Source organism: Anabrus simplex, chromosome 3 (assembly GCF_040414725.1).
Source record: "Anabrus simplex isolate iqAnaSimp1 chromosome 3, ASM4041472v1, whole genome shotgun sequence".
NCBI lineage: Eukaryota > Metazoa > Arthropoda > Insecta > Orthoptera > Tettigoniidae > Anabrus > Anabrus simplex.
The window spans coordinates 393,419,886-393,485,286 of NC_090267.1; the positions used below are offsets into that span (position 1 = coordinate 393,419,886).

The following is a 65,401-nucleotide window of genomic DNA, read 5'->3' on the forward strand; positions in this document are numbered from 1 at the left end:
TCTTTCGTCGGAAATCCCCCAGAACAAATCGAGCTGCTTTTCTTTCGATTTTTTTCCAGTTCCTGAATCAAGTAATCCCGATAAGGGTTCCATACATTGGAACCATACTCTAGTTGGGGTCTCACCAAAGACAAATATGCTCTCTCCTTTACATCCTTACTACAACCTCTAAATACTCTCACAACCATGTGCAGAGATCTGTACCCTTTATTTACAATTCCTTTTATGTGATTACCCCAATGAAGATCTTTCCTTATATTAATACCTAGGTATTTACAATGATCCCCAAAGGGAACTTTCATCCCATCAACGCAGTAATTAAAACTGAGAGGACTTTTCCTATTTGTGAAACTCACAACCTGACTTTTATCCCCGTTTATCATCATACCATTGCCTACATTATCGAGGTCATTTTGCAGATGCTCACAATCTTGTAACTTATTTATTACTCTGTACAGAATAACATCATCTGCGAAAGCCTTATATCTGATTCAACTTCTTTACACATATCATTGATATATATAAGAAAACATAAAGGTCCAATAACACTGACTTGAGGAATTCCCCTCTTAATTTTTATAGGGACATATAAAGCTTCACCTACTGTAATTCTCTGAGTTCTATTTTCTAGAAACAGAGCAACCCATTAAGTCACTCTTTTGTCAAGCCCAATTGCACACATTTTTGCCAGTAGTCTCCCATGATCTACCCTATCAAATGCCTTAGACAGGTCAATCGCGATACATTCCAATTGACCTGAATCCAGGATATCTGCTATATCTTGCTGGAATCCTACAAGTTGGGCTTCAGTGGAATAACCTTTCCTAAACCCAAACTGCCTTCTATCAAACCAGTTATTAATTCTGCAAACATGCCTAATATAATCAGAAAGAATGCTTTCCCAAAGCTTACATACAATGAATGTCAAACTGACTGGCCTGTAATTTTCAGCTTTATGTCTATCACCCTTTCCTTTATATACAGGGGCTACTATAGCAACTCTCCATTCATTTGGTAAAGTTCCTTCACGCAAACAATAATCAAATAAGTACTTCAGATATGGTACTATATCCCAACCCATTGTCTTTAGGATATCCCCCGAAACCTTATCAATTCCAGCTGCTTTTCTAGTTTCCAACTTTTGTATCTTACTGTAAATGCCATTGCTGGCATAGGTAAATTTTAATACTTCTTTAGTGTTAGTCACCTCCTCTATCTGGACATTGTCCTTGTAACCAACAATCTTTACATACTCCTGGCTGAATACTTCTGCCTTTTGAAGATCCTCCCATACACACTCCCCTTGTTCATTAACGATTCCTGGAATGTCCTTCTTGGAACCTGTTTCTGCCTTAAAGTACCTATACATACTCTTCCATTTTTCACTAAAATTAGTATGGCCACCAATTATGCTTGCCATCATGTTATCCTTAGCTGACTTCTTTGCTAGATTCAATTTCCTAGTAACTTCCTTCAATTTCTCCGTATTTCCACAGCCATTTCTAACTCTATTTCTTTCCAACCTGCACCTCCTTAGTCTCTTTACTTCCCTGTTATAATATAGTGGATCTTTACTATTCCTTACCACCTTTAAAGGTACAAACCTATTTTCACATTCCTCAACAATTGCTTTAAACCCATCCCAGAGTCTGTTTACATTTTTATTTACCATTTTCCACCAATCATAGTTACTTATTAAAAACTACCTCATGCCTGTTTTATCAGCCATATGGTACTGCCTAACAGTCCTAATTTTAATCTCTTCCTTTTTTTCACTTTTATTTTTAATTACCACAAAAACAGCTTCGTGATCACTAATAACATCTATTACTTCGGTTTCTCTATAGAGCTCATCTGGTTTTACCAGCACTACATCCAGAATATTCTTCCCTCTAGTTGGTTCCATCACTTCCTGAATCAGGTGCCCTTCCCATATTAATTTGCCATTTGTTGGTCATGCTTCCTGGCGTTCGCATTACCTTCCCAATTGACATTTGGTAAATTGAGATCACCCGCTACAATCACGTTTCTTTCCTTATCGTTTCCCATATAGCTGATTATCTTATCAAATAATTCTGAATCAGCATCTGCGCTACTCTTTCCTGGTCTGTACACTCCAAAGACATCAAGTTGCCTATTATCTTTAGAATGAGCCTTACTCCTAGAATTTCGTGTTTGTCATCTTTAACTTTTTCGTAGGTTACAAATTCTTCTTTCACAAGAATGAATACTCCCCCTCCTACCATTCCTATCCTATCTCTACGATACACCCTCCAGTTCCGTGAGAAAATTTCTGCATCCATTGTATCATTTCTCAGCCATGATTCAACTCCTATTACAATATCTGGTAAGTATATATCTATTCCTTTCTTTATAATACTTCTACAGTTGAGCACTAACAGTTTTATGTCATCCCTACTTGATTTACAGTTCCCTGTTCGCTTAACACCGCTCCCTAGGCCACCCTGTTTCCCTGAATGTACCTCCCTTTAACCCTTCTAAACAAATTTCCTAACTTATATGTACCACTGTGGTTTAAGTGAAGACCATCTGAGCACGGATCCCTATCTCCTACCCACCCATTAGGATCTAGAAATTTCACTCCCAGTTTCCCACATACCCACTCCATAGTCTCATTTAAATCTCCAATCACCTTCCAGTCAGTATCCCTCCTACACAGTATTCCACTGATAACAATCTCCGCTTCCTTAAACATCCGTGCTACATTTACCAGATCCCACACATCCCTAACTATGTTGGTACTTATACCTGCTTGTCTTACGTTGTTAGTACCAACGTGAAACACTACCCCTTCTCCTTTCTCTCCTCCTTCTCTTCTACTTTCGTCAACATCTGCCTTAACCTAATTCCTGGATAACACTCTACCCTGATACCCTTTCCTCCACACACTTTCGCGACATGTCTAACGATAGAATCCCCCATGACCAGAGCCACAACCCTACACACCTCATTTGATCCCCTCCCCTCCTGGTCAGTCCTATCTTTCCTGACAGCTGCAGAAGCTACTTCCTCCTCCCTTTTCTCCATCTCATGACCCTGTTCCACCTGTCTTTTCCTATCCACTACTCCACATTTCCCTTTCGTATCTCTTCCCTTTCTCCTACTTCCACACTTCTCGGCAACAGTTCCCTGTTCCTTATCTTCCCTCAGTTGTTCTACCTGGAGTGACTCGTACCGATTTCTCACCGACACCTGTCCTGAATTTTGATCCTGAATGGAGCCCTTAGCCTGCAATCTCCTTCCCCTTAAAACATTAGACCACCTGTCTTCCACAATGCCCCCCTTTCCTACCCATCCCTCTATTACACCTACTGTATCCTGTACATTGTTTGGAGGCCCACTTTCCTTCCTGTCCTCTGAGAGAATCCTAATTATCTCCCTCAAGCTCTCCAACTCCTCCCTCATACTCCTTAATGCCTGGCCACACCCACAGTTCCTACACTCGCACTGCTTAACCATTTTTTACTAGTTACTGAAAAGAAAAGGAAAAATAAGATAACTTATTCTGTGCAAAATACAAATGAAAGGAAAGAAATATTGTCTAGGTTAGTTCACAAAGATCACACGACAGTAAGTTAATTAATACAAGCTACTACTACACTACAATACTACTTAATTGTACTATTTTTTATTCCTACAACATGTCAGAATTGCATTTTATGGCCACTTGCTAAGAATGAAACCCACACAATTATCGAATCAGATCTTTACCTATTTTAAAGACATGAAGACCCAGCCAACTTGGTTCAAAGAGGGGAAAGTGACCTACAGGAGATGGGGATTACTTATGAAGATATACAAGAACGCAACCCACTCAGGAAGAAACTAAAAGACCACCAGGGTTTACGGGAAAGGCCAAAGTTGAAGACGGGAAAGACGTGGATGGAGGAAAGAAAAGAGCAACACCAGCAACGAAGACAACTGAAATAACGTGGTCCTTAGAAGACCGATACGAAAAGAAGATGGAGAAGAAGAAGAATCATATTTCTCATCTCTTCATTGTTGGTTCCTCTGTCCTTTAATCTGTTGTACATATACTCGTATATCTTAACATTTTCTTCGAAATACATACATTATTCAAGAATGTCGTGATCTGAAGACTGCTGAAGTATTACCATTTCTTGGAACCGAAACAAGTGAAGTGCACAGTGCAGTTATTATATGCCAGGTTGTTTCCAAGGTGCGTCCATTTCAACATGCCTCATCGTCCCACTTCTCTTGCATTCTCACCCAGTAATTTACCGTCATCGCCCAACAGGCCAACATTGCATAATGTGGATCGTGCAGGCGCTAGATTGATGAATAGTGCAGACCTTACTTTATATCCGACTCAAGGTTCTTCACGACTGGGACATTAATATTCAGTTCGGGGTGGGATCACGCAAAATATATAGAATTACCGTTCGAATTCTGTGGGGAAATCCTCTTTAGGAAACAACTGCTATAGTTCCAGATCCCTGACTGAAGAATATTATCCCCTGAGCTGTGGCACGACTAAAGAAAATAAAAAGCAGGGTATTGAGACCATTACTAAAAGCCCACCAACAGTCGAATTATACACTAGCTGCTCAGCCCCAAGACCTGCAGATTACGAGGTGTAGTGTGGTCAGCACGACGAATCCTCTCGGCCATTATTCTTGACTTTCTAGACCGGGGCCGCCATCCCAGCGTCAGATAGCTCCTCAGTTGTAATCATGTAGGCTGAGTGGACCTCGAACCAGCCCTCAGATAGAGGTAAAGTCCCTGTCCTGGCCGGGAATCGAACCCGGGGCCTCCGGGTAAGAGGCACGCACGCTACCCCTACTCCGCGGGGTGGGAATAATAATAATGATAATAATAATAATAATAATAATAATAATAATAATAATAATAATAATAATAATAATAATAATAATAATAATAATAATAATAATAATAATAATAATAATGTCCGCCTCCGTAGTGTAACGGTTAGAGCACTATTGGATGCCGTACTCGGAGCGCGGGTTCGATTATCTGTACTGCCAAAAATGTAAGAATGGCGGGAGGGCTGGTATGTGGTTGGTAAGGTACATGCACTACTTCGGGATGAGGACAGGAGTTCAGGCCTACATCAAAATTAACAAAAATAGCTACAAAATGGTAAATATTGTGAAGCTCTCTGAGCGAATTTCGACAGAGAGGTAAAGGTTCACAGTCTACCAACTTAAGTGTGGTAATAATATTTTTTTTGGATTCAGTACAATTGCATGTATGTTGGGTATTCAGCCCGAAGGCTGGTTTGATCCTCAACAGCTCCGCCATCAGGTGTCATAGATGGCTTAGGCGGCACTGAAGAGGCGTACTAGGGGAATGAGGAATGAGATAGTTTCCCGTTGCTTTCCTCACTGAGCCGGAAGTTGCTATTACATATCAGCCTGCCAAGCCCACTGAAATGCATGCACCAACAGACCCTGTGAGCGATATTTTCAATTATTATACAATAAAACTTTCACCAAAAGAACAATATTACACATGTATTACACTTAAATAGAGCCTCCGTGGCTTAGGCGGCACCGCGCTGGCCTGTCGCCGCTGGGTGCCGTGGTTCAAATCCCGGTCACTCCATGTGAGATTTGTGCTGGACAAAGCGGAGGCGGGACAGGTTTACTGCGGGTGCTCCGCCTCTCCCTATCATATTTCATTACAGCAACACTCTCCAGTCTCACTTCATTTCATCTGTCATTCATTAATCATTGCCCGAGAGGAGTGCGACAGGCTTCGGCAGCCGGCACAATGAATCCTATCCTCGCCGCTAGATGGGAGCTTCATTCATTTCATTCCTGACCCGGTGGAATGACTGGAAACAGGATGAGGATTTCCATTTTCATTTTACAATTACATAGAAGTACGGCGTGGTTATACAATTAAAGAGCCATTTAGTAATTAATTTGACTGTACACTAACAAAGGGATAGAACTACACAGACACAGTGAAGGAGTGAGACTGATGAATTCGCTCGGCAAGCGGATGGGTCAAACCTCAGCGTCCATGACCTGGGGCAAAAATATATCCATGTTACCCTTCCTCACAGCACATGCTACACGCTGCAGGTGCGGATCTCCACTACTTGCTGTGGCGCTGTACGTATTGATTACTTCTTCTTCTTCTTTACCTGTTTACCCTCCAGGGTCAGTTTTCCCTCGGACTCAGCGAGGGATTCCACCTCTACCGCCTCGAGCGAAGTGTCCTGGAGCTTCAGACTCTGGGTCGGGGGATACAACTGGGGAGGATGACCAGTACCTCGCCCAGACGGCCTCACCTGCTATGCTGAACAGGTGCCTTGCGGGGGGATGGGAAGATTGGAAGGGATATACAAGGAAGAGGGAAGGAAGCAGCCGTGGCCTTAAGTTAGGCACCATCCCGACATTTGCCTGGAAGATAAGTGGGAAACCACGGAAAACCACTTCCAGGATGGCTGAGGTGGGAATCGAACCCACCTCTACTCAGTTGACCTCCCGAGGCTGAGTGTATCCCGTTACAGCCCTCGTACCACTTTTCAAATTTCGTGGCAGAGCCGGGAATCGAACCCGGGCCTCCGGGGGTGGCAGCCAATCTCACTAACCACTACACCACAGTGGCGGGGCTATTTTTATTCATTCCTGTAATTCCTAGTTTCAGGCAGGTAAAATGGACTAACAATGTAATGTTTTCTTCCCAAAGTGTGTGTGTGAGGGAGGGGGGGGGGGGGAGACTGCAACCACTGACTCAAACACCACATTAACGCGGTACTGTACGAGGTTGGCTACTCTTTACTGTCAATTCTAGTTTGGTGTAGTATTCTGATGAGCTCATCGTGTTTTACTCTATCAAATGCTTTTCCATAATTTATGAAGCAGACAAGTACACCTTTCTGTTGGTTCCAGCATTCTTTGAGAAGAACTGTTAATCCAAATAGAGCCTCACGAGTTACGTAACCAATTATAAATCCAAACTGTGTATCTTCTATCTGGTCTTCACATTGCTTTATTATTGGGGCATGTATAATTCTCAGGAAGGATTTCAACAAATGGCTCATTAAGCTTATAAGACGATATTCTTTGATTGTTTTGGCAGGGGAATGAAAGTAGATAATATCCAATCCTTAGGTACTTCTCCAGAGTTATATATGTTATTAAAGAGTTCCACTATCTTATTAATTTGTTCATCATTGATAAATTTGATAATTTCAGATGAAATCTCATCAGGGCCCAAAGCTTTTCGGTCTTCTAATTGATTTATAGCATGAGTTACTTCCGATTTCAAAATTATTGGCCTATCTGCATATTTATGATTGGCACGTACTTGTGGTCGGTTATTAAAAAGGAGGTCTGTAATATATTTTTCTCATATTTTGGGCCTGTCAATATGATTTATAATAGGTTTACCAAAGTTATCTTCTAAAAATGGGACATCTTTCGCCTGAAGTTCTGAGTTACTTCTTTGATGACTTTATGCATATTAAAGGCGTCATGATTTCCAATGAAAGTCTCTATAGTTTTACATTTTTTTAATTTATCCAATCCTGTTTGGCTTTTATACTTTATCTTCTAATTTGATTATTAAACTGCCGATATTGATCCTTGTTAGATTTAACACTCCTGCGGTTTTCCATCAAATGCTGTATGTGTTCTGTCATCTATTTCTTCTTGTTGTTTCTATTGTCTAATGAAGGTGTTTTTTGCTTCATGTCATGAGAATGGTTTTCATTTCCTTCCACTGGATCCCTACCTCTTGACTGTTAAATGCTAGTTGCTTTAGTTCTTCATTGAGTTCACTAGCAAATTGTTGCTTTATTTGACAATTCCTGGTTTTCGTCACATCTATTTTGCTTGAATGTTGGTTTTTACGCAAAACTTTTAAACCTCATTTGTGCGTCAGCCACTAACGGGTTATGATCAGAACATATATCTGCCCCTAGATATGTACTAACCCTCTTAATAAAGTTCCTGAATCTCTTATTGATGAGGATATAATCAATCTGATTGCGTTTTGGAATGTCATGCTCATTATCAGCTGGTAAAATCCAAGTGTACAGTCTACAGTGTGGAAGTTGGTACCATGTATTAGTGATGACCATTTCATTTCCTTGACAGAACTGATACAACCTGCCTCCACGATCGTTGGACCCGCCAAGTCCCCACTTTACCACCAAATATCGACACTGTCCTATTCCAACTGGCACAAGAACACACCCAGTCGCAAACATGAGGTTCAGTGGAAGTGTCACAGCGCCAAAATCTGAGAAGTACAGTTGGGCCCACGAGAGTTGAAGTCTGACGTTTAGCGCCACCGGCGAGAAAAAGTTGACTAACGCTGCTCGGAAATGGCCTGTTGCTATGGCAACGATAACAGAGTTGCAACATTTTAGGACGCTATCATCACGTGGATTGGCTTGCTCGCAGTCACTTTTGTCGTTCATATTCTGACTGATTTCTTTTCTCGATGAAGTATCGTCTTCCTATTGTGTTTATTATACCGTAGTTTATTCCTGAATTGTACAGGTACCGTTAACAATCCGAGTTAAATAATAAAAAGACTATCAATGTGGGTAGTGTTATTCTATTCTGTGATTAACATGTGCATTTGTTGAGGTTATTGTCAGAAACTGATGATTTTGTTAGTGATTATGAAATCTTTTATATATATTGATAATGTCGTGTTCTGTCTTAAATGCTGGAATTATTAACACTAGCTTAGGAACCGGTCAAGGGTAAATGAATTGTATTAGGCCTAGGCCTACATGTTTTATTAAACACTCAGCCTGTCTGAAAGGGTGGTAGGCCGCAAATGGAGGTAACTATGACAACGCAGCGTACTTCGTAGTTACAGCTTTCGCCGCTCACCTGTCAGACTTCAACTCTCGTGGGCCCTACTATAATCCTCCTCAAACTGCAGTACTACAATAACACATGTTCTATGGAATCGATATTTAAAAGGTCGACCGTAGGGAAACCCAAATAATACTTAAACAGATTTATAGCGATCCAGAAGAGGAGCACATTATGCACCGGGTCTGGCAGGAAACCTCCTCGTTGCCTAGGGTGCGGGGTGGAGTGAGTAACACGCTGAAGGAAGTTTAGGACTCACATCTTGCGAGTTGTCACCACCGAGCTAAGCCTGGTATTAATAACCTATCCGACCTTCTTTTTTCTCTTCCAACATGGATGGTATTATATTTGAGTGGCCATCCCCTCATTTCATGGCTTTTCCATTTCTTTACCCATTACCTTCTCTCTTCGAGTGTCAATCTTTCTCTTATAAACCCTATGATTAGCGTCAGGATGGACGAATAACCCCGTTATTTTTCCTTTTAAAAACAACAATTACCAACACCAGAAAGAGCTGATGCAGAGTGAACGAACTTCGTCAAGCGCTTGGCGAGTGGATCAGATGTTACAGTGCTGACTTTCTCAGTCTAAGTTGGTGGGTTAGATCCTGGTTCAGTCCAATGGTATTTGAAGGTACTCGTATACGCCAGTCTCATGTCGTTAGATTTATCGACACCGAGCTCGATAGCTGCAGTCCCTTAAGTGGGGCCAGTATCCAGTATTCGGGAGATAGTAGGTTCGAACCCCACTGTCGGCAGCACTGAAGATGGTTTTCCGTGGTTTCCCATTTTCACACCAGGCAAATGCTGGGGCTGTACCTTAATTAAGACCACGGACGCTTCCTTCCCATTCCTAGGCTTTTCCTGTCCCATCATCGCCATAAGACCTATCTGAGCCAATGCGACGTAAAGCAAATAGAAAAAAAAATTATCGACAAGTAAAAGAACTCCTGCTCGCCTCTGTTGAGGCCCGGGTTCGATTCCCGGCTCTGCCACAAAGTTTGAAAAGTCATACGAGGGGATGGAACGGGGCCCACTTCGCCTCGGGAGGTCAGCTGAGTAGAGAGGGGTTCGATTCCCCACTCAGCCATCTTCTAAGGGGTTTTACGTGGTTTCTCACTTCTGGCACCTAACTTAAGGCCACGATCGCTCCCTTCCCTCTTTCCTGTCTACCCCTTACGATCTTCCCACCTCCACAAAAGCTCCCAGTTCAGCATAGCAGGTGAGGATATCTGGGAGAGGTACTGGTCCTCCTCCGCAGTTGTATCCCCCCTACCCAAAGTCTCACTCTCCACGACATTGCCCTTGAGGCGGTAGAGGTAGGATCCCTCGCTGAGTCCGAGGGAGAAACCGACCCTGGACTGTAAACGGATTAAGAAAGAAAGGAAGAAAGAAAAAAAGGAAGAAAGAAAGAAAGAAAGAAAGAAAATAATTCCTATGAAACACATTTTCCTGCACTTCGGTGTCTCCAAAAACAATGAACTTTTTTAGATGAACATAAAACCATTATAATTAAAAATGCTAAGTTTTGACTGGCCAGGTTTGCCACAGATTTGCAAAAAATCATCAGATTGACTCGTTTGTTCAAACAAACAAACAAACAAACAAACAAACAAACAAACAAACAAACAAACAAACAAACAAACAAACAAACAAACAAACAAACAAACAAAACATTGCAACCTTATATTATTATTATTATTATTATTATTATTATTATTATTATTATTATTATTATTATTATTATTATTATTATTATTATTATTATTCCCTCAGTTAAGGTACACGAGATGATAGTGTTATTCAGGCCTCTACAATGAATTAGGAACAAAATTTCGTTTTCATGTTAAACAGGAACCTTGATAGTGTCAGACCTAAAGTGAGATAAACTACTGTGGAGAGCTGAAATTAGCCAGTTCAGCCTTGCAGGGGACTTGAGGATTACACCTGCAATGACCACTGCTTAATTCGGTGCTCTCGGGCAGAACAATTAGCACGATGTCTTCTACATGACGATGACTTTAAAAGTGAAGTTCTTGCAGGTGAAAGGAAGTTGGACGCTATTCCGTACCGGAAGTAGAGTTCAGTACATCACAATAACGGTTCGCACAATATTTACTTTAGTGTAGTCAGGTGAGAGGTTTTTCCGACTCGTTGGCTGAATCCAGCGTATTGACCTTCAGTTCAGAGGGTCCGGCGTTCGATTCCCTGCCGGGTCGGGGATTTTAATTACTTCTGATTAATTATTTTGGCTCGGGGACTGGGTGTTTGTGTCCGTCCCAACACTTTCCTCTTCATATCCAGACAACATACCACACTACCAAACACGGAATAGTGATTACATCCATCCATATAGGGTTGGCGTCAGGAAGGGCATCCGGTCGTAAAACAGGGCCAAATTCCCTTGTGCAAACCCGTGACCCCACAGGTGTGGGAAAAGCGGTAGGAAAAGAGGAAGAAGTAGAAGAAGAAGAAGAGGTCAGGTGAGAGGTTTAAATGATGTAAGAAGTACGTACTTCCAGGTCAGGCGCGCCTCCTTGTTAGGTTTAGTGATTCACTGAACACCCTATCACTAACAAACCACTCATTTTTCTGCTTAATATTTTCTTAACCTTTTTACTTCCAAGTTCGCTTCAGCCTTATGCATGTCCAATACCAGATTTTTCTGCTACTGAGCAGTCATGGAGCAACAATGTTAGCAATAGTTTTCTCTTAGCTCTTTTAACAGAACTTGACAATCTATGCATACAAAACAATATGTCCTGACTGACTGACTGACTGACTGACTGACTCATCATCGCCGAGCCACAACTACTGGACAGGAAGATATAACATTTTTGGGGATACATTTATATTATATTGTAGGTGCACACTAAGGAAGGATTTTTGAATATCCCTTCGCTAAGAAGGTGATAAGGGGGGGCGGTGAATTTTTAAATGAGTATATCTATATCCACAAAACTGAACGGTTTAAAGACGTGAAAATTTTTATTTGGAATCTCCTTTAAAAATAAATAAATACGTACTTTTTGTTTTTGAAAAATCCACTTAACGGGGTAAAAATAATTGAAAAGCGGGTTAAATCCTTCTTATGAGGATACATATATCTCAACAACTGAAGATGTTACAGACGTAAAAATTGGCACATGGAACACCCTTAAAAAAAAGAAACGTACTTTTTTTGTTTCCGGAAAATCCATTTAAGGTGGGTGAAAATTAGTGAAAAACGGGATGAATTTTTAAAACGAGTATATTTCATAAACTTAACATGTTACAGACGTAAAAACTGGTATTTGTAATCTCCTCATAAAATAAAGGAACACGCAGTTTTTTGTTTTCAGAAAATCCACTTAAGGGGCTCAAAAGAAGTGAAAATGAAATGAATTTTAAAATGAGTATATCTCAAAAACTGAACATGTTCCAGACGTAAAAATTGGTATCTGGAATCACCTTTAAAAAGTCATGAAATACGTATTTTTTTGTATTCGGAAAATTCACTTGGCGGGGAGGGGGTGAAAAAGACTGAAAATGAGGTTGATACTTATATCTCTAAAACAGTCCGGCTCCATGGCTAAATGGTTAGCGTGCTGGCCTTTGGTCACAGGGGACCCGGGTTCGATTCCAGGCAGGATCGTGAATTTTAACCATCATTGGTTAATTCCGCTGGCACGGGGACTGGGTGTATGTGACGTCTTCATCATCATTTCATCCTCATCACGACGCGCAGGTCGGCTATGGGAGTCAAATGAAAAGACCTGCACCTAGCGAGCCGAACATGTCCTCCGACACTCCCGGCACTAAAAGCCATACGCCATTTAATTTCATCTCAAAAACTGAATATGTTACAGATGTAAACATTGATTTTTGGAATCGCCTTCAAAAATAAAGAAACACGTATTTTTTTTCGGGAAGTCCGCTTAAGGGGTTGGTGGGGGGAAGGAACTGAAGAAGGTGAAGGAGTTTAATTCTTTTTATGAGGATACTTAGATTTATAAAATTAAGACGTTACACACGTTAACATTTGTATTTGAAATCTCCTTCAAAAATAAAGGAACATGTGTGTTTTTTCCGAAAATCCATTAAGTGGGGTGAAAAAGACCGAAGAAGATGTTAAATTATTTTTATGATGAAACATATACAGTATATCAAAAACAGAAAATATTACAGACATGAAGATATTACAGACCTTAAAAATGAAAACACGTTTTCTTGTTTTTTGGAACCTAGAGTACATTTAAGGGGGTGGAAAGAATTGAAAAACTGGGTGAATTTTTAAAATGAATATATCTGCAGTATATTTTAAAAACTTAACGTGTTACAGACGTGAAAATTTGGAAGCTCCTTTAAAAGTAAATTTTTTTCGGAAATGAAATGAAATGGCGTATGGCTTTTAGTGCCGGGAGTGTCCGAAGACATGTTCAGCTCGCCAGGTGCAGGTCTTTTGAATTGACGCCTGTAGGCGATCTGCGCGTCATGATGAACATGAAAATGATTATGAAGACGACACATACACCCAGTGCCAGCGAAATTAACCAATGATGTTTAAAATTCCCGACCCTGCCTGGAATCGAACCCGGGACCCCTGTGACCAAAGGCCAGCACGCTAACCATTTAGCCATGGAGCCGGACTTTTTTTTCGGAAAATACACTTAACGGGGGTGAAAGATTAGTTGAATTCTTTTTATGGGGATATTTAAGTCTATATCTCAAAAACTGAAGATGTTTCGGACGTGAAAACTGGCATTTGGAATCTACTTTAAAAATAAAGAATTACGTATTCTTTTGTTTTCAGAAAATCCACTTAGGTGGAGGCGGGGGCAGGATTGATTGATTGATTGATTGATTGATTGATTGATTGATTGATTGATTGATTGATTGATTGATTGATTGATTGATTGATTGATTGATTGATTGATTGATTGATTGATTGATTGATTGATTGATAAAGTTGTTGAATTCTTTTTCTGGGGATATATTTAAAAAACTGAAGATGTTACAGACGTGAAAATAGGTATTTGAATCTCATTTAAAAACGTACTTTTTGTTTTCAATTTGAGAGAAGACTGTTTCTCACATGTAGTTCTATGTCGCATGTTCCCGAGTTAGCTCAGCCAGTACCTTGGTCATCTTAGCCCCAAAAGGCAATACCACAAATGCGGATTACAAAAAGATTCTGGGGTAAATGAAACTCAATTTTTCGGTGAATTTTTATATTTTAGGGGTTTTCAGATAATGTCTTAGTGCAGTACCGGGTAACGATTTCTTTTATCAAATTACTAGGCCTAAGACCACGCGAGCGAAGCCGCGGGTAACGGCTAGTGGTGTGATAAATATCTACACTGTAGATTCTACAGCTTGTTTCATTGCATCTTATCTCCACTGTATTTATAAAAGCCAAGCTCAGCATCATTTCAAAAAAAAAAAAAAAAAAATCTTCATGTCTTTGCTGGCGAGACCCGGCGTTTGTGGTATGGGGTCGAGCAATTTTGTTACTTTCATTGATCTGTCTCAGTCTTATCCTTGGCTTTGACAATATGAAAGTGACTGAGGTACGAGCGATGCTAGTAATGCCATACCTTATACAGCTAGTCGGTGCTATGAATGGTGTGAAAATGTCGCTCATAGGATCGGTAGTGAATGCTTTTCAGTGAGCTACCTTTTTTTTTTTTTTTTTTTTTTTTTTTTTTGCTAGTGGCTTTACGTCGCACCGACACAGATAGGTTTGCTTTCTTGGCTTAGAGTATGAGGGAGATTAATTCTGCTGAGTGAACCAGCAAAAGCTTCTAAGCTAAGCCTTGATAGGTTACAAATGTCAACAGAAACAGATTTTGTTTTTTTTTTTTTACAATTGGCTTTGCGTCGAACGACACAGATAGGTCTTATGGGCAACGATGGGACAGGAAAGGGCTAGTAGTGGGGAGGAAGCGGTCGTGTCCTTAAATAAAGTATAGCCCCAGCATTTGCCTGGTATTAAAATGGGAAGCCATGGAAAACCATCTTCAGTGCTGCCGACAGTGGGGTTCGAACCTACTATCTCTCGAACGCAAGTTCACAGCTGTGCGCCCTTAACCGCATGGCCAGCTCGCTCGGTAACAGGTACGGAGAAAGCGATTTAAAACAAAATGCAGAAGTCGCCGTAGAAAGCTATGGCTAATATACTTCCCATCTCTATCACAACACCACCCTTCTCTGTCACTCACACTAACCTTCTTTCTTACGCTCCCACTATCCTCCTTTCTCCAAACCTTCCCGGAACCAGCGTAACAAAAACAGGGTTCTTCCCTGTTTTGTTAGCGCTTAAATGAGGCTGGAAGAGGACTGGCCGAGGTATTTATAAGAAAATTGTTCTCACGAGTAGATACGAGATTGTTTTCCTGTGGGGCAGATTTCTGTTCCCTCGTAAAAACTGGTGTCATTGTGAACATGTCTGACGTACGTTTGCAACAGTAACGGCCTAAAACGTATGTTTTTAATGGCAGAAAACAGTGTTACTGTTCTCCAGGAAACCAATTTTTCCCAACCTTCCATTAGAGAGAGAGAGAGAGAGAGAGAGAGAGAGAGAGAGAGAGAGAGAGAGAAGCTTGAAATCAGGACTTTGGGAAGGCCGCTTCCGCTTCTGAACATTTCTCAGGATCGATTTTGTAAAAGTAAACAGTTTTGTAGAATATTCAAACTCCAAATGTATTTTCGATCAGTATTTCCATCTACATTTTTGGCCTAGGCGAATGTTTATTTTATCTCTATGGTCTGATCTTATGGAACGTGTTTATATCCAAGATGAAAAATCTATATATTAAAAGAGTTTACTAAAACAGTTTTGGTATATCCGTCCGTCTGTTCTACTGGACCGATTTGCTTCATATTTTTTATTCTCTCTGGAATTACCCGCTGGTGAATCATGATACACTGACAGGGGCCTTCTGGGGGGGATGGGAAGTTTGGAAGGGATAGACAAGGAAGAGGGAAGGACGCGGCCGTTGCCTTAAGTTAGGTACCATATCGGCATTTGCCTGGAGGAGAAGTGGAAAACCACGGAAAACCACTTCTAGGATAGCTGAGGTGGGAATCGAACCCTCTATACTCAATTGGCCTCCCGAGGCTGAGTGGACCCCTTTCCAGCCCTCGTACCACTCTTCAAATTTCGTGGCAGAGCCTGGAATCGAACGCGGGCCTTTAGGGATCACACTAACCACTACACCACAGAGGCGGACTTATCAAGTAATTATGGATACAAATTGGACTAATAATAAGTAAAGTACTGCGGTGGGTTTTAAGGGTCCTTAATACTATAATCAATACTCGGAGGTAGCGTGTTCTTACTAAACACTAAATTTACTAAACTATTATTTATAGTTATTTACAAGCTCGTTCACGTTCAAATTTCCCACTTCAAAGAGTTTGTACTCACGAACACACGACCCTCTGTCACGTTGAACTCCTGCTCTCCAACACAGCCTCTCATGGGACAGTGTCGTTCCTAGAGCAGTTCACAACTCGCCGCACTAAACTACGTGTTTGACTTACTACTGCTGGCGCACTCCCGAATGACTCGTCGCGAACAGCTGCGTCCACTTGAGACTGACTCTACCACGACTTCTATCTTTCTGCAGTTTCCACTTCCAAATCATTCTGGTTGCTTTCTTCATGGGTAGACCACGTCGTCAACGAGGATATACTCCCACAGGAACTCCTAACCCTCGCAAAACTCTGTAAAGCATCCTGTCACATCTTACAAAAAAATGACAAATATGGCAGAGCCTATTACAAATTATCATAGAAGGCAGGGTAGATGGGAACATGGATGTGGGCGGAGAGGATTATTTTGGATGCAGACCTCCGACAATGATTCGACACTTTTCACATTAGTTTCAGAGTCCATTTTATGTAGATAGGAAGATAAGAGGCCTGGTTCAGGTATTTCGAGTTGACGCCGTAGAGACGACTTGCGCATCTCTGAGGATGGGGCCCCACCTGTGATGAATTCTAATGCTGAAGACGACACACACAGCCCCCGAACGATTGGAATTAAGCAATGAAGGTTAAACTCTCCTACACGGCTGGGAATCGAACCTGGGACCCCGTAGACCAAAGGCCACCAATATAATCATTTAGCTATGGAGCCGGAGTTTAGAGATCTAGCTGACGTATCGAATTCCTTTATCCTACTACAAATCTCTTTTAAACTAATAACGTTATTTGTTTAACGTTTCTTCAATTGGTGTAGAATTTAATGAGACGTATCGGGATTTATGCCCCGCAGCAGTTCCTTAACATTCCAAAAGCCGACGACACTATCCTCAAATTCTACCGACCTCGGTCAAAACTGACCACATGTCTTGGTAAATAAAGTTCAACGCTAAACTGAATGCGCCACTACGATCGGACAAATTATTTTCATTGTTACTATGAATTCAGTTTGCAGCATTTAATTAATCGTTAGACAGCTGTGGTAGTGATACTGATACATGTGTGCAATGTGGCGAAGGCAAGTATTAAATCTAGGCCACCTTTATCTTTGTAATTATCTTTCAAAGGTACGAAATTGACAGTGAACGGTCGATAGGCAAGATTAAAATCTTATTTGATATCAATACCTTTCACCAAAGCTGTCCGAGTTTAGTTCCGGCCTGAAGTGAAATTCTGTTCCTGGTAGTGCAGGCATTGAAAATAAAAATCCACAGCCTGTTTCCAGTCATTCGACCGGGTCAGGAATGGAATGAGTGAAGCCCCTGTCTAGCGGCGAGGATAGGAATTGTGCCGGCTGCCGGAGCCTGTCGCACTCCTCTGGGGCAATGATTAATGAATGACAGATAAAATGATATTGGAGAGTGTTGCTGGAATGAGAAAATGAAATGGCATATGGTTTTTAGTGCCGGGAGTGTCCGAGGACAAGTTCGGCTTGCCATATGTAGGTCTTCCGATTTGACTCCCGTAGACGACCTGCGCGTCGTGATGAGATTGAAATGATTATGAAGACGGCACATAGGCTACACCCAGCCCCCGTGCCAGCGAAATTAACCAATTATGGTTAAAATTCCCGGAACCCCTGTGACCAAAGGCCAGCACGCTAAGCATTTAGCCATGGAGCAGGACGCTGGAATGAAATATGACAGGGGAAACCGGAGTACCCGGAGAAAAACCTGTCCCGCCTCCGCTTTGTCCAGCACAAATCTCACATGGAGCGACCAGGATTTGAACCACGGAACCCAGCGGTGAGAGGCCGGCTGAGCCACGGAGGGGCTAGTGCAGGCATTAATGGTTTTATTTAGTGTTGCAAGGCAGAGGGTACCATTGATTATATTGTATTCTTTTCGTCAGGTGTTCTACCTATCTGGTTGATTTTGATTAGAATCGAAAAGAGCTTTTTGTAAGAACCAGGCAACTCCAGTCTTGTACGAAAAGCGAAGCAGTTTGGTAAAAAACAAGTACTCTCGAGATTTATTTCCTGGTGTAGCATCAGATTGGGGTAAAGAACCACGAGAATCCAAATTAGAGTCGATTAGTCATTGACCTCTTATTTTCACGAAAATGGGTTCGATTCCAGCTGAGGTTGGTGGCATCTGAGGGTGTTTAAAATGTGACTGCTCCGTGCCATTTGGCTTTCATCGCTGAGCCAGAAGTTAATATTACACATCAGTCTAACTAGCCCTGTGAAATGCATTCACCAGCCAACCATATGAACGACATTTTTACGCCAATCATAACAGGGACTGGCTGCATAAGGAATGGCATTATAAGCCTCGCTTATACCTCAAGCCACTTTCATATCGTCAAAGCCAAGGATGAGACTGAGGTTGATCAATGAAAGTAACAAATTCGCTTTAGCTCATACCAAAAGACACAGTGCACTGTAAACACCATGTCTCGCCACCAAAGGTATTTACTAGATTTCATTGCTGTAAGGTCCGGCCTTTGGTCACAGGGGTTCCGGGTTCGATTCCTGGCCGGGTCCGAGATTTTAGCCTTAAATGGTTAATTCCCTTGGCTCGGGGACTGGGTGTTTGTGCTGTCCCCAACATTCCTGCAACTTACACACCACACACAACACTATTCTCCACCACAATAACACGCAGTTACCTACACATGGCAGATACCGCCCACCCTCATCGGAGGGTCTGCCTTACAGGGCTGCACGCAACTAGAAATAGCCACACGAAATTTTTATCATTACTGTAAGGATTAGCTAATTAACAGATGCAATAAATAAGAGCTTTGTTGAAGTCATAGAAGCAGAGTTACTAGTTGTAAACTTCCGTTGTTGTTGTTGTTGTTGTTGTTGTCGTTGTTGTTGTTGTTGTAGTTGTTGTTGTCGTTGTTGTAAAGAGCTTTCAACTTTCAAAATCTAATCCATATTTTATTAATGCAGCCAAGTCAAGTTCGAAATATTAACCTGATATTTTGTAATTAAACTATCCATTTGAAGTAGGCCTATCTAGTTTTTTAAGGCCCTGTCTAAATTGTATTCTGGTTTTCAAGTCTTCTTTATTTTCAGCTTTAAAATCTGTCATCCTTGTCACACTAACACATTTCCACCTCCATGGTTGAGTATGGGACTCAGAGGGTACCATGACTAGGCTGTCATGGTACGAGAAAAATATATCCTCCAAGTAACAGTAAATCATATAATATTCACCGAATGCTTGAACAATTCCAGTGAGAAGCCACTTGGAAAGTTTTCTCTTGATTTCTGAATCTAGTATTTCCCTTCAAATTACTGTAGTTAACTGGTTGGTCTGCTGACGGACATAGGAGGCTGTATCGGGCCCCAGCCCAGATTGGGGAGCGATCACGTGTAGCCGGGAAGCTGGTCCTTGGAGTGAACACAGCACTTCCTGTGTCAAGTGCACATTGTGAAGTTTAATATCCGGCTCCATTGTCTTGTGTTGGACCCTCCAAAACTACGCACTGGCGCCAATCGTGCTCAAGACCCGGTGGCTATTTTTGTTGTGAAAATCTGAATAGCATGAGTCTAGTGGACCTGGAATACCGATGCTAGTGGCTTCTCGGTATTGTATAGCAGTGGTATCCACAGTTTTTGGTAGGCGCACCCCCAAAATCCAGTAGTTTTACCTTCGTACCCTCGAAGTACGAGTATATTGCCATTATCTTCTTCTTCTTAATCTGTTTACTCTCCAGGGTCGATTTTTCCCTCGGACTCAGCGAGGGATCCAACCTCTACCGCCTCAAGAACAGTATCCTGGAGCTTCCGACATTGGGTTGGGGAATACACCTGGGGAGAATGACCAGTACCTCGCCCAGGCGGCCTCACCTGCTATACTGAACAGGGGCCTTGTGGAGGGATGGGAAGATTGGAAGGGACAGGCAAGGCAGAGGGAAGGAAGCGGCCGTGGCCTTTAGTTAGATACCATCCCCGGCATTTGCCTGGAGGAGAAGTGGGAAACTACGGAAAACCGCTTCCAGATGGCTGAGGTGGGAATCAAACCCACCTCTACTCATTTAACCTCCCGAGGCTGAGTGGACCCCATTCCAGCCCTCGTACCACTTTTCAAATTTCGTGGCAGAGCCGGGAATCAAACCCGGGCCTTCGGGGGTGGCAGCTAATCACGCTAACCACTACACCACAGAGGCTGACATATTGCCATTTTACCAGAAAACCGGGCGAGTTGGCCGTGCGCGTAGAGGCGCGCGGCTGTGAGCTTGCATCCGGGAGATAGTAGGTTCGAATCCCACTATCGGCAGCCCTGAAGATGGTTTTCCGTGGTTTCCCATTTTCACACCAGGCAAATGCTGGGGATGTACCTTAATTAAGGCCACGGCCTCTTCCTTCCAACTCCTAGGCCTTTCCTATCCCATCGTCGCCATAAGACCTATCTGTGTCGGTGCGACGTAAAGCCCCTAGCAAAAATTTTACCAGAAAAACGATTGTGGCTGGATGCCAACTATAATAATAATAATAATAATAATAATAATAACATACATACATACATACATACATACATACATACATACATTATCATTATGGACTGTTATGCCTTTCAGCGTTCAGTCTGCAAGCCTCAGTGATAATAATAATAATAATAATAATAATAATAATAATAATAATAATAATAATAATAATAATAATCCGCTGCACGCACTGAGGCATGGAAGAGTTGTGGCCGGGGACTTAAAGTCGCATGCCCTTCCTTACAATACAGGATTTTTAACTGCAAATCCCACCCCAGCAACACCAGAAATCAACCCAAGGTCATGTCGGGATGACAGATAAGTAGCTATGCTGCTACACCATCCTGTTCCCCAATAATAACAATAATGTGTTGTATATCATCGCTGAGCAAAAGAAACCTCGTAACTCCTTCCGAGTAATGTTTACAGCAGAAGCCCAAAACTGAGCCGTCAGCAATGGCCGAAGAACTGTTCCTGGCATTTTCAGTGCTTAATGGTAGCCCGTCCGGATCGATGGCTAAATGAGTAGCGTGCCGGCTTTTGGTTACAGGGGCCCGGCGGGGTCGAGAATTCGAACAATCATAGGTTAATTCCTCTGGCACGGGGGCTGGGTGTATGTGTCGTCTTTATCATCATTTCATTATCATCACGACGCGCAGGTCGCCTACGCGCGTCAAATCGAAAAACCTGCCTCTGGCGAGCCGAACTTGTCCTCGAACACTCCCGGGACTAAAAGCCATACGCCATTTCATTTCAATGATAACCCAATTATTGGAGTCTTATGTTCCCTTCTCGCCGGGCTGAGTGGCTCAGACGGTTCAGGTGCTGGCCTTCTCACCTCAACTTGGCAGGTTCGATCGTGGCTCAGTCCGGTGGTATTTGAAGGTGCTCAAATACGTCTGCCTCGCGTCGTAAAAGAACTCCTGCAGGACTAAATTGCGGCACCTCGGCGTCTCCGAAAACAGCAAAGGTAGTTAGTTGGACGTAAAGCAAATAACATTATTATTATTATTATTATTATTATTATTATTATTATTATTATTATTATTATTATTATTATTATTATTATTATTATTATTATTATTATTATTATTATTATTATGTTCCCTTCTCAGGCATCGCAGCAAGTCTTCACAAGGCAGATGGAGAAACGTGGTTTTCTCGTGAGTGGAATTACGAGATTTTCCTTGCCAAATAACGATATATATATACTAGCAAGATACCCGTGCTTCGCTACGGTATTATACAATTGAATGCTTAACGTTTTATATATAATCCTCCAAAATTCGCGATCTGACTCGTTTTCTGAGAGAATCCGCCAAAATTCGCGATCAGACTCGTTTTCTGAGAGATTACGGCAAAGTTCCTCACATTTTTCAATCTTTCTTTCCAGCAATCGATTTCGTACTTCCCGGCCTAGGTCTAGGTATTCCACGCTGTCAGTTGGGCCCCTAAATCTTTGCCATCTTTCCCTATAAGCATTTTTAGTATGGATCAAATCCTGAAGGAGATCCGGCGTGGCGTCGTCTTGGGTGCCTTAGCGGTACTGAACCCGCGGCCGGACTGTATTCGTAGTCATTACCAGGCCATGACCCGTTTCCAGCGCGGTCCGCACAATTTGACGACGGTCCAGAACATTATTATTATTATTATTATTATTATTATTATTATTATTATTATTAGATGTTCTGGACCCCACAGCAAGATGCAAGACCGCTACTTGGCGGTAAATTGCATCTGCTGCCATTGTCATTTTTGACAATGTGACCAGCACCATTGTCGCGCGTAGGCAAGTGTGCGGAATTTCTGGTGATACGAATGACATACTTCCGTGCATTATTGACCTTATTATAAAGGTGAACAATTTGACGGCCAGTCTCATTCCTATCGTTTATTTCAAATGTGTTTACATTTTTATTTATATGCTAGGAGAGTCTACTGTAATCTAAGAACGTTCTCCGAAGGAAAAGATGGCTGTTGAAATCGAACCCAGGAAAGATTAAAAATGATCGGTTTATCAGAATAAGTACATCGAAAATCTACAGCCTGTTTCCAGTCATTCGACAGGGTCAGGAATGGAATGAATAAAGCCCAATCTAGCGGCGACAATAGGAATTGTGCCGGCTGCCGAAGCACTCCTCTGGGGCAATGATCGATGAATGACAAATGAAATGAAATATTGTACAGTGTTGCTGGAATAAATGGTGACAGGGGAAACCGGAGTATCCGCAGAAAAACCTATCCCGCCTCCGTTTTGTCCAGCACGAATGTCACATGGAGTGACCGGGATTTGAACCACGGATCCCAGCTGTGAGAGGCCGGCGCGCTGCCGCCTGAGCAACGGAGGCTCCTTATAAGTACATTATGAACAGTAAAATCAATTGGTCTCACCTCCTTTTACACCCCACCGCCGTTTAGTTTATTTAGCCCCTCCCTCCCCCCCCCCAAAAAAATTAAAAGAAGGCGTGTTTCTTTATGTTTAAAGGAGATTCCAAACACAAATGTTCACGTCTATTACCTTCAGTTTTGAGATATAAGTATTCCCATAAAAATAATTCACTTTTTTTCACTTCCTTTCAAACTCCCCCCCCCCCCCCACCCTGCAAAAAAATTACTTGTTTCTTTAATAGTAAAGGATCTTCTACATACAAATTATCACGACTCTAACTTCTTCAGTTTCTTATTTATGCGTCCTCGTGAAAGGAATTCAACTCCTTTTCACTCCCGCCCCGCAAGATCCCTACCCCCAAAAAAACGCGTTTTTCTTGGTTTTTAAAGGAGATCCAAATACCAATTTTCACGTCTCAAACAACTTTATTTTTATTAGATGTATGTATTCTCATACAATTCAAATAATTTTTCAATTCTTTCACCCCCCCCCCCACTTCATTGGATTTTCCGAAAATACGTGTTTCTTTACTTTAAAGCAGATTCCAAATATCAAATTTCACGTCTGTAACATCTTCATTTTTGAAATATCAGTAGCCTAATTAAAATAAATCAACACCATTTTCAGTCACTTTTACCCCCCCCCCCAACCCAAGTGGTATTTTCGAAAACTAAAAATACACGTTTCTATATTTTTAATAGAGATAAAAAATACCATTTTTCATTTCTGTAACATGTTAAGTTTTTTGATATATACTGTAGAAATATTCATTTTAAAATTTCACCCCTTTTTATTTCCCCTTAATGGAAGATTCCAAAAACAAATTACTTATGTTTCTTTACATTTACAGGAAATTCCAAATACCCACTTTTTACGTCTGTAACATTTTACGTTTCTCAGATATTATGTAGAAATAGTCTTTCGAAAAATTCACCCCAATTTGTCACTCCTGTTTAACCGCCATTAATTGGACTTTCCATAAAAAAATACGTGTTTCTTTGTTTTTAAAGGAGATCCCATATACAAATTTTCACTTCTGTAATATCTTCAGTTTCTGAGATATATATCCTCATTAAAGACATTCAACCCTTTTACACCCCTCCCATTAAGATTTACAGAAAACAAAAAAATACGTGTTCCTTTATCTTTAAAGGAGATTCTAAATACCAATTTTTATATCTGTAAACTTTTAAAGTCTAAAATGTAGACCCACTCATTTAAAAAAATTCATCCCCCTTTTCACCCCCCATTATTTTGATTTTCCCAAAACGAAAAAATACCTGCTTCTTTATTTTTAAAGTAGATCCCAAATACCAATTTTCAGGTCTGTAATATCTTCAAGTTCTGAAATATAAGTAGCCTCATTAAAGGCATTCAACCCCTTTTTCACCCTTTTCCACCCTTCCCATTGGGATTTTCCGAAAACAAAAAATACGTGTTTCTTTTTTTTAAAGGAGATTCTAAATACCAATTTTACATCTATAAACTTTAAAAGTTTTGAGATATAGATACACTCATTTTAAAAATTCACCCCATTTTCACTCCCCATTAATTGGTTTTCCAAAAACAAAAAATACATGTTTCTTTATTTTTAAAAGAGATTAAAATTACCAATTTTCAGGTCTGTAATACCTTCAGTTTCTGAGATATAAGTATCCTGATTAAAGGCATTCAACCCATTTTTTACCCCCTTTCACCCCTCCTATTGGGATTTTCCGAAAACAAAAAAATACATGTTTCTTTATTTTTAATGAAGATTCTAAATACCAATTTTTACATCCGTAAACTTAAAAGGGTTTGAGATATAGATGCACTCATTTTAAAAATTCACCCCCCTTTTCACCCTCCCATTAATTGGATTTCAGAAAACAAATAAATACATGTTTCTTTATTTTTAAAAGAGATCAAAAGTACCAATTTTCAGGTCTGTAATATCTTCAGTTTCTGAGATATAAGTATCCTCATTAAAGGCATTCAACCCCTTTTTCACCCCTTTTCACCCCTCCTATTGGGAATTTCCGAAAACAAAAAAATACGCGTTTCTTTATTTTTAATGAAGATTCTAAATACCAATTTTTACATCTGTAAACTTTAAAAGTTTTGTGATATAGATGCACCAATTTTAAAAATTCACCCCCTTTTTACCCTCCCATTAATTGGATTTTGAAAAAACACAAAAATACGTGTTTCTTTATTTTTAAGAGAGATCAAAAGTACCAATTTTCCGGCCTGTAATATCTTCAGTTTCTGAGATATAAGTACCGGTATCCTGCTCAAAGGCATTTCACCCCTTTTCACCCCTCCTAATGGGATTTTCTGAAAACAAAAAAGTACGTGTTTCCTTATTTTTAAAGAAGATTCTATATACCAATTTTTGCATGTGTAAACTTTTAAAGTTTTGAGATATAGATACACTCTTTTAAAATTTCAACCCCCTTTTCACCCCCTTAGCCAAGGAATATCCAAAAATCCTCTCTTAGCGGGCACCTACATCTTAATATGAATCTATGCCCAACATTTCATTGCTTTATGTCCAGTAGTTTTGGCTCGGCGATGATGAATCAGTCAGTCAGTCAGTCAGGACAAGTTATTTTATATATATAGATACACACACACACACGAGTATTATTAAGTCCGCCTCTGTGGTGTAGTAGTTAGTGTGATTAGCTGTCATCCCCGGAGGCCCGGATTCGATTCCCGGCTCTGCCACGAAATTTGAAAAGTAGTACGAGGACTGGAACGAGGTTCGCTCAGCCTCGGGAGGTCAACTGAGTAGAAGCGGGTTCGATTCGCATCTCAGCCATCCTGGAAGTGGTTTTCCGTGGTTTCCCACTTCTCCTCCAGGCAAATGCCGGGATGATACCTAACTTCAGCGCACGGCGGCTTCCTTCCTCCCTCCTTGTCTATCTCTTCCAATCTTCCCATCCCCCCGCAAGGCCCCTGTTCAGCATAGCAGGTGAGGCTGCCTGGAAGAGGTACTGGTCCTCCTTCCCAGTTGTATCATCCGACCCAGAGTCTGAAGCTCCAGGACACTATCCTTGAGACGGTAGAGGTGTGATCAATCGCTGAGTCCGAGGTAAAAACCGACCCTGGAGGGTAAACTGGTAAAGAAGAAGAAGAGTATTATTAGTGCAACAATTATTGTTGTACTGTATACACTGCTACCGAAGAAAAATTGGAGTGAATTTGGAAACAAAAATTAAAATAAGAAAAGCAATGCTGCATAAGCAGACATTTTTTACATACCTGGTGGCCGTGATCGTTAAGGAACTGATGTTTAAACGTCTGACATCAAGGTTAGCCTGTTCGAGTCCCGTTGGTCGAAAAAATTTTCACCATCAGAATGTTGCCCGGCAGGGTAGGGGAGGTGGTGGTATACAATTTCTAATCACTAGATTTCGTGCCAAAAGCCTGGATTAAATTCCAAACCTCTCCGCAGTGGTCATATGGAGTGATTTTAAGAAGTTGGGGAAGGTCAGGGAATCAAAGAGTATATAGCAGAGATTAATACTCTTCCATGATCAGAGGAAGTGTATACTCTGGCTTGACAGGTAGTAATCAAACATGCTATGGCATTGCTAAGAATGAAAATCACATAATTAGATCGGAATCTATATATTTAAAAAAATATGAAAACAAAAGTCAGTCAGCCCGGCCATTCTGTCCGGTCGATTTCCTTCATTCTTTTTTTAACTGAAAGGTATTCATGCACAGATTTGTCATCAGGTACTATAAATCAATTAACTTCCACCTTCCTCAAATTATTTGATTTTTCATTTTTTGTCTCTTTGAAGCAATTATATATTTGGTTCTAATTGAGGTACGGAGTTCGTTTTGACCTTAGAACACTCAGCGGATCAAGCTCTTCCATTTCAGCTCTTATTCAAATTGGCTGATTCTGAGGAAAGTTATGAGTACATATTCAATTTGACGTCTCATTTCTTCAACATTTTTCTTCATTGAAGCAATCATATATTTCGTTCTAATTGAGGTACGCAGTTCGTTTTGGTCTAAAAACACTCAGTGGACCAAGCGCTTTCTTTTGAGGTAATAACTACTTACACTGGTAGATTCTGAGAAAAGTTATGAGTACAATTCTCTCCATGACACAGATCTTCGAAGGACTTTTCAAGTTTGGCGCGTAGTGTTGTTGCAAGGAACGTTTAATTCAATTTTTTTGTGTGATGTATTTTCAAGTGTTTTGTTGACATAATATTAGATTCTATTACCACAGCAGATCATGTGCTTTATTTCATTAACAAGAAACTTTGCAAATACATCCGTGAGGATAGTATCGACCAACACCATACTTTGTACATTGCGGGCGGAGCTAGCGGGAAACTGCTAGTACTGTGTAGAGATGAGAAGAATGCAAGAATGAGGAATGTGGCCTGCAAGCACGAACTTCCTGTTCTGCCAAGACAGATCGGCTCTTATCTGCTCGAATCTGCTATACGAAGACATTGACTCACACTTTGCATTTCGCTGGATTACAACTGACAAGAGAGAAGAACTGCCAGTAGAAGATAATATAAAGTCGCCTGGATAGTAGCGGAGTTGCTATGGTAACCATTGCGTCACTGGCTCTGCTGGTGAAATCCCCTTCGCCCCGTGCCTCACCGGGCATCTGCATTCTTCTGATCTCCCAACAGTACATATTAATGACAGCATTAGACCCTTAGCAACCTACTAAGTACAGAATGTATTGGGGGTTAGGGTAAGCCTTCGCCTGCAATTATTGGAGTGATCATTTAATAATTTGATTTTGTGATTACTCAAAGTTGGCTGAAATTAGAGACCTAACAATGTATCATGATTCACCGGCTGGTAATTTCGGAGAGAATAAAACAAACATGAAGCAAATCGGACCAGTCGAACAGTCGGACGGATTTGATAATTTTAATAGATTAATCATCATCATCATCATCATCTGTTTACCCTCCAGGTTCGGTTTTTCCCTCGGACTGAGCGAGGGATCCCACCTCTACCGCCTCGAGGCCAGTGTCCTGGAGCTTCAGACTCTTGGTCGGGGGATACAACTGGGGAGTATGACCAGTACCTCGCCCAGGCGGCCTCGCCTGCTATGCTGAACAGGGGCCTTGTGGAGGGATGGGAAGATTGGAAGGGATAGGCAAGGAAGAGGGAAGGAAGTGGCCGTGGCCTTAGTTAGGTACCATCCCGGCATTCGCCTGGAGGAGAAGTGGGAAACCACGGAAAACCACCTCCAGGATGGCTGAGGTGGGAATCGAACCCACCTCTATTCAGTTGACATCCCGAGGCTGAGTGGACCCCGTTCCAGCCCTCGTACCACTTTTCAAATTTCGTGGCAGAGCTGGGAATCGAACCCGGGCCGCCGGGGGTGGCAGCTAATCACGCTAACCACTACACCACAGAGGCGGACTTAATAGATTAATAATAATAATTTATTCATATTTATCTCAGTCAACTCTGCCATCAAGAATTTCTGCCGATATCAAAATATATTACGGTGTTTCTTCGCAGCTCCACCTTTGTGTGTGCTCTCAGTGTTTTCCACTCTTTGCTTCAACTGTATTTACAAGGTACAAAATGTCAAACTAGATTCTAACTTGCCCCAGTTTAAATTCTGGATGAGAAGTATCACTTTCTACCCGGCACCCTTACAAGAAAGGAAATATCGTGGTTCCTTTCAAGGAAACTTAACACCTTAGGACCAGGTTTCGTTGGCCTCCTATTCCAGCTCAGTCATGCAAGTGGTCTGACAGCCAAATAAGGCCATAAGGCCAAGTGTTGCAATCAGCTGCTCCATCTGGTAATATCTTTAGCTAGATGATTGGAATTCTGTTATCAAATCTGTTCTGCAGGATGGAAAAGCCTATGTAGATTCATTCTGTAACAAATGTTTCATAGCGAGAAAATCCTTTCAGTTTCAGTTTAGAAAGTCACGTTTGTTATACAGTGAGTGAAGTTTACAATAGTTTTATCATCGAACTTCTTTATTGGTCAACAGAATGAATTGACGATTCTTGACACAAATCCTTCATTTGATTTAGTTAGGTAAATTACTGGTGCTTCATGATCATTTTTGTCCATGTGGGCAGGGGGAGGATGACGTTTGCTCTGTGGCCTAGCTGTTGGCTTTCCTTCTACATGCCCCCCTGTGGGTGGGAGCGGCAGAATACACCCATGGTAACCCTTCTCAATCGTAAGAAGTGACTAAAAGGGGGCCCCAAGAGCTCTGAAATTGGGAGTGTACCGAGAGAGTAGCCGCGGGGTTTTGGGCACGTGGCTGTCAGCTTGCATTCGCGAGATGGTGGGTTCGAATCCTACTGTCGGCAGCCCCGCAGATGGCTTTGCATGGTTTACCATTTTCACACCAGGCGATTGTTGGGCCTGTACCTTAATTAAGGCATGGCCGCTACCTTCCCGCTCCTAACCTTTTCCTATCCCATCGTCGCCATACGACCTATGTGTGTCGGTGCGACTTAAAGCAAATTTTTAAAAAATCACATAAAACAAGGGAATGATCTACAATCTCTGCTTCTAGTCCGAGTATCCTAGGATCGAAACTCGGTGACATTGCCTGGGATTTTTAGTAGGACCAGTGCGTAGGATACTGGACCATTAACTCCAGACTTGGAGGAGAAATATTATCACTGAAAGCAATGTGAACGACTATAACAATATTATTATAATAATTGTACCGGGAGGTACAACTCAAAGCCGCGTATTCAAAATTAGCGCCTAAATGAACTCCTCTATTGGTCAAACAGTGAAACTGATAACACAACAAGTTGGAACTTTAATCAGACGATGTCTCCACTGAAATATTAAGTAATTTTGTTATTGGGCAGTTTCCTAAACTGACTGAATTTCTCCTTGTTTTGTTTTGCTATACATCAAGAAGTTTGGACATTTTTCTACAGATGACACCACAAAAAAGTTATGATCATGCCCTCTGGTGCAAAGTGAAAGAACTTATAATTTAAAGTTTTGTATTTCTAGGTTTTTGTAACTGATCGATGTTCATTTATTTATGGGTTGGCAATATTCCTTTTTCTTTCAGCCAGTTTTGAATCTGGCCAATGAAAAATGTCTGTAATTAATTTTCAATCTATCACAGGCTTCTTGTTTATTTTGAGTGTTACTTTTGAACTTAACCAATAAAATATAAGAGGATGTGTCCTGATTAATCTTGAATGAACTCGAACCTTCCGTGAGGGTTTATAATCTTTTCACGTTTCTTGGCCACTTGATCGTCGTCTTTCTGAGTGTGTGTGTTTCAGCAGGAGGCGGGCGGCCTCTTTCTTCGGCAGCTAGAACATCTACAAGGTAATGGCCATATAACTTCATTCTTTCTTGCTACCTCCGCAAATTATTCCGAGGGGAAGGTCCGAATCTTTACTATGTAACCAACTTTTCTAAAATGTAATTTCTCTTTTGGCTTCATAACATCTTTAATTATAAATCGGGGATAGAGAGTGAGTTACCCTCTCGAGCTCTCCTTCATCTTGGTTTGAGGTGACTACGATTTCGCAACCTTTTATTTCCTGTAATGTGTTAAAGTCATTTCCATACGAGCCACCTCAGCAGTTTGGGAATAGCCCCTGCTTCATCGACCAAGAGCCCAGTAGGTTTTAATTTTTCATTATCTGGGAGCGCAGTGTACGCCTCCATTCAGTTTGTGTTCGGGCAGTTTATTTAACCTGTTCTTTTTCGCAAAGGCCCTGTAGGTTGGGTACGAGATACCCCTGTCTTAAACCTTGCTGTTTGTAATTCTGAGAGTGTAACCTTTTGAGGTAATATAACCTTGAGCGGGCTGTAAGGAATGAAGAGTCGGTTTGCTCTTTTTAAAGTTTGTAATTGTGAAGAGTGACTCTGGGGCTTGATATTGTGTTTAGGGAGCAAATGCTCTTGAGTTAAGGGGATTTCTGCCCTTGGATAAATGATTCCTTAGTTTGAATTAAAGATTTTGTAAATTGAATCCGGTATCTCTGACACTGTAAACTAGGAGCTTGAAGCCCAAAATTGTTAAAGTTCTGAATCTTGGATTTTCCTAGTCCTGTTTCGAGATTGTTTTTGTATCTGATATGTTGTTAAGTTCGTTTTTGGAAAAGAAATATAACCTTTTAAAGTTTTAATTCAATTTTGATATTGTGAATAGACCCATTCACCCCGGCACCTTCTTTAACCTCTTTCTGCTCCACGGGTATCCCCGTAATAATAATAATAATAATAATAATAATAATAATAATAATAATAATAATAATGGTTTTCCGGAAGTAAGTGGCCATGATCTTAATGTACAGCCCCAGCACTTATCTGATGTGAAAATGGGAAACTACGCAAATCCATATTTTTATTATTATTATTATTATTATTATTATTATTATTATTATTATTATTATTATTATTATTACGGGGATACCCTTGGAGCAGAAAGAGGTTAAAGAAGGTGCCGGGGTGAATGGGTCTATCCACAATATCAAAATTGAATTAAAACTTTAAAAGGTTATATTTCATTTCCAAAAACAAACTTAACAACATAATGTAACTGATCGATGTTCATTTATTTATGGGTTGGCAATATTTCCTTTTTCTTTCCACCGGTTTTGAATCTGGCCAATGAAAAATGTCTGTAATTAATTTTCAATCTATCACAGGCTTCTTGTTCGATTTTGAGTGTTACTTTTGAACTTAACCAATGAAATTTAAGAGGGTGTGTCCTGATTAACCTTGAATGAACTCGAACCTTCCGTGAGGGTTTATAAATTTTTCACGTTTCTTGGCCACTTGATCGTAGTCTTTCTGAGTGTGTGTGTTTCAGCAGGAGGCGGCCGGCCTCTTTCTTCGGCAGCTAGAACATCTACAAGGTAATGGCCATATAACTTCATTCTTTTTTGCAACCTCCGCAAATTATTCCGAGGGGAAGGTCCGCATCTTTACTATGTAACCAACTTTTCTAAAATGTAATTTCTCTTTTGGCTTCATAAAATCTTTAATTATAAATCGGGGATAGAGAGTGAGTTACCCTCTCGAGCTCCCCTTCATCTTGGTTTGAGGTGACTACGATTTCGCAACCTTTTATTTCCTGTAATGTGTTAAATTCATTTCCATACGAGCCACCTCAGCAGTTTGGGAATAGCCCCTGCTTCATCGACCAAGAGCCCAGTAGGTTTTAATTTTTTATTATCTGGGAGCGCAGTGTACGCCTCCATTCAGTTTGTGTTCGGGCCGTTTATTAAACCTGTTCTTTTTCGCAAAGGCCCTGTAGGTTGGGTACGAGATACCCCTGTATTAAACCTTGCTATTTGTAATTCTGAGAGTGTAACCTTATGAGGTAATAAACCTTGAGCGGGCTGTAAGAAACGAAGAATCGGTTTGCTCTTTTCAAAGTTTGTAATTGTGAAGAGTGACTCTGGGAGGCTTGATATTGTATTTAGGGAGCAAATGCTCTTGAGTTAAGGGGATTTCTGCCCTTGGATAAATGATTCCTTAGTTTGAATTAAAGATTTTGTAAATTGAATCCGGTATCTCTGACACTGTAAACTAGGGGCTTGAAGCCCAAAATCGTTAAAGTTCTGAATCTTGGATTTTCCTAGTCTTGTTTCGAGATTGCTTTTGTATCTGATATGTTGTTAAGTTTGTTTTTGGAAATGAAATATAACCTTTTAAAGTTTTAATTCAATTTTGATATTGTGGATAGACCCATTCACCCCGGCACCTTCTTTAACCTCTTTCTGCTCCAAGGGTATCCCCGTAATTATTATTATTATTAATAATAACAATAATAATAATAATAATAATAATGGTTTTCCGGCAGCTCTGAAGATAGTTTTGCGTAGTTTCCCATTTTCACATCAGATAAGTGCTGGGGCTGTACATTAAGATCATGGCCATTTCCTTCCCACTTCTAGCCTAATCCTATTCCATCGTCGCCATAAGAACAATCTGTGTTGGTGCGACGTAAAGTACATTGTAAAAGAAAAAGAAAATTAAACAATGCCATGCGCTCATTCTTTCATTCTTTTTGAGTGAATGTACAATTTAAATTTATCTTTATAAGATCCGGCAGTTGCACAATCAGCTCTATCACTTCTCCTACGAATTTAATGTTAGTTTGCTTAACAGGAAGATGACATTATTGATATCTGTTCAACGTCATACACTTAAAGAAGTACGCATAAGATTTAGCTTTTAAAAATCCTAGGGGGCACCCGGGTTTGAACCGGGGACCTCTCGATCTGCAGTCGAATGCTCTACCACTGAGCTATACCCCCACTGCGTCAACAGAAGTGCTGAACACGAAAGACGTCTTTCAAACTGCTCCTGTTTCTCTGCTCTCTGCTCGAAAGGAAGCGGAATATGATCTTCACGACTGAAATAGGGAAGATCTCGAGCATAAGTTTACAACCTGTTCGGCAAAGCGGTGCTCGCGGGTGTCTTCGCAACCAATTCACTTATTTAAGGCGCCCGCCTTATATTTTGTGCATATTTCTTTTCTTTCTTTCTGTTTTCCTTTCTTAATCCGTTTACCATCCAGGGTTGGTTTTCCCCTCGGACTCAGTGAGGGATATCACCTCTACCGCCTCAAGGACAGTATCCTGGAGCGTGAGACTTCGGGTGAACGGTACAACTGGAAAGGAGGACCAGTAATCGTCCACGTGGCCTCATCTGGTATGCTGAACAGGGACCAATACTCTTACATTGCTCTAAATAAGCATGTGTACCTTCTGTTGATGAAACTGCAACTTACGACGCAGTTGTATTTAATGATGGCAACATAAAGAGCATGAATATAATAGAGAAAAATTTGCCTCAAGGTTGGTGCACTCACTCCAGATGTCTGCGAAAGTATCGACCTAAAAAACCGTTGCAGCGTTCTTAAAGGACACAAGACAGATGAAGAAAGAGAGCACTGGGTGAAATAAGATAATGGAGTTATAATGGCAGAGCGACTACAAACACGTAGCCTCCGTGGCGCAATCGGCTAGCGCGTTCGGCTGTTAACCGAAAGGTTGGTGGTTCGAGCCCACCCGGGGGCGACGCTTTTTCAAGGGTAATATGAAATGGAAGCTCAACCATCTTCCCCTTGGTTTACATGATTTTATAATGGTGTACGGGATTAGTTTCTAGTTCTAATTACAAAATACGATAATCAATTTATTTCTCTACAGGGAAATACGTTGTATTTGAGAGAAGTTGCAATTGAGCGTGGACCTGAGCGAAATGTTTGAGATATTTAAATTTTACTGTTGATGAAATGCACATCTTTCAGAATTTCCTCTCTTCAATGTCCCCGAATCCTACTTTTGCCCCAAATGACTTATGCATTCCATTATTAGCCGAACCACTACCGCATGCTATCATAAATCACGTAAGTGATGTAGTATTAAGATGTGCTAATAGCAGATTTCGCATTTATTACACTTCAATACCTCCCATCTCCGGTAATGAGCCGGACGCAGTTTACCATCATTTTGTTCGATCGATATAAGCAACGTCCTCTGTAACTTACGAGCCGCGAGGTTCGTAGATCTGACAAGGTGCAGATAGGCTGGGAGGAATGAAAACACGAATAATGTATGTATGTCCAACCCTTCTCCCGTTCTTCTACGGGATCTGGTATGAAGTGAGATGAATCTTCTTCTTCTTTTTTTACGTCGCATTGACATAGATGTGTCTTATGACGACGATGGCTTAGGAAAGGCCTAGGAATGGGAAGGAAGCGTCCGTGGCCTAAATTAAGGTACAGACCCAGCATTTGCCTGGTGTGAAAATGGGAAACCACGGGAAACCGTCTTCAGTGCTGCCGACAGTGGGGTTCGAACCCACTATCTCCCGATTACTGGATACTGGCCGCACTTAAGCGACTGCAGCTATCGAGCTCGGTAAATGAATCTTCGTAGTGAGTTTTATGACCGGATGCCCTTCCTAACGTCAACTTCATCAGAGTAGTTAGAAAATGAATGACGCGATATATGATAGTAGGCAGTCCCGGCACATAAACTACTGTCAAATAGCACCAAGGGGTATGCTCGAGGCTTAACGTATTCATCCGAGGGACGAATCAAAATCAACAGCGTCATATGCCCTCACTCCATATGAGCACTGCGGAGAGGTTTGGAATTTAATCCAGGCTTTTGGCAGGCAAGAAATTGTATACCACCACCTCCCCTCGCTTGCCGGCCAACATTCTGATGATGCAAATTTTTTCGACCAACGAGACTCGACCACCGTGTCAGACCGTATTTTCATCGTCCGCCTCTGTGGTGTAGTGGTTAGTGTTAGTGTGATTAGCTGCCACCCACGGAGGCCTGGATTCGATTATCAGCTCTGCCACGAAATTTGTAAAAAGTGGTACGAGGGCTGGAACGGGGTCCACTCAGGCTCGAGATGTCAACTGAATAGAGGGGGGTTCGGTACCCACCTCAGCCATCCTCGAAGTGGCTTTCCGTGGTTTCCCACTTCTCCTCCAGGCAAATACCGGGATGGTATCTCACTTCCTTGTCTATCCCATCCTAGCTGTATACCCGACCCAAAGTCCACCGTACTGCCCTTGAGGCGGAAGAGGTTGGATCACTCGCTGAGTTCGGGGAAAGATCCATCCCTGGACGGTAAACGGATTAAGAAAGATACGAGACGTTGAAGATACCTTCTCACGAACGGATTTTAATGCACTCTATAACAGTTAAAAAGAATGGAGATGCCGGGGATCGAACCCGGGGCCTTTCACATGCAAAGCGAACGCTCTACCACTGAGCTACATCCCCACGCTAAGGAATAGCTCATGCTACAATGGTTGTTAAACACAAGAAATATATTGTTTCATTTATGTGGAATGTTACCATATAGCGGATATCGGACGATTATTGAAGGTTTAGTTCTTTCTTTCTTTCTTTCTTTCTTAATGTGTTTACCCTCCAGAGTTGGTTTTCCCCTCGGACTCAGGGAAGGATCTCACCTCTACCGCCTCAAAGGCAGTGTCCTGTAGTTTGAGACATTGGGTAGGAGGAACAGTCAGCGTACTGACCTTCGGTTCAGAGGGTCCAAGGTTCGATTCCCGGCCGGGTCGGGGATTTTAACCTTAATTGGTTCATTCCAATGCCTCGGGGATTGGGTGAATGTGTTGTCTTCGTCATCATTTCATCCTCATCACGACGCGCACGGGTGTCAAAAAGAAATACCTTCACCTGGCGAGCCGAACCCGTCCTGGGATATCCCGGCACTAAAAGCCATACGAAATTACTGGGGAGGATGACCAGCATTTCGCTCACCAGTATCTCGCTCAGACGGCCTCACCGGCCTTGGTGAGGGATGGGAAGATTGGAGGGGATAGACAAAGAAGAGGGAAGGAAGCGGCCGCGGCCTTAATTTAGGCACCATCCGGGCATTTACCTGGAGGTGAAGTGGGAAATGACCTCCCGAGGCTGAGTGAACCCCATTCCAGCCCTCGTACCACTTTTCAAATTTCGTAGCAGAGCCGGGAATCTCCGGGGTGGCAGCTAATCACACTACACCACAGAGGCGGACTTCGCTTTTACGAATGGGTTTTAATGCACTCTCTGTCCTACTCCATGCCTAATGGTTAGCGTGCTGGGCTTTGGTCACGAGGGTCCCGGGTTCGATTCCCGGCATGGACGGGAATCCTTACCATCATTTGTTAATTTCGCTGGCACGGGGGCTGGGTGTATGTGTCGTTTTCATATTTTCATACTCTTCATGAGGTGCAGGTCGCCTACGGGAGTCAAATCAAAAGACCTGCCCCTGGCGAGCCGAACATGTCCTCGGACACTCCCGGCACTAAAAGCCATACGCTATATCATTATCAATGCGCTTTCTAAACATTTAAAATTATTGGAGATGCCGGGGATCGAACCCGGGGCCTTTCACATGCAAAGCGAACGCTCTACCACTGAGCTACATCCCCACGCATGCACCACGTTAACACCACAATGGATCTTAAAGACAATAACTATATTTTTTCATTTACGTTGAATGGTTTCCAGTACAGCCAACGAGTTCCGGATATCCGATCGACTTGGTCCTATTCAATAACAAGACTTTCAGTGGGTACTTTACAAAGTCTGGTAGGAAAGTCTAACTTTGCTCTCTGTTTCATAGACGCTACATTGTCTTAGTCGTTGCCTACGCTATAATATAATAAACCATGACTGGAACTGCGAATGCTTAACATCAGACAAATACATAATACATTCACAACCAACTCACTTAATGAACACGTTTAAAAGCGCGAGCCTGGTAGACAGGAGGCAAGATAGCGATCCCAGCGGCCCAGCATTGAACTTCAGTGTAACCACTTCCATAGCGTTTTACGGGCTCTGTTTCCAGGCCTTGTATTATAACGTAGGCAACGGTCTTAGTCAACTTTGGCTGAAGTAGACTTAGCAGCACGGCCGACTTGATGCGTCGCTCTAGTTAGCAATAAGGAACGCAGCGAGGGATCCAGTCGGCTGTGCTTAACGGTATCAGGATTTTATGAATATTATCGAGGTTGGCCATGTAGATGTCTGTAATGACGTTGCCTACGCTAACGTAGGCAACGGTAATGATAAAGAAACAACTGAAGAGCGGCTTACGTCAAGAAATTTTAGTTATTTCTGAGCAGGCCTGGCGTATTGTATTTTTTCATGGCATATTTTTAGCTCAAACATGCAAGAAAATAAGTTTTTCACCTTGTGAAAACTTGACAAACTGAGGTCTTTTTCTGTCAATCAGTACAGATATTCTTACACTTCGTAATTCAGCAGAAACTAGATGAAAATTACCTATAAAACACACACACACATTAGGCCTATAGCTTGTACACTGCGTTTATTCATAACCTCAATCAGTTACATGTAAAAGCATTACCAGTAAAATAAATAATGTCTAGTCCTTTATGATTTTCCGTCATTATTGCATCTTTGAGGCCGCCTCTGTGGTGTAGTGGTTAGTGTGATTAGTTGCCACCCCCGGAGCCCCGGTTCGATTCCCGGCTCTGCCACGAAAAACGAGGGCTGAAGCTGGGTCCACTCAGCCTCGGGAGGTCAACTGAGTAGAGGTGGGTTCGATTCCCACCTCAGTCATCCACTTCTCCTCCAAGCAAATGCCGGGTTGGTACCTAACTTAAGGCCAGGCCGCTTCCTTCCAACCTTCCCATCCCTAATCAAGGCCCCTGTTCAGCATAGCAGGTGAGGCCGCCTGGACGTGGTACTGGTCATCCTACCCAGTTGTATCCCCGACCCAATGTCTCACGCTCCAGGACACTGCCCTTGAGGCGCTGAGTCCGCGGGAAAAACCAACCGCGGAGGGTAAGCAGATTAAGAAAGAAAGAGCATCTTCGAACATCACAAAAATGTGTAGGCCCTAATAGAGTTCGTTTATCGAATCTGTACCTAATTTTGAATTCGTTGGCGGGTTTTGCGTATAACACAACGAAGAATATACGGCATTGTATTATCCTCTACAGTCAAAGACTCGGCCGATTTCTACTTTCCGCAAAGTCTAGACTGTGAATGGTGACTGATGGGTACAAAATCGCCTTTGCCTCAAAGTCTTGTTCTTGAATACGACCGTTAGGTGAGTAAACTCTCTCAGACTTTGACGATTCCTTTTTACGAATGGGTTTTAATGCATTTAATATGTTTAGAGATGCCGGGGACAGAACTCGAGGCTTTTCACATGCAAAGCGAACGCTCTACCACTCAGCTACATTCCCGCGCGTGCGACGTGTTAACACAACAACGGTGCTTAAATACAAGAAATATATATATATATATTTATTTATTTACGTGGAATGGTTTCTAGTATAGCCAATGGGTTACGGATATCGGACCAACATTTAGGTGATTAGGCTAAACGTACTGCGGTCCGCCTCTGTGGTGTAGTGGTTGGTGCGATTAGCTGCCACCCGCAGACGTCCGGATTCGATTCCCGGCTCCGCCACGAAATTTGAAAAGGGGTACGAGGATTCAAAATAGAGGGGGGTTCGATTCCCATGTCAGCCACCATTACCCCCTGTGGGTGGGGGTGGTAGAATAACACCCACGGTATCCCCTGCCTGTCGTAAGAGGCGACTAAAGGAGGCCCCATGGGCTCTGAACATTGCAGCGTGGGTTGGCGACCACGGGGCCCTTAGCTGAGTCCTGGCATTGCTTCACTTACTTGTGTCAGGCTCCTCGCTTTCATCTATCCTATCCGACCTCTCTTGGACAACTCTTGTTCTTTTCCGATCCCAACGCTATTAGGTTTGCGAGGGCTACGGAGTCTTTCATTTTCACGCCCTTTGTGGCTCGTGCCTTCCTTTGACCGATATCTTCATTTTTCGAAGTGTCGGATCCCCTGTGATTAGTGTTATATAGAGGATGGTTGACTAGTTGTACTTCCTCTTAAAACAATAATCACCACTCAGCCACCATCGAAGTGGTTTTCCGTGGTTTCCCACTTTTCCTCCAGGCAAATGCCGGATAGTAACTAATTTAAGTAAGGCCACGGCCTCGTCCTTGCCTACCCCTTCCAATCTTCCCATCCCCCACAACGCCCCTGTTCTACATAGCCGTTAAGGCTGCCTGGACGAGGTACTGGTCCTCCTTTCCAGTTTATCACCCGACCCGAACTCTCAAGCTCCAGAACACTGCCCTTGAGGCGGTAGAGGTGGGATCCCTCGCTGAGTCCGAGGAAAAAACCAACCCTGGAGGGTAAAGGGATTAAGAAAAAATGAAGTACATTTACTGAGATGTTGAAAATTCCTTCTTACGAATGGGTTTTACTGCACTCTGTAACAATTAAAAACTATGGAGATGCCGGGGATCGAACCCGGGGCCTTTCACATGCAAAGCGAACGCTCTACCACTGAGCTACATCCCCCATCTTACCTGCTGCTATCACTACGATGGAATTAATACAATGATTTTTTTTTTTTACTTTTTCAGTATCCAGTGTCCATTGTAATTATCAAAGTTCATGACCGTAGCAAAGTCCACTGGTAACAGGTCTAAAGGATAAAGGTTCTCTGTACTGATAAAGGACGGTGAGATCACTTTCACATAAATACAGTGAAACTAGACGGTCAGTTTTAACTTGCTTTTCTTAATCTGCTTACCCTCCAGGGTTGATTTTTCCCTCGGAGTCAGCGAGGGATCACGAAGCAGATTTTATCAGCTACACGTCAAGGGCAGTGTCCTGAAGCGTGAGACTTTGGGTCGGGGATACAACTGGGGAGAATGACCAGTAACTTGTCCAGGTGGCCTCACCTGTTATGCTGAACAGGGGCCTTGGTGGGGTATGGGATGATTGGAAGGGATACAGAAGGAAGAGGGAAGGAAGCGGCCGTGTCCTTAAGCAAGGTACCATCCCGGTATTTGCTCGGAGGAGAAGTGAGAAACCACGGAAAACCACTTCGACGAAGGCTGAGGTGGGAATCGAACCCACCAACCCACCTCTACTCAGTTGGCCTTCCGAGGCTGAGTGGACTCCGTTCCAGCCCTCGTACCACTTTTCAAATTTCGTGACAGAGCCGGGAATCGAACCCGGACCTCCGGGGGTGGCAGCTAATCACACTACCCACTGCACAACAGAGGCGGACGTCAATTTTAACTATGCAATGTTAATGGTGACGGAGGTCGTATTTTTAATGGGTGTTGTTGTCTGGGTATCAGCCCATAGGCTGGTTTGATGCAGCTCTCCTACTGTATATTATGCTAGCCTTTTCATTTCTACGTAATTAACTTATTACACCTTACATCCACTCTAATCTGTTTGTCATATGCATACTTTGGTCTATTCCTGCCGTTCCTACCGCCTACACTTCCATCAAAAATCAACTGTACAAGTTCTGGTTGTCTTAAGGCTGGTTTCGCACCAAGGAAGTCTTTACAAGTCAATCCAGTCACGGCTGGGTACGTCTAGGTCCGTCACGGCCAAGCCCGTCTAGGTAAGTCCCGTGGTTTCAAACCAAGCACGTCCAGTCCAGTCACATCCCCAGAAGAAATGACAACGTGTGGATAGAATTCAGTTTTCCTTCTGCCTCGGAAATGGAAGTTGAGCTAATTAAATTTATAGTTTTGCGCCGGATAGTTCGCCGAAAGAAAAAGCAAGATCGCGATTGTGGGTTCATCCGATTAATTTCAGAAGGAAAATCTATGGTGCTTTCTCTCATTTGTTTCCCGACTTGGTGAACGATCCGTTCAAATTTTATATATATTTTTTTTTCCGAATGGGGTATGAAAGTTTGTGAAACTTAATGGCCTGGTTCGAAAGAAGGTGAAAAGAAAAACACTAATTACCGAAAGGCTATACAACCAGAGCTTCGGCTAGTAATATTTTTAAGGTAAGTTAACACAAATACCACCTTTAATTCAAATAAGTATTTATTACACCACAGTCCGCCTCTGTGGTGTAGTGGTTAGCGTGATTAGCTGCCACCCCCGGAGGCCCGGGTTCGATTCCCGGCTCTGCCACGTAATTTGAAAAGTGGTACGAGGACTGGAACTGGGTCCACTCAGCCTCGGGAGGTCAACTGAGTAGAGGTGGGTTCAATTCCTACCTCAGCCATCCTGGAAGTGGTTTTCCGTGGTTTTCCACTTCTCCTCCAGGCGAATGCCGGGATGGTACCTAACTTAAGGCCACGGCCGCTTCCTTCCCTCCTCCTTGCCCATCCCTTCCAATCTTCCCATCCCTCCACAAGGCCCCTGTTCAGCATAGCAGGTGAGGCCGCCTGGGCGAGGTACTGGTCATACTCCCAAGTTGTATCCCCCGACCAAGAGTCTGAAGCTCCAGGACACTGCCCTTGAGGCGGTAGAGGTGGGATCCCTCGCTAAGTCCGAGGGAAAAACCGAACCTGGAGGGTAAACAGATGATGATGATGATGATTTATTACACCACACTAAATAATTACAATACAAATTATATTATTTTAACATAAATATTATAATTACAGTGATATTAACATAATAACAAGGCACAGACATTTAAGAAAATTGCATAAAAGAAAATCCACTTTTCCAGATTCATGCACAAAACTCAAGAAGGAAAAAACGCTAAAAATAACTACACTGATCAGAATGTGACTCGTGTTGTTAAAACAATGAGACTGGACTGGACTGGACGCATCAGAATCAAGCCCGGTTTGGTCCCCTTCCACTTGACGGGACTGGTTTAACCTTGACTTGACTGAGACTTGGTCTGTTGAATGAAATATAGCTGTGGTAGCCCAAAACAAAGGGAGATTTCCGTGTTGGATTTTCCTGTTGACGGACTAGACGTGACTGGACGTTTTTGGCGTGAAACCAGCCTAAGATGTGTTCTACCATTCTATCTCGTCCTCGGGTTAAATTTTGCCGAATCGTTCTCCTCTCACCAATTCGATTCAGTAACTCTACATTCGTGACTGTCTACCCATCTCACCTTCGGCATCCTTCTGTAACACCACATTTCAAAAGCGTGTATTCTCTTTCTTTCTGAGTTAGTTATCGTCCATGTTTCATTTCGTTTCAATGTCACGAAAGTATTTGAAAACATATTTCTAATTCCTATATCGCTGTTGGAAGTGAGCAAATTTCTTTTCTTAAGAAAGGCCTTCCTTGGTTGCCCTAATCTGCACTTTAAACTACCGGTATGTCCTCTGCTATCATTATCGTAATTTTTCTATTACCCAAGTAAAAATATTAATCTACTTCCTTTAAAACGTAATTTCTTTATCTCCTTCTTTCTTTCTTTCTTAATCCGGTTACCTTCCGGTTTCTTAATCCGGACTCGGGGAGGGATCCCACCTCTACCGCCTTAAGGGCAGTGTCGCGGAGCGTGAGACTTTGGATCGGGAGATGAAAATGGAGAGAAGGATCAGTACCTAGCCCCGGTGGTCTCACACGCTGAACAGGGGCCTTGTGGAGGGATGGGAAGTTTGGAAGGGATAAACGAGGAAGAGGTAAAGAAGCGGCCGCGGCCGTAAGTTAGGTTCCATTGCGGCATTTTCCTGGAGGAGAAGTGGGAAATCACGGAAGAGAATGGCTGAGGTGGGAATCGGACCCCTCTCTACTCAGTTTACCTCGCGGGGCTGAGTGGACCGTGTTCCAGCTCTCGTACCACTTTTCAAATTTTGTATCAGAGCCGGGAATCGAACCCGGGCCTCCGATGGAGGCGGCTAATCCCACTAACCACTACGCCACAGAGGCGGACAATTTCATTTATTAATCTACAATTTCCTGCTTCACCTGGCTTCGTTTGTCTGCATTAGGAAAGGAGACAAGGAAAAACTTGAAAACACATCTTCGTAATCTGTCGTCTTCATATAGTTTCTTTCCTTATCATTTCTTCTTAGCCATAGACGAGCTACTTTCTGCTTCCCGTTTTCATCAGGACACACTCTGTGTTGCGTCCTGGACAGATCTTAAATCATGTCCTGTGTTTATCCAGCTTTCTTCTGATCCTATCCTTCCAACATCAAGACTGTAGGTCTGTCAGGAAGGGCCATAAATATGTGTTAAAACCCGTTCTCCTGATGAAGCTGAGAAACAAAACGAGCTCAGGGGTCTCTGAGAAGAAAGAATGTAAAATGTTTTTGCTAGTAGTTTAACGTCGCACAAAACTCTTATAGTTTTTCCACGACGATAGGATAGGAAGGGACTAGGACTGACAAACCAGCGGTCGTGATCTTAATTAAGGTCATGTTTGTCTTTAACTCCTCTTCTTATAACTCCCTCTTCCGATACTCACCTCCATTATGTGTTCCTATTCATGATCAACATTTGCCTGGTATAGAAACCACATAAAATCAAGTGATGGAACCGACTAGAGGGAAGAATATTCTGGATGTGGTGCTGATAAAACCAGTTGAGCCCTATGGAGAAACTGAAGTAATAGCTGGTATTGGTGTACAAAGCCGTCAAGTAGGACTATTAGACAGTACAATATGGCAGTGAAGATAGGCATACGGGAATTTAAGAAATAAGTATTTATGATTGGTGAAAAACGTTAAGTCCGCCTCTGTGGTGTAGTGGTTAGCGTGATTAGCTGCCACCCCCGGAGGCCCGGGTTCGATTCCCGGCTCTGCCAAGAAATTTGAAAAGTGGTACGAGGGCTGGAACGGGGTCCACTCAGCCTCGGGAGGTCAACTGAGTAGAGGTGGGTTCGATTCACACCTCAGCCATCCTGGAAGTGGTTTTCCGTGGTTTCCCACTTCTCCTCCAGGCGAATGCCGGGATGGTACCTCACTTAAGGCCATGGCCGCTTCCTTCCCTCTTCCTTGCCTATCCCTTCCAATCTTCCCATCCCTCCACAAGGCCCCTGTTCAGCATAGCAGGTGAGGCCGCCTGGGCGAGGTACTGGTCATACTCCCCAGTTGTATCCCCCGACCAAGAGTCTGAAGCTCCAGGACACTGCCCTTGAGGCGGTAGAGGTGGGATCCCTCGCTAAGTCCGAGGGAAAAACCGAACCTGGAGGGTAAACAGATGATGATGATGATGATGATGATGAAAAACGTTAAATAAAAATGTAAACAGACTCTGGGATGGGTATAAAGCAATTGTTAATGAATGTGCGAACAGTATGTTCTCTTAAAGGTGATAAGGAATGGTGAAGACCCGCTATATTATAACAGACAAGTAAAGGGAGGTGTAGGTTGGAAAGAAATCGAGTTAATACTAATGTCATTTGCTTTACGTCCCACTAACTAATTTATGGTTTTCGGAATTTAGTACCGCAGGAGTTCTTTTAATGGTAGTAAATATGCCGACACGAGGCTGACGTATTTGAGCACCTTCGAATAGCACCGGATTGAGCCAGTTGGGGTCAGAAGGCCAGCGTCTCAACCGTCTGAGCCACTCAGCCCGGCACAAATAGAGTTAGAAATGGTTGTGGAAGTAAGGAGAGATTGAAGGAACTTACTAGGAAATAGAATCTAGCAAAGGATATCATGATGGCAAGCATAACTGGCAGTCATACACATTTTAGTGAAAAATGGAAGGGTGTGTATAGGTACTTTAAGGCAGAAATAGGTTACATGAAGGACAATCCAGGAATCATTAATGAACAAGGAGAGTGTGTATGTGAGCGTCTACAGAAGGCTGAAGTATTCAGTCAGCAGTAGGCTAAGTAAAGATTGTTGGTTGCAAGGATAATGTCCAAATAGAGGAGATGACTAATACTAACCAAGTATTGGAATTCACTTATAATAACAAATCAGATACAAAATTTGAAAACTAGAAAAACAGCTGGATTTGATAAGATTTCTTGGGATGTACTAAAGACAATGGGTTACGTTATAGTACCACATCTGAAGTACTTATCTGATTACTGTTTGCAATCACTTTCAGGGCTGCTGATGTTGGTGTTCAATCTTACCTCGTCCCGAATGCAAGCTCACTGCTACACTGCCCGCACCGTGCAGCCAACTGGTTCGATGATGAAGAAGAATTTGGATCGATGAGGTGAGAGTCTCTTACTTCAAGACAGCAGTTCAGAGAGACGTGTTTTCTTCTTATTGCTCCCTCTTCTGACCTTTATTATGAGTTCCTATTTATACGCATATCTTTCTACATATAACTTAGTTTACCGGGCGAGTTGGCCGTGCGCGTAGAGGCGCGCGGCTGTGAGCTTTCATCCGGGAGATAGTAGGTTCGAATCCCACTATCGGCAGCCCTGAAGATGGTTTTCCGTGGTTTCCCATTTTCACACCAGGCAAATGCTGCGACTGTACCTTAATTAAGGCCACGGCCGCTTCCCTCCAACTCCTAGGCCTTTCCTATCCCATCGTCGCCATAAGACCTATCTGTGTCGGTGAGACGTAAAGCCCCTAGCAAAAAAAACCAAACTTAGTTACAACAATAATTAAACAAGAGATGATAACAAATACGTTTATTACAGTTAAATATACATAAAATACATCAACTACATTTCACCTAACCTTAGAACAAAGTGATGAATTAACTATGCAACATGAAAGCGAACGGAGAATAATTGTGAAATGTACAGTTTCTCACACCTTTGTCGTTTGGGAAGACATGAAATTGTTTTTGTATTATTTTGACGCTCAAAAATCTATCTTACCGGCTGAGTTGGCCGTGCGGTTAGGGGCGCGCGGCTGTGAGCTTACATCCGGGAGATAGTGGGTTCGAATCCCACTGTTGGCAGCCCTGAAGATGGCTTTCCATGGTTTCCCATTTTCACACCAGGCAAATGCTGGGGCTGTACCTTCATTAAGGCCACGGCCGCTTCCTTCCAACTCCTAGGCCTTTCCTATTCCATCGTCGCCATAAGATCTATCTGTGTCGGTGCGACGTAGAGCCGCTAGCAAAAAAAAAAAAAATTCTATCTTGACGATTTTAATTGGTGAACTGAACTCCAAGGAGGCATTTTTGCGAACTGCGGTGCTGTAGACAGCAGACAGTCTGTAGACACGATAATTTGTATAAGAGATGTTCTAACCATGTCAGTGTGCAGTGTCAAATTTCTTCTACTATTGAGCCATTGAAACATTTTAAGAATGCCACGAAGTCAGAATGATAAATTCTACCATTTACAATAAAATTGTGTAGAGTAATATCATGGCATCATTCATCCTCAGATCTCTACGCTGATCAATTTCAAGTTTAGAGGAAATTCATTTTATGATTTTATTAGTAGTTTTATGCCTGTTTGAATTGTAATACTCTGAAAAATCAGTTCTGTACTTTTCCAATTTTTGCAACGTGTATCTAACAACGAAACTCCACACAAAGATAGAATATTCTACTTTTGGTCCCAGAAGAATACTGTACAAGTGTATGCTCGTATTTCCCTCTTTAAATTATTTCATGTTACTAAATACAGAACCTGGGTCCTGCATACTTCGTCTGTGTACACGAGGAGTAAAAGTTAGTTCTCTGACAAATAATCTTCCAAGATCCTTCATGTCATTTACTGTTCGTAGATCATAGAGTCCTTTTTTGTACGTGAAGCACATAAAGCTTTTTTCTTTCTTTGAAAGACTTTGAAATACGTTTAGATACGTTAAAGTATACGTAAGTTTCTATAAACCAATGTAATTCGTTGTTCATGACGAGCTGTAGAAAATCACTATCATTACTTGAAAAAATAGATTTGACTGTTCCGAAAAGACGAGTGGAATGTACTACTCGCTCAGGAATATCACAGATAAATATTTAAAAAAAAAATTAAGGACCGAGTTTCAAATTTGAAGTATTCCCTAGTAAAGATCATCCTCGAGGAGTTTTCTCGATAGGTTATATATTGTTCCTCCTATGCAGATGAAAGCTATAAGTTATAAACAGAGTGTTGAAAGAGTGAATCGTACCGCATTCACTTTATAAAGAAGAACATCGTGCTTAATTTTACCGAACCTCTTTCGAAATAAAAAGTTATAGTCGGCCCGCCTCTGTGGTGTAGTGGTTAGTATGATTACCTGAAAAACCCGGAGGATCGGGTTCGATTCCCGGCTCTGATACGAAATTTGAAAAGTGGTACTAGTGCTACAACGGGATCCATTCAGCCTCGGGAGGCCACCTGATTAGAGGGGGGCTCGATTCCCGCCTCAGCCATCCTCGAAGTGGTTTTCTGTGTTTTCTCACTTCCCCTCTAGGAAAATGCCGGGTTTGTACCTAACTTAAAGCCATAGTCGCTTCCTTCCCTCTTCCTTGTCTATCCCGTCCAAATTTCCCACCCCCCCTCCCACAAGGCCCCTCTTCAGCATAGCAGAAGAGGCCACCTGGGCGAGGTACTAGTCATCCTTCACAGTTGTATCCCCCGACCCAAAGCCTTTCGCTCCAGTACACTGCCCTTGAGGCAACAGAGGTGTGATCCCTCGCTGAGTCGGAGGAAAAAAAAAAAAAAAAAAAAAAAACAGCCCTGGACTAAGGAAGAAAGACAAAATTCTAGTCGCCATCAAACAAGAGTTTACGACAAACACAAGCGAGGTGCGCAGAAAGTGCTGATGGGGACGACGGGCTGTATTCCCCACTCAGTGGGTGAGCTACCTGGCGGGAACAAGAGCTTCTTTGCCCCATCCTCTGTCCTGTAAGGCTCAGTTAGCAGAGCTCTGCACATGTCCTGGTGAGACACATTATTTACTTGGTATGCTCATTGATTATGATTATAAAGAGCACAGTAACAATTGTCCATCATTGTTAAGACGCCGTTGAGTAATGCGTGTTTATTTTTGATGTTACGGAGTTATCCGTGGAAGTCAGAGGTGAAAGAAGGTGCGGGCTGGAATGGATCTAAGTATAAGTCCGAAAGATGGATTTAAAATTTAAATAAAGGTTATATTTTCAAAACTTAACAATGGTGACATAGAATTTTTGAGCGTAAAACAAATAACAACAAGTTAAATCAGGTACACAATCAAGAAGTCCAAGATTAGATAAAAACTTAAACCAGTTTCCACTAGGGGAAATAACAAAATCAGGTACCAGAGTAGATTTACAAGAAAAGCCCGAGTTTCGGGTTCTTACAAGTTCTGGGCTTCGTGCCCCAAGTTACAATTCCTGAGCCCTCAACTCATAACCACAAATTACCAAAGGGCAGAAAACCCTTAATTACATGGAGCATTAGCTCCCAGCAATCAAAATGTCACGCCTCCCCGAGACACCTTTCAAAATACCAAAAAGAGCTGACCCGCTCTTGATCTTTCAAGCCTATTTAAGAGGCCATAAACTGACTTTACACTAACTGCCCTCAAGGCACACTTATAATGGCACAGGGGTACCTCGTACCCAATCTACCGGGCCTTCTCAGGAAGGAAAACAAAACGGGTTAAACAAATGGCCCAAAATAAAAATTGAATGGAGGCGAGAACTTGCACTCCTACACTAAAGTTTGTTAAAACCTATGTGGCGCTAGGCCGATAATACAGGGGCTAATCCCAATCTATGGAGGTGACTAGTCTGCAAAATAAATTTAACACTTTAAGAAGGAAGAGATAAACGGTTACGAAAACGTAATCACCTCGAATTCCAAAAATGAAGGGGAGCTCGAGAGGGTAAGGCACTCTCTATCCCCGAATTACAGTTAAAGAAATTGTAGTTTTTACACAGAGAGAGAAGGGATTTACATTTTAAAGAGATGGGTTACATATTAAAGGTTTCGAACTTTCCCCGAAAGTTAAACTGCTGAGCTAGCAAGAAATACAGATGTTAAAAGGCCATTACCTTGTAGAAGAACGGCTGCCTGAAGAACGAGGCGCTTCCCGCCCCCTGCTACATATTCACATACTGAGAAAGATGTAATACTAGTGGCCCGGAGACAAGAAAATCAGCAGTTTTTATACCCTCGTGGAAAATTCGAGACCTTGCAGGAATGAGTAGACACACCCACTCAATTTTTATTGGTTGACAGCAAAAACTTGTACACAAGGCAATGAAGAAACACCTTATTGGTGGGAATTTAATTACAGAAATTTAGGATTGGTTAAATTCAAAACAGGCGGAAAGAAAACTTAATATTGCCAACCCACCAATGACAGAAAAAATTTAGTAAAGACAAAACTTATGAATACAAAATTTCTTTAAGATAGTTCATTCCATTGCACCAGAGTGTATTACCATAGTTTTTGGTAGAGACATCTATTAGAGAATGTCCACACTTCTTGATCACTGAAAAACAAAAGCAAATCAAAAACACACAGTGACATCTTCTGATAAACAGTCGAGTTAGTTCAGTTGTTAAAGTTTCGGGTTTCTCCAGTAGAGAAGTTTCAATTGGCGCAAGATTTGAACTTGCGTCGTAGAGGTGTACCGCCCGGTACAGTTGACACCTGTATTTTAAGAAAAATCATATGATAGTTATATGCGGAAGTATTACAAATGACTTTGGGAAAGTTCTAGGTTACAAAAACCAGATGTTCGTGCTTTGTTTGAAAAGTGGCGCGCAACTGGATCCATCTTACACAGAAAAATACAGTACATTATAAAAAGAGGATTTTAACTTACGAAAAACTTGAGGATATTGAGCCAGACTTCAGGTTAGCTTTCGTAAACTGATTAGCCGTTTAGTTCAGGAGTGTGGTATCTCGCCCACCTCAGTGCTGAGAGGGCAAAATTCAAAATTAAACCTATACGATATCCGTAATGGACAAGTTAGATATTGCAGATCCAGGCTGTCGTGTTGACGTCTGTTGGTGGGTACTACAATCCGTGTATGACTGTGATTTATATCCTTCGCTTTTGATCATGTATGAGAAGCTTGGTTTCATCTCAGTGGGTAGTCTACATTATTTCTCAGGGCACTCGTCATTGGGACACTGAAAATCCCACGCGTTACACGATGAGCTCTTCCTGTCACGCAAGTGGGAGTTCGGAGTCTAGTTACTGGGCGAAGAATAATTAGATTCTTTTTTAATGAAAATCTGACCTGCGAACTGGACACTATTTTGCATCCCTTCGTTAAAATGTTGAGTGAGGAAGAGAAGAAGGAAAGGACGCGTACTTTCAACACAACTGTGTTATGGCCCACACTGCACATCATTCTATGGGTGCAATTAAAATGTGTTCTGTGATCGGATAATGAGTAGGGTATTATGTCCAGCTAGTTCTCCGGATCTCAGGATGTGTAACTTGAAATTTGACACAGGAAGTCTATCAGAACAATCTGAGGCGCTGGAAAACGAAATTAGCAGAGCGATAAATCAAGTAACAGACGATGAATTACGACGCGTATTACAGAAGTTCCTTTAAAGATGCTACGTCTATACAAACGAATTTTTTCAGCAGCTGCTATGACAAGGAAATAAACTGTAAATCATCGCGCCTTGTGCTACCACTGCTTCTCTTAACCTCCTTGGCCGAGTCCTTTATTCTCGTACATACTTATCCTCCTCCATTCGCCTCTCGTAACTCTCCTGCCGAACCCTGTTTATTCCTTTCAGACCTGCAGTGCAACTTACAGGAAAAAGAAACGTCCCATATTTGTTCATGCTGGAAATATACGACAAATTATACGAAATATATAAAATAATTACACAATATTAATTAACTGTACATTCATGTGATTTAGGTCACAGTTACTCATTTACCAGGCGAGTTGGCCGTGAGGTTAGGAGCTTGCATCCTAGAGATAGTGGGTTCGAATCCCATTGTCGACAGGCCTGAAGATGGTTTTCCGTGGTTTCTCATTTTCACACCAGGCAAATCCTGGGGCTGTACCTTAAGTAAGGCCACTGCCACTTCCTTCCAACTCCTAGGCCTTTCACATCCCATCGTCGCCATAAGACCTATTTGTGTCGATGCGACGAAAAGCCACTAGCAAAAAACAAAAGTTACTAATTTTCCTCAGTTTATTTTCCTTTAAAAAATAACGCTTTAACAGTTAAATGTCATATTGTTTCTTTCGGTTGTAGGGTGTCAAACAGCTTAACGTCACATCTTGCGAGTCTAAACCAGTGTGCATTCCTTTGAAGGCTAAATAACACTAAATATGCAGTTTTTAACAATTAAATTACATTACATACCCTACTTCATGAAAAATTCTGATAGAGTTTGCATCCCATGATAGAGACAGATACACACAAATATTTCACAACCAACTGCTGCTTCTCCTTGGTGATTATCAGAACATTTAACCAAGTAAAACAGAGCGAGAGGGCAAGTCCTACACAAACTTGCTGTGTGTTAAAACTGTCTAGCGGGAAATATGAACCCAGAAATAAGTTCCTGACCTACACATGTGTGCGCGGGGTCTGAAAGAACTATACGCACAGATTCATCGACCGAATTCATTATTAGATATACAATACCATAAAATAAGTTAGCCAAGTCTGTTTTATACTACTGCCACACATATAGTTTTAATCCTCTTTCTGGATAATTTAGACAAGATTGTCGTAACATGGAATTTTGCACAGCGATGGTTCTGTTTCTGCACATCACAGAACTGTATCACTCTCCGAGCTCACACTTTTCCATCTGGTTTTCTCATTATAACTATCACTCTCGTCTGCAGACCGTCAACGTTAAATGACCATGCTACAAGCCTCCTGCTAGGAAGTTACGAAACCTGACCGTGTCTCGCAATCGGCCTTGCCGTTCCGTGATAACCTAGAAAAGGAAGAATTTAAACAATTAAAAAAATGCTGGTGTAGTGGACTGAATATACACCATTCGTTCAGTTTGGATTCTGTCATGGTGTACATTATGAACAGCCGTCAAGCTGCCTCTAAATACTCCTACTCCTGTGATCTATGCTTAAAGAACCGGGCAAGTTGGCCGTGCGCGTAGAGGCGCGCGGCTGTGAGCTTGCATCCGGGAGATAGTAGGTTCGAATCCCACTATCGGCAGCCCTGAAAATGGTTTTCCGTGGTTTCCCATTTTCACACCAGGCAAATGCTGGGGCTGTACCTTAATTAAGGCCACGGCCGCTTCCTTCCAACTCCTAGGCCTTTCCTATCCCATCGTCGCCATAAGACCTATCTGTGTCGGTGCGACGTAAAGCCCCTAGCAAAAAAAAAAAATATATGCTTAAAGAGAAGAAACAGTAAATATCTTCATGTGATTTCGACTGTCTTCAATTCGTCGTTTTCCTGGTTTTTTTTCACAGTTATTTAAGGTCGATAATACATGTGTGATTGGCAAAGTTTTACGGCCAGATGCCCTCCCTGCCGCCAACGCTATAAGTAAGCAAGGTTGTTGTTTAACGTGACTGATGATTATAGCCACGGAACAACTAATTTTATGTTGAATCCGAGTCACAGGGTCGAGAGTTTTCATTTTAAAAATCCGATATGCATTGGCCGGGATTCTAACTGTGACCGCCTTGGTGAGAAGTCAGTGACAATTCCTACACTCCTAGAGAACCCTGTGTGGAGGGATGAATCACTAATGTGCCTGTGGCACTCGATAGTGTGATGTGTTGTGTGTACGTATAAACAGATGTGTATTAAGGTACTCTAGTCCACGAACCTGAAGAATTAAGCAGACCAGGAATCGAACCCAGGACCATCCGAACCTAAGGACAAAACGGTGACCATTCAGCCAATAACTTCAATTATTTAGCATTAACACTTTCATTACAAGTACAGCTATATCGCGTGCAGAAACATTTAATAAAACTGTGATGCGCGACAGAAAACATTCACAAAAATCATTTTCAAAGTGCCTTGATATTGCTAAGCCTTTCAGTCTGTGATTTTTGTTTATATTGTTACCCACTATATGTCCTACAAGTGAATGCGGTGGTGATGAGAAATATTTTGTGGTAATTTTGATGCAAATATGCCCTTTTCCATTTTGGGTATGATCACCGCGAAGCATGGGCGGTTTTTCTCCATTGGTGGGTGAGTACTATGCAAAGATATCTTCTGTTCTTTCAATTATTAATATCATTATGTATTTAGTTCGAAAACAAGAAAAAAGTTGCAAGGATGCCTCTTTAGAAAGAAACCTTACCGAAAATTCTTTGATGTACAATACTTAAGATGATTTTGATATATTTGCTTAGATATACGACATTCGCCCATCTGCTCTAATAGTCTCCTCAGACAGTTAAATATCGGCTACATTGTTGACCTCTCTCTCTGCCTCAGTGCATAATTTAGGATTCCCAATGGCGGCACTGGTTAGCGGCTGATGCTGTATAACGACAGCCCGGGTAGTAGTTTCTGTGATTGAGGGATATTGTACGTCTGTCTTACATGAGCCGTAAGACCTATCTGTGTCGGTGCGACGTAAAACAACAACAACAACTGTCTTACATGATAGTAATTTGCGTAACATCAGTGAATTGTTCATCTTGTTTCCTTATTACAAATGTTAATAATGAAAATGTTATTGGCTTTACGTCCCGTTAACTGCTTTTACGGTTTTTGAAGACGCCGAGGTGCCGGAATTTAGTTCCGCAGGAGTTCTTTTACGTTCCAGTAAATCTACTGACGCGAGGCTGACGTATTTAAGCATCTTCAAATACCACCGGACTGAGCCAGGATCGAACCTGCCTAGTTGAGATGAGAAGGCCAGCGCCTCAACCGTCTGAGCTACTCACCCCGGCAGTTACAGTCGAACCTCGATATCTCGATTCTCCATTACTCGAATTTTCAGTATCTCGAAGTAACTTCAATTTCCCGGCCATTGTTCTATTCTTCACGTGTATTTATTTCTTTATTAATCGAAATTAGGTTATACGAATTTCTCGATTTCTCGAAGCAAACTTTTCCTCCCTTAAAGCAAAAAAATAAAAAAATAAAAAAATACTCCGTAACTCGAATTTTTACAGCATTGACTGGGCAACACAGCACTTGAAGTTTGTGAGGAACAGTAATTAACAAGTAAAGAAAGGGTTACAGTGATGCTGGGAGCTAATATGAGGGGAACCGAAAAACAAACTTCTAGTGATCGGAAAATCGGCGAAGCTTCGCTGTTTTTCGGGTGTGAATTCATTACCGGTCACGTACGAAAGCAACCCCGTGGATGACAAGCTCCATTTACGAATCTTGGCCGCGTGGTTTCGAGTCCGTCTAATATACATGACAGTGTTTCTCGCAGCAATAACTGTTATTGAAAAGTATGTGGAAGAAAAGAAGGTTAACTGTAGAAAACAGAAGAGACTAAGGAATGTTTTCCAAAAGTGTTAACGGAGGTATGTTTCTTGTTTCACTACTGCATGTACTGTATCCTATTTTCTAAACAGTTATTTTAATAAGGGTCAGAATTAAAGCGATGCCGTAAAGTTCGAGTTTATTAGTATATTTTTAAATACTGTAAAAGTACTGTATTTAGTACAAGCCCGTAGATACATATGATTCAGTTAAGCGCTAAATATGTCCGACTCGTTGGCTGAATGGTCAGTGTACTGGCCTTCGATTCAGAGGGTCCCGGGTTCGATTCCCGGCCGGGTCGGGGATTTTAACCTACATTGGTTAATTCCAGTGGCCCGGGGGCTGGGTGTTAGTGCTGTCCCCAACATCCCTGCACCTCACACACCACACATAACACTATCCTCCACCACAATAACACGCAGTTACCTACACATGGCAGATGCCGCCCACCCTCATCGGAGCCTACAAGGGCTGCACTCGGCTAGAAATAGCCACACGAAATTAGAATTAGTCCGCCTCTGTGGTGTAGTGGTTAGCGTGATTAGCTGCCACCCCCGGAGGTCCGGGTTCGATTCCCGGCTCTGCCACGAAATTTGAAAAGTGGTACGAGGGCTGGAACGGGGTCCACTCAGCCTCGGAAGGTCAACTGAGTAGAGGTGGGTTCGATTCCCACCTCAGCCATCCTGGAAGTGTTTTCCGTGGTTTCCCACTTCTCCTCCAGGCAAATGCCGGGATGGTACCTAACTTAAGCCCACGGCCGCTTCCTTCCCTCTTCCTTGCCTGTCCCATCCAATCTTCCCATCCCTCCACAAGGCCCCTGTTCAGCATAGCAGGTGAGGCCGCCTGGGCGAGGTACTGGTCATTCTCCCCAGTTGTATCCCCGACCCAAAGTCTGAATCTCCAGGACACTGAGGCGGTAGAGGTGGGATACCTCGCTGAGTCCGAGGGAAAAACCGACCCTGGAGGGTAAACAGATTACGAAATTATAATTATTAGCGCTAAATATGCTCAAAAACGATATTCTCTATATCTATTCGAGATATCGAGGTACCACTGTATAAAGGTATGCTGTACGGGTGTTCCTTAATTTCAGTGTCTTTAGCAATTTTCCTCTCGAGCTACCAAGCCACGACCGTAGAAATCTTCATTTCCTAGAAAATTATGTTATTGTTGGTCTCTGAAGAATGTATAGTTACAATTGAAATTCCAATATCTTGATTCTTAGTGCGACGTAGGCCATATGGTCTCTTTTCATCTCATCTGTAACAGGTGCCACAACTACATCAATAACGTTATAGCCCAAGCTCAGCTGAGCCGGAAATCAGTATCAGGTCAACGTAGTGGAAGGCTTCATTCCGGGCTACAGAGGAGTGATTTTAGATGCTTGGTAATGGCAGAAACCATAGTGCTTGGTCTTGCTAAGCATCACGACAGTGGAGAATGCAAATGTAACGGTTCTTTATCGGGACAATCCGATCAATGTAGTAGACAAGCAAGTTCGAAGTTCTTAGGAACGCTGCCGTGGTGCGATAATTGAACATTTTACTGGAGAACAATTACATCACTTTCCAAGATGTTAATTAGAAGGCTTGCTGTCCTTCACTGTGTATCTGGCGTTGAAATCTCACGCGGGTGAAGTACAGTAATTAGATGCTAAGCGGTCCAAATGAGAATGCTGATCGTCTGGTGGTGCCTGTGAAGGAGCTAAAACTGCACGTTTATATCAGAAGCACGCACTTTCCAGGAAAAGGAAGGGAAGAACAACCTCATGTTGAACCGCATCGTTTATGGTGTCTTTAGGATACATTATATCATGTGTGTGATCAAGCGTTGATTTATGAGCACACTTTATAGAATACAGTGCTCACAGAACTCTATGAGAAAGTGGGGTATAAGCACATGCCTAGGATTGCAAGGTATAGTATGGATCTGGTATCTTTATTTTTGTGTTAAGTTGAACACGTAATAACGATGTCGCTATTTTGCTTTACGTCGCACCGATACAGATAGGTCTTATGGCGACGATGGGACGGGAAAGGCCTAGGAATGGGAAGGAAGCGGCCGTGGCCTTATTTAAGGTACAGCCCCAGCATTTGCCTGGTGTGAAAATGGGAAACCACGGAAAACCATCTTCAGGGCTGCCCACAGTGGGATTCGAACCCACTATCTCCCGGATGTGAGCTTACAGCGGCGCGCTCCTAACCGCACGGCCAACTCGCCCGGTAAACGATGTCGCTGTTACTTTCTAATGCTATAGGACATCATGGTCAAGAGTGCAATTTTCTTGTTAAATTGAATAAGTACTGTAACATGCTATCAATCATGTAACTGTGAAGCTTTTCAGTCTGCCGAAAACACTACTAATTATAACAGATATAACATTACCGAGCAAGTGGCTGTGTAGTTTGCGTGACGTAGCTTGCATTCGGGATATAGTGGGTTCGAACCCCACTATCGGCAGTCCTGAAGATGGTTTACCGTGGTTTCCCATTTTAACACCATGCAAATGCTGGGGCTGTACCTTAATTAAGGCCACGGTCTCTTCATTCCCACTCCTATCTTCTCCTATCCCATCGTTGCCATAAGATCTATCTGTGTCGGCTCAGGGTAAAGCAGATTAAAAAAAAAAAAAGAAACAAATAACACTATAACATATCTGTAATTGTGTAACTGCAAAGCTTTAAAGTTGCATTACCTAAGTCGACACTGGGAAATATGGCTACTTTCTTTTAAAACCGGGCGAGTTGGCCGTGCGGTTAAGGGTGCGCGGCTGTGAGCTTGCATCCGGGAGATAGTGGGTTCGAATCCTACTGTCGGCAGCCCTGAAATGTTTTTCCGTGGTTTCCCATTTTCACACCAGGCAAATGCTGGGGCTGTACCTTAATTAAGCCACGGTCGCTTCCTTCCTACTCCTAGCCCTTTCCTATCCCATCGTCGCCATAAGACCTGTCTGTGTCGGTGCGACGTAAAGTCACTAGCAAAAAAAAGTAGTAGCTTTCTTTTAAACAAAATTCAGCGATATCCCCAGATCTTCTGCAGACTCAGATATAATAACAATATCATCATCAGTTTTCAGGGTTTTGATTACCACTGCTTCTACTGTGATTCCTTTCCCACATTTCTCTTTGGTTTCCTTTACCTCCTGTTCTACATAAACATTAGAAAGGAGAGGGGACAAACTCCAGCCCTGTCTCAATCGCTTCCGGATAGCTGCCTCTTTTCCATAACCCTCGATTCTTATTGGTATGGACTGATTTTTGTGTATATGATAATAATGTTATTGTTTCTTACATACCACTAACCACTTTTCTATGGTTTTCGGAGACGCCGAGGTGCCGAAATTTAGTCCCGTAGGAGTTCTTTTACGTGCCGGTAAATAAACCCACACGAGGCTGACATATTTGAGTATCTTCAAATATCACCGGACTGTGCCAGGATCGAACCTGCCAAGTTGCAGTCAGGAGGCCAGCGCGTTAACTGTCTGAGCCACTCAGCCCGGCTTGTTATAGAGTGTAGAGAACTCTTCTCTCTTTCTATTTAATGCCGATCACCGTCAAAACCTCAGTTAGTTTGGTCTACTCTACGTCATCAAACGCATTCCAGTATAAATAATGCACCGCTGAACCATTCCATATAATACCGTGATTGCGGATGCTGCAGAGCTGCCATTGCGAGATCTGTTTGCATTGTTGCCATTGTTGTTGTTATTGTTGTTTGAGTCATCAGTCCATAGACTGGTTTGATGCAGCCTCCATGCCACACTATCCTGTGCTATTCATTTCTAGCAACTACTGCATCCTACATCTGCTCTAATCTGTTTGTCATATTCATATTTTGGTCTACCCCTACCGTTCTTACCGTCTACACTTACCCAACTAAACAAGTCCTGGGTATCTTAAGAAGTGTCCTATCATTTTATATTTTTTTGTCGTCAAATTTAGTTAATCAATCAATCAATCAATCAATCAATCAATCAATCAATCAATCAATCAATCAATCAATCAATCAATCAATCAATCAATCAATCAATCAATCAATCAATCAATCAATCAATCAATCAATCAATCAATCACTACTGATCTGCATTTAGGGCAGTCGCCCAGGTGACAGATTCCCTATCTGTTGTTTTCCTAGCCTTTTCTTAAATGATTGCAAAGAAATGGGAAATTTATTGAACATCTCCCTTGGTAAGTTATTCCAAGCCCTAACTCCCCTTCCTATAAATCGATCTCCTCTCACCAATTAGATTCTGCATCTCTTCATTCGTGATTCGGTCTATCCATCACCTTCAGCATTCTTCTGTAACACCACATTCCAAAAGCTTCTATTCTCTTTCTTTCTCAGCTAGTTATCGTCCATGTTTCACTCTCATGCAATGCTACGCTCCAGAGGAAAGTTTCAAAAACTTCTCTCTAATTCCTATTGTCAATGTTCTTTTTTTTTTCTTGCTAGTTGTTTTACGTCGCACCGACACAGATAGGTCTTACGGCGACGATGGGACAGGAAAGGGCTAGGAGTGGGAAGGAAGCGGCCGTGGCCTTAATTAAGGTACAGCCCCAGCATTTGCCTGGTGTGAAAATGGGAAACCACGGAAAACCATTTTCAGGGCTGCCGACAGTGGGGTTCAACCTACTATCTCCCGAATACTGGATACTGGCCGCACTTAAGCGACTGCAGCTATCGAGCTCGGTGTCAATGTTCTAAGTGAGAAAATTTCTTTTCTTAAGAAAGGTCTTCCTTGCTTGTGCTAATCTGCGTTTTAGGTGCTTCTTACTTCTCTCATGATTGGTTATTTTACCACCTAAGTAACAATATCCATCTACTTCTTTGAAGACTTCATTTCCTGATCTAATTTCTTCGCACCGAGCTCGATAGCTGAAGTCGCTTAATTGCGGCCAGTATGCAGTATTCTGGAGATAGTACGTTCGAACCCCACTGTCGGCAGCCCTGAAAATGGTTTTCCGTGGTTTCCCATTTTCACACCAGGCAAATGCTGGGGCTATACCTTAATTAAGGCCACGGCCGCTTCCTTCCCACTCCTAGCCCTTTCCTGTCCCATAGTCGCCGTAAGACCTATCTGTGTCGGTGCGACGTAAAACAAATAGCAAAAAAAAAAAAAAAAAAAAAAAAATAATCTTCGCATTGTCCAATGGCAAACTTTTCTAGGAAGCGTGAGTGCAGGAAGAGTAAAACTTTGTAATGCTGTAAGCCTTGAAAGTTCATCCTGTTCATCTGACAAAAAGCCTGTTGTTCACTACGTTAGCTTCCGAGTCCAAAATGGCGAGTTCGATTTCGGCTTAGTCTGGTGGTATTTTATATGCTCAAATACGACACGACACGACACGACATGACACGACAAAACACGACACGACACGACACGACACGACACGACACGACACGACACGACACGACACGACAACCTCGTGTTGGGGCAGCTACCGGTACGTAAAGGAACTCATGCGAGGCAAAATTATGGCACGTCGGCGTAGTTTGTGGGACGTAAAACGAAATATATTGCACCCATAAGGCGATGAAAAGGGCACAATATCGAATCAACCTCCGTGATGAGCACAGAGCAATAGCTGCTAGCTTTTCAACCAACGCCTCCCTGTGGATGTGGGCAGTTGAATATCATCCACAGTATAACCTGCCTATCATAACAGGCGACTAGAAGGGGCCCCAGGGGCTCTTAACTTGGAGGCGTGGGCTGGCGACAACGGAACCCTTAGATCAGTCCTAGAATTTTACTCGTTCCAGGGTTCTCACCTTCATCTATCCTATCCGACCTCCCTTGGTCAACTTTTATCTTTTTCTGACCCCGACGACATTAGGCTTTCGAGGCCTAAGACGTCTTTTATTTTCATGCCCTTCTTGGCTCTTTTCTATCTTTGGCTCATACCTTTCCACTTTTTCCTTCTGATTAGTGTTATAGAGATGGTTGCTCTCTTGTACATCCTCTTAAAACCAACCAACCAACCAACCAACCAACCAACCAACCAACCAACCAACCAACCAACCAACCAACCAACCAACCAACCAACCAACCAACCAACCAACCAACCAACCAACCAACCAACCAACCAACCAACCAACCAACCAACCAACCAACCAACCAACCAACCAACCAACCAACCAACCAACCAACCAACCAACCAACCAACCAACCAACCAACCAACCAACCAACCAACCAACCAACCAACGCTCGAAATTTGAATCCCGGTGATCTTAGGTTGGAAGAGGACGTGTAAGTCTCTGGTAAGACCACAGTTAGAGTGTGGTTTCAGTGTGTGAGACCCACCCCAAGACTACTTGATACGAGAACTGGAAAAGATCCGAAGGAAAGCAGCACTATTTGTTCTGTTTTTTCCGACAAATGAGTAGTGTTACGAAAATTTTGACAACTTCGGGCTAGGAAGACTTGGGAGTAAGGAGACGAGACGTTTGAATATGTGGTATGTTTCGAGCTGTCATTGGAAATATATTAGTAGACGAATAAGTTTGAGCGGAGCGTTTAAAAGTAGTAGAAAAGCTTATGAAACTTCTTTGAATTATAAGCTCTTACACCTCGCACCACGGTGCATGATCATAGTTTTTTGTTGTGTCATCTGTGGGAGAATGTCTAAACTTCTTGATGAATGGCAAACAAAACACTGATAAATTCAGTCAGTGTGGGCAACTGCACATTAACAATAACTGCACATATCTAGCCAATATGTTAAAATTGAATTCAAAAGGACAAATTGGGGCAAATATTAATTTATAGGATACGAGTAAGGGATTAGAATGCATCATCAAAAGAAATAGCTTATTCAATAACTTTCCACGTTCTTTGAAAACATGTAAGAAAAAGTTCGGTAAACAATTGATAAGAAATCTGCCACCTGGGCGATAGCACTAAATGCAGACGGTTGATTGATTGATTGATTGATTGATTGATTGATTGATTGATTGATTGATTGATTGATTGGAATCTGAATACTATCACGTGGCCTTAACAATCACCAGTGAAAGCTTCCTTTGTGGATTAATAGTAGAGTGTCGGCCCTCCAGGAATGCTCGTAAAGGTAGATATCCCGGTGGTATACTAACCTTGAAAAGGGAAGAAGTAAAGGAGAAAACTGAAATCATAGAATCAGATATAGAAATACTTTGCATGAAAACAAGGTTAAAACAGAAGAGGGATGTTAAATAATGTCTCGGTTTTGTATACAATCCTCCCGAGGGCTCGACATTGGCAAACAAGGGATTTTTCACAGAGTTAGCATTAGAAATAAATAGATTAAATAATATACATGAGTACATAGGTATTGTAATTGTACCGGGAGGTACACCCCAACGCCGCGCATTCAAATTCGGCGCCTAAAGAACCCCTCTATTGGTAAAACAGTGAAACTGCAACTACACCTACTTGGAATTTTAATCAGAAGACGTCACCACTAAAATATCGAGTAATGTTGTTATTTTGCAGTTGCCCACACTGACTGAATTTATCAGTGTTTTGTTTGCCATTCATCAAGAAGTTTAGACATTCTCCCACAGATGACACTACAAAAACTATGATCATGCACCCTGGTGCGAGGTGTAAGAGCTTATAATTCAAAGAAGTTTCATAAGTTTTTTTATTGATTGATGTTCATTTATTTTTGGGTTGGCAATATTTCCTTTTTATTTCCACCAGTTTTGAATCTAGCCAATCCCTAATTTCTGTAATTAATTTTCCACCTATCACCGGCTTCTTCTTCGATTCTGAGTGTAACTTTGTGTTTAACCAATAAAATCAAGAGGGCGTGTCCTGAATCATCTTGAATGATCTCGAACCTTCCCTGAGGGTTTATAAGCTGCGGCTTTTCACGTCTCTTGGCCAATTGATCGACATCTATCTGAGGGTGTGTGTTAAGCAGGAGGCGGGCGGCCTTTTCGTCGGCAGCTAGAACTGCTACCAGGTATGGCCACATAATTCCATCTTTCTTGTTGGAGCTAGGCCTACATCCGCAGTTTAACCCGAGGGAAAGGTCCGAATCGTTAACTATGTAACCTTCTTTTCTAAAAGTGTAGCTTTCTGCCGGCAAATGTAAAAACTTCATAAATCTTTAACTGTAAATCGGGGATAGAGAGTGATGTACGCTCTCGAGCTCCCCTTCATCTTGGTTTGAGGTGACTATGTTTCATAACCTTTTTTTTCATTCTGTAACGTGATAATGTAATTTCTATACGAGTCCCCTCAGTAGTTTGGGAATAGACCCTGTTTCATCGACGTAGAGCCCTTTAGGTTTTTAGTGTTCATTACCTTGGAGTGCAGGGTACGCCTCCATTCATTTTGTGTTTGGGCCAGTTATTTAACCTGTTCCTTTTCTATGAAGGCACCCGTAGTTGGGTATTAAATACCCCTGTATAAATCAGTTTTCATATCGCAAGTTGTGCCTTGAGAGGCCAGTGTTTGTAAGTGGATGTTGCCTTAAGTAGGCAGTAAGAAACTGAGAGCCTGTTAGCTCTTTTTCAAATTTTGTAATTGTAAAGAGTGCTTTTGGAAGGCTAGATGTTTTATTTTGGGAGCAAGTGTTCCATGAATTAGGGGATTTCTGCCCTTGAGTAAATTTGTGCTCTTTGCAAATTTGAGCTGAGAGCTCAAGAATCGTAAAGCGAGGAGCTTGAAGCCCAGGACTTGTAGAATTCACTATATTGTATTTTCCTTGCCTTGTTGCTAAATTGCTAATAGTACCTGTTACGTTGTTATTTGTTGATTTTTGAAATTCTAAAGAAATGTAACCTTTGTTAAAGTTTTAACTTTGATATTGTAGTTAGACCCATTCACCCCAGCACCTTCTTTCACCTCTGCGTTCCACGGAAACCCCGGAACAGTAATAATGGGGGACCACAGTGCGAGGTTTGCAGACTTAAAACCAGTTTATTGTAAAGAGGCTGAGGAAATAATAATTGGAGAAAGAACTACTCAAGATTAAGGTTATAACTATGGCGAAAAAACTATTAGAACTATGGTGTCGGCCCTCAGATCCCAACATCGCTGTTTCAAACCTGACAAAGGAAGTCCGATATTTTAAAAGTCCATTCTATACTCCATGTCGTACGATGTTGTCATGTTAAAAATCACTGGTGACACATTTAGTCTGTTTCCAGTCATTCGACCGGGTCAGAGATGGAATGAATGAAGCCCCCTTCTAGCGGCGAGGATAGGAATTGTGCCTGTCGCACTCTTCTGGGGCAATGATTAAGGACTGACATATGAAATGAAATGATAGTGGAGAGTGTTGCTGGAATGAATGATGACGGGGAAAATCGGAGTACCCGGAGAAAAACCTGTCCCGCCTCCGGTTTGTCCAGCACAAATCTCACATGAAGTGACCGAGATTTGAAGCACGGATCCCAGCGCTGAGAGCCTGGCATACTGCCGCTTGAGCCATGGAAGCTCACATTTGCTGTTTACCCTACAAAATTAATTAAAACTCAGCCACAGCTCACTCAGCAGAGAAACGATTTACTCCGTCTGTAAAACAGAGAGTACCGAGCTCGATAGCTGCAGTCGCCTAAGTGCGGCCAGTGTCCAGTATTCGGAAGATAGTGGGTTCGAACCTCACTGTTAACAGCCCTGAAGATGGTTTTCCGTGGTTTCCCATTTTCACACCAGATAAATACAGGAGCTGTATCTTAATTAAGGCCACCAGATAAATACAGGAGCTGTATCTTAATTAAGGCCACGGCCGCTTCCTTCCCACTTCTAGCCACTCCCTGTCCCATCGTCGCCATAAAACCTATCTGTGTCGGTGCGACGTAAAGCCAATAGAAAAAAAAAAGCAACAGAGAGTCGAAATTGTTTTGTAGGCAGCTAAATGGCTTCAAATTAAAATGCTTGCAAAACTCAAAATGTTCCGGGGGCTCCAGTGAGCCTAGAAAAATCTGGGATACGCGGAATAGAGTAAATTGGTCGCCACTGGAAGTGTAACAATAAGATAGTGCGTAGCACTGCAGTGCACGAGGCGTGTGAATAGAGAAGTAGCATATTATCCGTGGCCCCTGTTGGTGACCTGGTCGAGAGGTCAATCTCGGAATGTGATGTGTGATGACGTCAAGGCTCAATGAGCTCGTTAAGGTCCTACAGCTGCGGCTCAAGAACAGACATCACGAGATGAACGTCCTTGTGGTACCATTCCACCTCGTTGAGACACTGAGTAGCAGTCTTATCATAATAATAATTTCAGTTGCAGTCATAACATGGAATAAAACCAGATCAAAACTCAGTGTTATTCAATGACTGCCAACGGTCCTTTCTCCTTCCCATTTAAGGCATGTGAATCTGTTTCTAAGATTGACAATCATGAAACAACTTATTTTGAAGTACGAAAATGTAAGTTTATTTCTACGATTATAAAAATTGAATCGAGTGTTTACATTAAATGTGCATTCAAAACTGAAACTCAATATTCTGATGTATCAGTTAATCAGATTAAAGCAACTCAGTACGTTTTATATATAGTCGCTTAATTGTTAGTCCACACCAAAGTTAATAAACAATGTTAACGAAACAAAGTTAATATACAATGTTAACGAAAACATTTCCTAAGATGTTAATAAACTTTTGTTAACAAACCTCTTTAACATTGTGTGCACACCAAAATATCTGTTTGTGAGGTTATGGATACGGTCAGGAAGAAGAAAATACAGCTGCAGCTTTCATTATTTTAATGAGTGTAATTAGAGAAAAACGCAGACGCAAAGTGTGGCAAAGAAAAATATTGGATAAGC

At 42.2% G+C, this 65,401-nt stretch overlaps 5 non-coding genes across 5 annotated transcripts; 1 reads left to right on the top strand and 4 right to left on the bottom strand.

The window, feature by feature from the left end:
• Positions 1-33,331: 33,331 nt before the first annotated feature.
• TRNAC-GCA (transfer RNA cysteine (anticodon GCA)) lies at positions 33,332-33,403 on the bottom strand. The gene has a single exon. It is a non-coding gene; the product is annotated as a tRNA-Cys (tRNA).
• A 691-nt stretch (positions 33,404-34,094) lies between these two features.
• Positions 34,095-34,168, top strand: TRNAN-GUU (transfer RNA asparagine (anticodon GUU)). The gene has a single exon. It is a non-coding gene; the product is annotated as a tRNA-Asn (tRNA).
• Positions 34,169-35,824: 1,656 nt separating this feature from the next.
• TRNAA-UGC (transfer RNA alanine (anticodon UGC)) lies at positions 35,825-35,896 on the bottom strand. Its single transcript has one exon. It is a non-coding gene; the product is annotated as a tRNA-Ala (tRNA).
• Positions 35,897-36,981: 1,085 nt separating this feature from the next.
• TRNAA-UGC (transfer RNA alanine (anticodon UGC)) lies at positions 36,982-37,053 on the bottom strand. Its single transcript has one exon. It is a non-coding gene; the product is annotated as a tRNA-Ala (tRNA).
• Positions 37,054-39,920: 2,867 nt separating this feature from the next.
• Positions 39,921-39,992, bottom strand: TRNAA-UGC (transfer RNA alanine (anticodon UGC)). The gene has a single exon. It is a non-coding gene; the product is annotated as a tRNA-Ala (tRNA).
• Positions 39,993-65,401: the final 25,409 nt, after the last annotated feature.